The sequence below is a fragment of the Miscanthus floridulus genome, chromosome 19, assembly GCF_019320115.1.
Source record: "Miscanthus floridulus cultivar M001 chromosome 19, ASM1932011v1, whole genome shotgun sequence".
NCBI classification, from domain to species: Eukaryota; Viridiplantae; Streptophyta; class Magnoliopsida; order Poales; family Poaceae; genus Miscanthus; species Miscanthus floridulus.
In genome coordinates this window covers 99,326,704-99,398,792 of record NC_089598.1, presented here as the reverse complement: position 1 = coordinate 99,398,792, position 72,089 = coordinate 99,326,704, and the positions used below count along the sequence as shown (strand labels likewise).

Genomic DNA, 72,089 nt, shown 5'->3' with positions numbered 1-72,089 from the left:
TTGTGCCATCAAATTGGGGTGGCTTCTTGGTGTTGTTGATTTGAGCCATTTTTACACCAAATGTTGTTAAGCCTCAAATTACAGTGACCACGGCTCTGATACCACTTGAAAGGTCCTAATGGCTAGAGGGGGGGTGAATAACCTATTAAAAATTTCTACAACAATACTAAGACAAATGATTAGTCAATAAGATAGCGAAGCAAATTTTGCACTAGCACTATACTTGGGGTTGCAAGCCACCTACCCAATTCTATTTTCTATGATCTCTAGTATATCACAACGAAGCTATGTCACTAATATACACCTAGGTGATCAACCTAGTGAGAGTAATACAATTAAATGATACACTATCTAGTCTTAACTACCGCTAGCTCTATTCAAGTGAATGTATAATGGAATACAAGAGAGTGGTAGAGAGGTATACCGCCATGGCAAGTGACCAATGAGAGAATACCAATGAATATCAAGGAGACAATCAAGACACAATGATTTTTTCTTCCGAGTTCACTTGCTTGCCGGCAAGCTAGTCCCTGTTGTGGCGATTCACTCACTTAGAGGTTCACGCGCTAATTGGCATCACACGCCAAACCCTCAATAGGGTGCTGCACAACCAACACAAGATGAGGATCACATAAGCCACGAGCAATTTACTAGAGTACCTTTTGGCTCTTCGCCGGGAAAAGGTCAAGAACCCCTCACAATCACCACGATCAGAGCCAAAGACAATCACCAACCTTCGCTCGACGATCCTCGCTGCTCCAAGCCGTCTAGATGGTGGCAACCACCAAGAGTAACAAGTGAATCCCACAGCGAAACATGAACACCAAGTGCCTCTAAATGCAAACACTCAAGCAATGCACTTGGGATTCACTCCCAATCTCACAAAGATGATGAATCAATGATGGAGATGAGTGGGAGGGCTTTGGCTAAGCTCACAAGGTTGCTATGTCAATGCAAATGGCCAAGAGGGTGAGCTAGAGCTGGCCAAACTATATTTATAGACACCCTAAACAATAGAGCCGTTGGCTCAATTTTTAGGCTGACTGCGGGACGACCGGACGCTCAGGTCGTGTGCACCGGACACGTCCGGTGGGTGACCGGACACGTCCGGTCGTAGCCTGACCGTCCAACGGCTATCTCTGCACAGTAATACTACATGATCGGACACGCTGCTAGAAACGACCGGACGCGGGAGACGCAGCGTCCGGTCGAGTCCAGAGAGCTCCCAGAGCCCTCTGGGCCGACCGAACACGTCCGGTCACACCGGTCCGGACGCTCCCAGCATTCGATGAATTATTGCATTGAAAACCTAAGACTTGCTGGTTCACACCAGACGCATCCTGTGTGGAGACCGGACACGTCCGATCACTCTCTGCAATCCTGAATCGGGCTATATCACTTTGATCTAACGCTGAATAGTAACTCGTCAGCGTCCGGTCACTCCATGGAGCCAGAGTCCGGTCACTTTCACTTAGTCGCTCACCTCGGGTCCAAATATCGAACGCGTCCGGTCACTTCCGTCTGACTACTCGAAGTCTGGATAAAATACCGGACGCGTCCGGTAGACACATCGGACACGTTTGGTCACTCTGTGACCAGCGCAACTAACTCCTTTTCAACTCTATCTTCTTTACCCTTGTTAAATGTGCCAACCACCAAGTGTATCACCTTGTGCATATGTGTTAGCATATTTTCACAAATGTTTTCAAGGGTGTTAGCACTCCACTAGATCCTAAATGCATATTCAATGAGTTAGAGCATCTAGTGGCACTTTGATAACTGCATTTCGATACGAGTTTCAGCCCTCTTAATAGTATGGCTATCGATCCTAAATGTGATCACACTCACTAAGTGTCTCGATCACCAAAACAAAAAAACTCCTATCAAGTTTCACCTTTACCTTGAGCCTTTTGTTTTTCTCTTTCTTCTTTTCCAAGTCCAAGCACTTGATCATCACCTTGGCAACACCATCATCATGTCATGATCTTCATTTGCCTCACCACTTGGAGTAGTACTACCTATCTCTAAATCACTTTGATAAACTAGGTTAGCACTTAGGGTTTTATCAATTCACTAAAACTAAACTAGAGCTTTCACTAGGCAGCCGACCTGCTCATGCGCTGCCATTAGCCGCTGGCGCACCTTGTCCCCGCTGGGCCGTTGCTGCTGCACCACCTCTCCTCCATCAGCGAGCCCTCCCTGAAAGTGCATTTACCCCCTATGTGGGTTTTGGTGTATTGATGACATCCAAATTAGGGACTAATGTGATCTTAATAAGATATGTCGCAGCTATTAGTCCCATGAAAGACTCAAAGAGTTGATCAAGATGAAATGGTATCCCTCAATTCTTGAAGTTGTAAAGGCGGACGAAGTCAAAGCGCTCTCCAAAGATTTTATATTTTGTTTTGAGTTTAGGATCTACCGCACTATAAAGAGGGATGCAAACTTAGTTGGTCTGAGGAAGATAGAGTGCTCAAGCATAAAAATAAAATCAAAAGAGAGACACTAGAACTTCACGAGCACGTAGAATATCTTTTCGAGACTTTTGGTATCGAAAGTTTCGACGAAAGTCAGAACTCCCGACGGTTGGAAGTCCCGACGCCTAGTCACTTAGCCTGCGTGGTGACTATGGCTGTCGGAAGTCCCGACGTGAGTCGGAACTCCCGATGGTCGGAAGTCCCGACTTAGGCTGGGAGTCCCAACATCTGGACCTTGGCTGGCTCGCTGACCGCTCTCGTCGGAAGTCCCGACGTACGCTAGGAGTTCCGACGTTGACCTGCTTGTAGTGACTTTGACCTAGCTATGAACAATGTTTTCTTTATAGGTCGGAAGTTCCGAGATCTACGTCGGAACTTTCGACGTAGATCTGAATGGTTGGATTTCTACCTTGAGTATAAATAGCTCTCTCCTCTCTTCTAACCAGCACTCACTCATTCATTGCAACCTACTCACAGTCAAAACAACTCCCAAGCATTCAAGACTCCCCTCTCCTCTCCCCTTTGCTCCAATCTTCGATTCCCCTAGGGTTTTGAGTGAAAGAAGAGTGGATTGAGTGAGAGCATCACTTTAGCAAGCTTGAGCACTCAATTTCTTCGTCAAGCCGGTTGGATTTGCGTCTATTACTCTTGAGGCTTTGCCCCTAGCCGACTAAGCGTCGCCCAAGAGCTTCCATCTTATAGAAGAGCCTTGGAAAGTTTGTATTACCCTCGATTTGTTAGTGGAAACCTCGAGTGACCTTTGTGGTTGCTTTGAGAGAGGCAAGGAGGTGAAAAAGACTCCGACTTTTGTGGTCACCTCAACAACGAAGACATAGGAGCTCTTTTGTGGGGTTGCCGAACCTCAGGATAAATCCTTGTGTCATGTGTGCTTGTTGTTATTGAGACTTGTGTTATCACTTTTATTCTTGTGTGTCTCTTCCTCCCCAAAGATTTTCTTAGGGTTTGGACTCGATCTACGGAGTGATGACCTTTCGGCGTCAAAGGAGTAACCCCAACAAGTTACCTTACCACTAGGAAGTGGGGTTGTAAGTTATCGAAGTCACAAAATTCATTTTAGCACTTGTAGTACATTTCTCGTAGGCGTCGGGACTTTTGACAGTTTGCGCTGGAACTTCTAACGACGTCGGGAGTTCTGACCCAAACTATCGGGACTTCCGACAGTTGCCGACAAGTGACTTTGAGTTTTGTGTAGAATCTTTTAGATACGCCTATTTACCCCCCTCTAGGCATTGTTTAGATCCTTTCACTCCCATCGTCGGGCTCGACCAGCGCGCCCCTCCCCTGCAGTGCTGCTCTCCTGCCGTTGTTGCTCCCTCCCCTCCCGGTCAATGCTCTGCTCTCCAGGGCGAGATCGGGTGCGAAGGTGAAAGAAAAGGGAAGGGAGAGGGAAAGAAGCAAGGGGCAAAAGGGACATTTCACGGCTGTTCTCTCTCCTCAACCGGTGAAAATGAATAAAATAAGGGGTGCGGCGTCCAGTAGCATAATTGTCATCAACGAGAGTGTCTTTCAATAAATGACTTTATTTTGGGTGTCCGTCAGCAAACGATCTCCACTTCCAGTGTCCGCTAGACAATTTTCCCTAGAAAAAAGTATGACATTTAGGGGGTGTTTGTGACTGCTCCATAAACTCCACCGTGGAGCAGCTCCACAAAAAACTGGAGTTTGTGGAGCACCTCTTTAGATGCTCTCACAACTCCACCCTTTTCTTTCGAACAAAGTGCGTGAAGCTGAAATAGTTTGGCTAAAAAAACGTGAAACGGAGCTAAAAAAAACGTGGAGCGGAGTAGTCCCAAACACCCCTTTATATTTTGAATATATTTATTATGAAAACATATTCCATGCTTAATTAATAATACTTATTATGCATCATAGGTATTAATAATATTTTTAATATATTTATTATAGATTTCATATTATTTGACGGCTTGGGAACCGAGAGTTACGTGTTTTTGTTGTTGTTGGAGGGAATATCTATGTATATGGCCATGGTTACTCAACGACGACAGAGTGGGTAAGGAATCGAGAAGGTTCCTACTCGCAAACATCAAGGCCTGGTTAGTTCCTAAAAATTTTCACTCTAAACTATCACATTGAATCTTGCGGTACATGCATGGAGTATTAAATATAGACAAAAAAACTAATTGCACAGTTTGGTTGGAAATCGCGAGACGAATATTTTAAGACTAATTAGTCCATGATTAGCCATAAGTGCTACAGTACTAACATGCGCTAATGATGGATTAATTAGGGCTAATAAATTCGTCTCGCAGTTTCCAGGCGAGCTATGTAATTAGTTTTTTTATTAATATCCGAAAACCCCTTCCAACATCTCCGAAACATCCGATGTGACATCAAAAATTTTCATTTCGCGAACTAAACAGGCCCCAAGTTATCTGGCTAGAAAAAGTTGAGTGGGATCGGAGGCCTCTACAAGGTAACCGACAAAACGAAAGAAGCATCCACCCATCCGTCTCAGTTGTTAACTACAGTGCTCCTAAACTAATTAACAATTACATAGGAGCTGTACAGTGATGTCATGATCACATAGAGACAGTATATGTGTACTACAGCGCCATAATTAGGTCAGCAGCTGAATCCACCACTCTTTTCTTTCTTCTCAGGCAACAGGCATGCACTTTTTTCACAAATGTGCTGAGAGAAATCCTGGTCAAAGCAAATGTGAGTACGTACTCCTGCGTTGTAATATACCATTTGGATACCTATGGATTTTAAGAATTCGGATTAAAAAAATCTCAGAATTCTAGAATCTCTTCTGAACCGTCAGATTCTAGTAGATTTTATCACACAAACACGAAATCCAATAAAACGTATCAGATTTTTTTATCTACCCCTAGATTCTTAAAATCTCTAAGGACAAAACGGTACCTAAGTACAGCAGCAAACAAGTTCGAATTCATGTCGTTTCAGAGAAGGAAAAAAAGATGGTGATGATGAGGATGATAAGGCTGTGTTTAGTTCCAGGAAGTTAGAATTTGGGGCTACTGTAGCACGTTCGTTTTTATTTGGCAAATAGTGTTTAAGTATTGATTAATTAGGCTCAAAACGTTCGTCTCGTAATTTCCCACCAAACTGTGCAATTAGTTTTTTTTTCGTCTACGTTTAATGCTCTATACATGGGCCGCAAGATGTGACAGATACTGTAGCACTTTTTGGAATATTGGGGTGGAACTAAACAAGGGCTGAAGTGAAGGCGTACTGTGATGATGATTGTGCCAGGCATGCATGGTGTCCGCCCGGTTTCTGACGAGCACTACTGAACTGGATCTGGCTTTGCCGTTGCCGGGCGCGCACTGGTGTCAGAGGAGTTCAGAAGAAGGTGGAGAGGACCACGCCGGCCGGCAGAGGCGGCAGCAGGTAGGCTGCCCCATCCAGCCGGCCAGACGCCAGAGAGGAGCATGCAGTGCAGTGCAGCAGACTGGCTCACTGCATCCAGTGCAGTGCAGGTGACAACATGCATTGGAAGCGCCCCTGTGTCTCCGTCCCAGCGAGCTCTCTAGCTCGCTCTTTTTTTTTAGCCTGGATTCATAGCTTGGACTCGTACGATTCACTTAGGGTTATGCGGATCGTCACTTTGGTTGGGTTATGCGGATCGTCACTTTAGGTGGGTTATGCGGATCGTCACTTTGGGAGCCTACAAATAAAAAGTGTGTGGACAATTGGGTTCTGCGGATCACTTTGGCAGCAAGCAGCTCCAGGCGCGCAGGCGTGTCCAATTAAAAGTCATCTACAGGAGTAGTACTAGCTGCGACAAAGGAAATTAAGGATGATGAAGCACGCCAACCAATGCAAAGGTCCTGTCTTGCTTTCTTTCCTGATACATAATCCGATCCCATCGCTTGATTCAGGGTTTGTTGCTGTGCCGTTTCCTCGCGTCCTCGGCCGGCGTCGAAACTTAATTCGTAGGTTGTTGTTTGCTCCGCGGCACGGGAGCAGGGGGTTCATTGAGGAGCTACTAATCAAATCGAATTAGTACTATGCGTGCTCCTCGTAGTAGAGTAGTGCTAGTGTTTTTGGTTGACCCACCAAGTGGCCGTTCTTGTCAACTTAATCAACCGTGTGATTCAATCATTCAACGCCAGCGGAGGTTTTGGCGGCCGATTTTTTAATCTGACGAAAACCGAGAGTTGTCAAGGATGGAGCGAAGTGCAGCAGGCTTGGTGGTGCCGTGGTGGTAAAGGTAACATCAATTCATCATCTTGGAGATGGAGTCATGGAGATAAAAATAAACAAAATTATCTCTTCTTCTTGCCCTACCATTCGCGGTAATTTCGCCCCCAGTATCTTTTGGACCTGCCAACCCGGAAGTCACAGTAGGAAATTTTCAGCATGCACTATATCCTCTTATTCGATTTCCTCTTTTCCATAACAAGAAACTTTCTGACAGTGTTCTTTTCTAATCTGCGCATGATAAGTCTATCTGAAAACAAGTTGTCTACAAGAGTTGTGCTGAATAAGTTTCTCTGAGACAGTGAAGGGTAAAATCACAAAGTTAGAAAAATAAGAGCAAAATTACAATTGCACTTTAAAATAAGGAGTAAGAACACAAAAAAAAAAAAAACCAAGGCCTGGGCGCCTGCGGATCACTGTGGCTTCTGCTTCTTATTCTCTTTCTTCCCGTGCTCCCCTTTATGCTCACGGAAACCTTTCCAATGCAAACAAATTTCCTAAAGATAATCTATTGGCTAGAATTGTACCACTCAACATAGCTTTTGCAAACACTGAACTCTTTATCAAGAGCATATTTGTTGTAACACAAAAGCCTTCATCCTTGGGTTCTCCGGATTGCTTTTAGAATAGAATCCACTAAGGGCGTCTCAACATGGCCTTGTTTAGACTGCAAGTTTTTTCACTCTCTCTTCATCACATCAAATCTTTAGACATATGCATGGAGTATTAAATGTAGATTAAAAAAACTAATTATACAGTTTGATTGTAAATTACGAGACGAATCTTTTGAGCCTAGTTAGGCCATGATTGGACAATAATTGTCAAATACAAACGAAAATGGTACAGTGCCAAATACTGATTCCCAACCTCAATCTAATCTATGGGGGCACAGATCTATGGGAACGACGGCGGACGTGGTGATGTCAGATGTTACCTACTAGCGATTTAGGGGCCTGTTAGGGACGCTGCGAACATTTGTGTCACTACTACAGAACTGACATGTAGTCCCGGTTGGGAACTGGTTTTAGTCCCGGTTTTCCAACCGGGACTAGCGTTCCGGGACTAAAGATTCTTCTAGCTTTAAAAAAAATAATGCCTCCCACCGCTGTGCCCTGTGAGATTTGAACCCAGGACCTCTCATGCACTGCCTCGCGCGGAGCTTTCTACCCCACCTACACAACACATCTGACAATAAATGGGATGTTTTTCTTTTGAACTAACCCATCGGGGGACCTTTAGTCCCGGTTGGTGTTACCAACCGGGACTAAAGGGTCCTTTAGTCCGGGTTGGTGTTACCAACCGGGACTAAAGGTTGGAGGACTTTTAGTCCCGGTTGATGGCTCCAGCCGGGAGTAAAGAAACCTTTAGTCCCGGTTGGTATTACCAACCGGGACTAAAGAAACCTTTAGTTCCGGGGGCAAAAAATGTCGAGGCTAATGTTAAATTGGGACATCGTTCTAAAGTGTGTTCTGTAGTAGTGTGTTTTGTGGATCACTTTGGAAGCCTATAAAGCGCGTGCACATTTGCGATCATTTTTGTGTCGCTGTTAGAGTAAACTGTGCACCTTTTTGCGGGTCACTTCGGGTGCGCCAATAACCAAAACGACACGGCAGCAGGCAGCTCCAGGCGCAGGCGTGTCCACGCCTCCGCGCGCGGACAACTAGCCTCCAGGCTCCAGTATGAAATAGTGAGGGGTAGGATTTATATTTGTTTCAACCGTAGTTTTTTCACAACATATGGCTCATATAACTTCTTTTCAAAGTTATGTAGTTCATAGCTCAACCAAAGATACTCATAGCTTGGACTCGTACGATTCACTTTGGGTTATGCGGATCATCACTATGAGTGAGTTATGCGGATCGTCACTTTGGGAGCCTACAAATAAAAAGTGTGTGGACAATTGGGTTCTGCGGATCACTTTGGCAGCAAGCAGCTCCAGGCGCTTTGGGTGGGTTATGCGGATCGTCACTTTGGTTGAGTTATGCGGATCGTCACTTTGGTTTCGTCACTTTAGGTGGGTTATGCGGATCGTCACTTTTGGAGCCTACAAACAAAAAAGTGTGTGGACAATTGGGTTCTGCGGATCACTTTGGCAGCAAGCAGCTCCAGGCGCGCAGGCGTCCACGCCTCCGTGAGCGGGTCCCTGCTCCATGGTCGGACAACCAGCCTCCAGGCTCCAGTATAAAATGGTAGCAAGCCTTGTTCTGTTTTACCACACCTTCCAGCACACATCAAACCAGCCAGCCGCCCGGTTGTCCAAGCGAGGTTGGCGAGTAGTCTGCGTGAGAGGCGGCCCTGCAGCAATGGACGACCATGGAGAGCTGCCTAATCACCCGGTGCAGCACATCGGCGACGCCGAGGTCGACGTCCATGCAGGTCACCGCGGCCACCACCTCCTCGACGCGGCGCGTTCACTCATGCTGCTAGGAGCAGTCGCCGCCGTCTCAGCCATGGGCGACCCCGACGCTGACGCTGCGCGTGTGTTCCTTGTCCTCGGTTTCGTCGCCTGGCTGCTTGGAGTGTGCCTCCTTTCTTTGGTGCCGGTGGCAGGTCGGTTCCCACAGGCTGATGCGTTGGCCGGCGCTGTCATAGCCATCGTCAGCGCCGTTCTCGGGAATCTGTTCACCCCATGGAACTAGCTCCCATCCGTCTCGCGCGCATGCGCATGGAATTGGGTAGCGAGCAGCCGGGGATATTTAGGCCTGTTTGGTTGAGCTGTGGCTGTGGGAAAAAGCTGCTGTGGGCTGTGAGCTATAGAAAAGCTGCTGTGGGCTGTGAGCTGTAGAAAAGCTAAAAGCTGTTTAGTTAAACAAGTATAAAATATACCTTTTATCTTTATCTCTCTTGAAACAACTATGGAAGAGCTTTTTATTCCACCAATTTTGAAAAGCAGAAAGCCAAAAGCCAAAAGCAGGGTCAAACCAGCTTTCAAAAATGAACTACGGAAAAGCAGTTGCTTCTGAAAAAGCACCCTCCAAAAACAGCCCCTTTGGTTGGGCTTTTGGCTTTTAGGACCAAAAGCCAAAGCCCAAAGCCCAACCAAACATGGCCTTATCTTTGCTTCCGACTTCCATACTAGTACCATGCATGGCTCTCCCACCCTAGCTATGTAACTATGTTCCGAAGCATGTATTGATGTACTCTCTCCCTAATGTTTTATACCATGATTTGCGTGCTGATAACTTTAACTTGATTTATAGAAAATACGTGCAACATTTCTATCTCAAAATAAATTTATTAAAAAACTAGATTTAAATATTCATCCAATAATACTAATTATGTATCATAAATATTAATATTTTTAATATATATTTAGTTAAAATTGTTTCTCGAGAAGCGAAAACGACGGACATTTAGAGACGAATGGAGTATATGTATTATTATCTTGGCCATGGAAGAAGCGCTATTTGTTTAAACTTGTCGTTATATAAAAACCATGCAGGATGAGGCCACTGGAAAGCCCTTCGATGCTTGTCAGTACTGCTAACCATCACCCAGCCCCTAGACAGCAGCATTCCTTCTCACAAAGGGAAAAGTCTAATTTATCTTAATTATCGTGGTCGTCCGATTATGCTCCATGCACTACAAACCAATTTTTAAACCTCCACTCTCCCTCAACTTTTAAAACTGTTGTTTTTGTGGCATATTAAACGAAGGGTGCATGCATATACATGGGGCAGGGTTGCATTGGCTAACACAACTACTTTGAAAAGTTATCCAAAGCAGCAGACTACCGCCCAATACCGTGCTGACGACGCTTCAGCGGCGCTTCTATGTAGTCTAGATGGTCCATACGAAGGCAACGTATCATATGCAAACCAACCAATCTGTGTAAACTTAAAAACTACCGATCAGGACCACTAGATGCTGATCAAGTCCCCTCACCCAATCCATTGATCAGCATCTAGTGGTCCTGATTGGTAGTTTTCAAGTTTGCACAGGTTGGTTGGTTTGTACCTGATATGTTGCCCCATATAAACTAATTATATTATATGACTATAGCTTCTACTAGCAAATAAGCATTAAAATGAGTCCACATCAAGATTCACACAATTTCAGGCTAGACACCATGAGATAGAGCATGATTTCGAAAAAAAACTAAAACTAGTTTCATAATTTCCCAAGGTAAAACAATTCTTTTAAGATTAAACCAGATTTTAGGATTTTAAATTGTATTGTTTTCCCATGTAAAAATATTTAGATAGATTTTTGAATTTTTAATGATTTTATGGAAAATTTCTAAAACATTTTAGTCTAGTTTATCTCCGTGAACTTACAACTTAGTCTGATTTTTACCCCATCAGACGTTGCATCACATTAGCAAAACCACCATCAAAACTACCTAAGGTATAAAAAACAAACAATTTTAAAAGTTGAGAGGTAAAAAAAACTAGTGATCGGCTTGAATGTTGGCAAAATCAATTAAATTATTATCTCCATGACCTACGTGGGGGTGGTTTTGAAGGCGGTTTTGCCCTTTTTTTGAGGTTAATAATAAATTCTAGTAAATGTTTGATAAGGTTTTCAAAAATTTCAATCCGATTGCTCAATAAAAAAAGGGAATTGCTATTCTTCGGGCGCTTGAAATCCGGCTTTCATTTAGGCGACGATTTTCCAACATTAGATCAACATCCGACAGATCTCAGGCATTCACTGTTCATCTTCCTCCTCCAGCACTCGCCCCCGCTGCCGGCCCCCGCCCCCGCCACGGGCGTGTTAGGGCTCGGCCGGAACCCTAGATCCAGGCGGAGGAGGAGGGCTTACCTTGTCAGGGCCGACGCGCCACTGAATCCGCACCGTCGTTGCGCTAGGGCTGCCGCACCAGGGACGTCCGTGCCAGGGGAAAGAGAGAGGGAGAGGAGCCGCCGCCGCCGAAGGGAGAGAAGGAGGAGCCACGGCGGCCGGGCGCGGCGCGGGGAGAGAGAGCAAGTGACGCGGGGAGAGAGAGGGATCACGCACGTGGGGAAGGGCGTCGCCTGTAGCCACGGGTGTTTTCAGTCACCTGGCTTATAGGAAATGTGATAAAAAAATCTCATTACAGTGAAAACAAGAAATAAAAGGAAACATACGAGATTGAAGGAAGATTCCAAACGCAGTAACGATTACATAGGAAGTATATGGAATAGCCGAAAGACGAATCATTAAAATGTAGGGCACGTTTGGATTCCTCCGATGCTCGCCTTGCCTAGCTAGCTGAGTAAAGTTTATGGCATTTGGTTTCTTTACCATATGCATGCACCTGCCTCTTTATCTGTGCTTTCAAGGTTTCTCCATGCACCTGACTTGATTAGAATAAAAACTATCTCAGTTTTTTTGTTTTGTTTTAGATAATAGATAAAATCTGGCTTCATCCCTTGCAAGCAAGAGAATCAGATTAATTATTACAAACATTTGACATAACAGAAACTAGATCCAACTTAAAACTCTACTAACATTAAAAGACCATCAAAAGGAAGTAAATAATTGCAAAGTCACTGCTTCTAGTGCTGGACACACATGGATGTGATGCACTACTTGTTTTTTTCACACCATTGTGTGTTGCTCTTATAAATAAATCACCCAGAAAAGAAACTACATTTGCAGTGGAAAAAATAAAATAAAATAAAATGGAGATGCACAAATTTTTCCGAAGACAGCCTACAGAGATTGGAGGGTTACCAAATGGGTAGGTAGTCGCTCGGTCATCAATGGAGAGAGATTAGAGAATATAAAACGGGGAAGAGCTCGCTCTGTCTTTAACGGAGAGAGAACAGTCAGCAGAGAGAGATTGAAACATGCGGAAACTCGAATATTTACGTGGGTGACAAATTTTTCTGTACGTTTTTTTTCGGTACGCACAGAAAAAATACGATTATTCTGTCGGTTCTAAAATATCCCGACAGAAAAATATGAAAACCCACAGAATAATTGTATGATTTTTCTGTACGTGACAATAGACACACGGAAAAATAAGAACTCACAGAAAAATATAATTTATTCTGTCGGTTTTTAAAAACGCACAGAAAAATGTTATTAATAAAATAAATAAAAAACAAAGAAGTGCTAATCCTAACCCGCCAACCGCTGCCCCCAAACACCCGCCAGCGCCCCCTCTTCCCCTCTCCTCCCGGCCCCCAGCGCCCCTCGCCCCGCCGGAGCGCCCCCTCTCCTCCCGGCCCCCAGCGCCCCTCCCCCCGCCGGCGCCGCCTCTTCCCCTCTCCTCCCGACCCCCAGCGCCCCTCTCCTCCCGGTCCCCAGCGCCCCTCCCCCCACCGGCGCCGCCTCCCTCTCCTCCTCTCCTGGCCGCTCCTCCTTTCCCCGGCGACCCCTCCTTCCTCGGCGGCCCTCTCGCCGGATCCGCCGCCCCTCCTTTCCCCGGCAGCCCCTCCTTTCACCGGCAGCCCCTCCTTCCCCGACGGCCCCTCCTTTCCCCGGCGGCCCCCTCCTTCCCTGGCGGCCCCCCTCGCCGGATCCGACGCCCTCTCCCTGGATCCAGCGCCCCCTCCTTTCCCGACGGCGTGGCGGCACGGATCCGGTGTCCCCTCCTTTCCCCGGCGGCCCCTCCTACCCCGGCGGCCCCCTCCTTCCCCGACGGCCCCCCTCGACGGATCCACCGCACCCTCACCGGATCCGACACCCTGTCCCCGGATCCGGCGCCCCCTCCTTTCCCGGCGGCGTGGCGGCGTGGACGCGCCATGGACAGCGGCGGGAGGCCCTTGGCGCGGTGGCCCGGCACAACGACCTCAGGCGCAGCAGCGCTGGCACAAACGGGCCCTAGTGCGGCAACCTCGGTGTGGCGGCAGCGCGGATCTAGTGGCGCGGTGACCCCGACGAGGTAGGCCCTCCTCCTCCTGGATCTAGGGTTCTGGCGAGCTATAGCCAATCATATAGATCTGGAACATTATTAAGAGTAGGTTTCATGATCTGAGTACATTTTATAAAATCCTTAGAGGTTGGCAAAGACAACAATAATTTTCTTGACTGATATCTGCTCAAACTGTGAACTAAACAAGCATTATCCTTGCCTCTGAATTGCATTAAAAGTAGGCATTATTGATAGGACTGTAAACTGTAAAATCAGTAGTAAGAACCGACTGCTTGCACTTGATAAATATGAGCTTATTTTATTGCCATATAACAATCTGATTTGAATATGTATGATTCACTTGCAAGGTGGTGAGCAATGTCAAATGGCCTGTTTAGAAACTTATTTTATTCACTTGCAAGAGTATGTTAGATTGACAATACTACTATGCTTATGTGTCTACATGCCTATCCTATTGAAATCCCTTATTTCTTAGCAATAATTTGGATGTTTTTTTTGTGAAATCGCTAATTGGCGTAGCACCTCAAAATGTGATTCTCTCAACATTTGACTTCAATAGGATGCTCTCTGATTTATATCATAGCTGTCTTTAGTGTTTTTCTTAGTGTATGGTAGATGTGCTGATACAAGCATTGCTGATGTAAACCATGCAGTCTAGTGTTCATGCTGCTGTACTTAGGTTTATAGTTTGACATCTGGAAGTTAGCTGCCAAGTTACTACCACTTTCGTTTTCTCTTGATTGTTTTCATCTAGCCTTTTAACATTCTTAAAACTGTTTGGCGCTGTGTGAAATGGTTGAGTATTTGTGTGCATGCTCCATTTAGTTTACTTCCATTTGCAATGTGTTCTGATGTCCTTATCTGTAATGCCATGTCTTCATTTAATTGAGAATGATATAGTGCACTTACCATTTGTCCAAAATCTGAACACTTTTAGGCATGGGAATGAGTTTGCACCTACCGTCGGATTCTTTCTCACTACACACCCATCTGAGGTACTTCTTCCTATTGGCCTAAAGCATGTGTATTGACTGCAGAGAGGTTATTTGTACCGAGTATTCTTTATAGGATTAAAATGCATTCTATTCTATGAGTTATTGACAGTTCATCACCTGTATGCTAAGAAAAATTGTCCTTTTCTTAACCTATGTCCCTGTTCAAATTTTCCTTTTGACAGGGACAAGAGGGAGTACAAATTTTCCTTCTATAGGATGAATACAAAAATAATAACAACAATAAATGTTAATATGGAAACTGATATATAAAAATACACCTGGAAGTGTGATGAAATAATAGAAGCTAGAAGGGAAAAAATAATCGAAGTTAAAAGTAACAAAATCCATTCCATGCTGAAGATTCAAGTGGATAAATGTTTTATTTGCCAGAAAAAGGTTTCAATTGAAGAACTTACAGGAGCTCGTTCCAAACTTCAACAGGGTACTCGATTACATCCTCTTCGTCTATTTCTTGTCAAAGAATAGTCGACTGTAGTACATCAGTTTCTGAAACCTGTGTTTATCCTGTGCAGACTGACAAGGCATCCATGCTTGAAGAGATCATCGAATACGTCAAATTTCTCCAGCTGCAAGTGAAGGTTCGCTCACCACCACCACCATTCCTCTGTTCCATGTTGTCTGGCTTACCATCCTCTCGTCTGCTGATCTGTATTGCCTGTCTTTGATTGAAGGTTCTCAGCATGAGCAGGCTAGGCACGACGGAAGTCGTCGTCCCGCTCCTAACGGAGTCCCAGACCAAGGTAAATCACATCACGCGAGCTTGAATGAACTCAAAATACATTGTGCGTGCTTCTTGTGACTGGGCTGCTGCTGGCAATGCAGAGCTCCAGTGGCCATCTCCTATCCCCGAGGTCAGGCTCAGGCTCAGGCATGCAGCGGGCAGGCGGAGGCAGCCTGTCGTCGTCTATTTTTGACATAAGTGTTGACTCCATTCATGATGAACTACTGATTTGTGTATTATTTGAATGAAACCTTGTTGGTCATGCACAGAAAGTACTGTATGGAAAATATATATTTTAATATGTTGTTGCTACTGTTTTAAAATAATTTTTTTGTGTGTTTAACTCTTTTCCTGTGAGGCTGGCTACACAGAAATATTTTTTTTAATCTGGGCGAAATGAATTTTTCTGTGAGTTCACCTAGACCGACAGAAAAAACATGTGTTTTTCTGTGCGTTTATTTCTTTTTTCTGTGTGGATTAACATACAGAAAAATTAGTTTTAATCTGGACGAACACAATTTTTCTGTGCGTGTGAGACCCACAGAAAAATTGTTTCTGACGGTGAACCCACAGAAAAATTTGATTTTTCTATCATTCTATATCTGTGTGTTATTTTCTAACGGTACATCGTCAGAAAAATATTTTTCCATAAATATTTGAATTTTTCTATGGATTTTTACACACACAGAAATATTCGAGTTTCATAGTCGCAACCCAAGTAACCCGGTTGTCGCATACCCACATCTACGTCTGGGATGTCACATGATCACATCCACTATTCCAGCTTGCGGCAGGCGTTATGGAAAAATCAGGTTGCTGGAAGATGGCGGTGTGGTCTGTTTTCTCGTCGTCGGACGGCATCTTTTGGGGCGGGATGTCCCATGCATGGTCTTTTTTTTTCTTTTTCGAAAGGGCCGCAAAAGCTTTGCCGTGGATTTTATTAGAAGATATAAAGAGAAAAAGGATCAAATACAACTCCCTATTTATACCCAACGCCCCCTGCTAATCAAAACGGAAACCAACAAAACGACAGAAAAGACAACTGCACGAAAGAAAACATATAAAAAGACTGAGACTAGGACCAATCCAAAAACAAGAATCCTGGCCCAAGTGGAGAAGATGTCTGCTGCTAGTTCGTCGTATTATGAATTGTAGCCGTCGCCAAAGAAAACTAACTTACATCATTTTTGCACAAACTTACGACTTGTCTTGGGCTGAAACTTTTTTGTTGGAAAGTTCGCCTATTCCTCTCTCTTCTAGATATTCCACCAAAAATAGATTATGATCGCGTTGAAGCACCGTCTTTGCTTTTTGTCAACTTTTCTCTTACATTTTCGCTAGTAATTATGAAGCGACCCAGTTGTGTATGGAGCTGAGGTCAGTTAAACTGAACCATATCTTGATCAACTCCCACACTTCCTTAGTGAAAGGACAATCTTTACACAGGTGCGTTGGTGTCTCTTGATCATTTATACATAGTTTACATATGGGGTCATCCGTCCATCCTCGTTTCATCAAATTGTTTGCGGTCAGAATTTTTTTTGTGCATTAGTGTCCATGCGAAGAATCTGCATTTCGGTTCCGTCTTGGCCTTCCAAATTGGCATAATTCTGAGCTTGGAAAAGGTCCCCTGGAACTGAATTTCATAAGCGCTTTCTGTTGTGTACTCTCCACTTTCTGTCCAATGCCATCTTATATCGTCTTCTATATTGTTGATCAACTGCGTATCCTTGATGGCCTCCCAAAGGTCGGCAAATTCAGAGACCTCTGCCTGTGAATTCGGAGGATATATGTGATCAATCCATCTGTTATTTTCTAGAACCTTTTGCACTGAAATCTTCTTCCTATACGTCTTCTGAAACAAGCTAGGCACAATTGTTTTTGCCGAAGCGTCGTTAATCCATGACGAAATCCAGAACAAAGCTGTTTTCCATACACACCCGTCAAACACCAGGTTACGTTCTCTTCTAGCATCGTGATTTCAGCAGACATAAAATGGTTCGTTGTCTGCAAAGGTGACATACTGAAGAATTGGTCAGACATTGCCATTAGGATACCTCCCGCTGCCCCTATCGATGGAAGAAAGCTGCAATTTTGAGCCAAAACCGGACCCACGGTTTCTACAAGGAGACTCTGAGTCCAGCTTTCTATCTTGGTTTCCTGAAGTCATACAATAGTCACATTGGATGCGCTAATGAGATTGCGCACACTTGCCCGCTTCACCCCATCATTGAGGCTCCAACACAAGGTAGAGCATTTTTTCTACGACATTAACCACCATTAGCAACTAGAGCACAGACCAAGTTCCTGACATACATGGACCGAAGGCAGTGAGGCCAGTAGGTCCCTAATATTTGAAATAGAACCGAACGGGGTTTGCCGAAGGCAACTAAGCCAGCAGGCCATAGTCTCCCCCATCGGTCAATAAACTGAAAGATCCTTAAGATGATCGACACATCCACAATGCTAGTCTGTTCCGACGATCTGTATAACATGGGCATACAAACCCCTTGATAGCCACGCAGAGCCCAACCTAAAGCGACATGAGAGTCCCAGGCCACCGATGCCCAGGATGAGATGACCGCACCCGCTCCTTCTCCCATTATAAAAGGAAGATCATGCATCCAGCAGCACACATCCACCCACCACACCTGACACTCCTCATCAGTCCGAGGCTCCAAGCCGCTCCATCCCGAGCGAGACACTACTACAAAAACAATTTTTAACAACGGGTTTTTTTTTGTAGGGGCGGCTCCACTACCAACCGCCCCTACAGTGGATGAGCTCGGGTCCCATGATTCCAGCCGCCCCTATAAATCTAACAGTAGGGGCAGCTGGTGATACGAGCCGCCCCTACAAATGAGTAGATTTATAGGGCCGGCTCACTCACCAGCCGCCCCTACTGTTCGATTTGTAGGAGCGGCTTAATCACCAGCCGCCCCTATAAATGTTCGCTGTATAAATGGCTGAAGCCCCCTTCTTGATCCTCGGGTCACTCACTCCAACCCGTGAAAAAAGGTAGGGAGGCCTTGGTCACCTCTCAAAAATTGCTCTACTAAAGGGGGAAAGTTTTGGTCTCAAATCCTTTGATGCAGAGGTTGTAGAATGTAAGAAAATGTTATTCCACACTTTTTTTAAGTTTTAATGGTTGGTTAGTGAGTAATTAAAGTTTTACTTTTCTCTCTCTTCTATGGTGCTTGAGCTACTTATGAAGCAAATTAGATCCAAGTTTTGAATGTATTAGGATAAATTAGATAGGGGAACAAGACCATACCCTTATTTGGTCCATGTTTCTTGATTTTAGTGAACAATTAGTTAGTTTTATGGATATTTCATGTGCATGTAGATCTAGATCTAGGGTTTGGTTTTTTTATTAATTTTATTTTTGTAAATTTATGTTTGATGAAATTGGACTAGGGTTTGAATGAAAGATATTGGGTAAAATATAATTGTTGCTAATTGTTGTCTTTAAAATTGTTTATTATAATCAACAAATATGTATTTTAATTATTTATGGATAAATAGGCCATTAATTAATTTTCCTCTACCATGGTGTGTTTGTATGCTTCATGTAATTATATTTGATTTATATTCATATATATATCTGAAGTATATACAATTATTCTCAAGTAATTATTAATTTGATTCATTTTTATATATATTTGAATAAGTAGTCCTTTAATATTTGTTTTGTTGTTGTTATAAAAGACGGAGTACATGAACTCTTGGATGTATGGTTCGTTAAGGTTCAAGGCAGGTTTCCATGAAGATGTGGATAAATTTATTGAAGCCGCATTCTTCCCCGTCTCCTAGCGAGCTTGTGCCTGATAAGCCACAACCTTCTCCAGCTCGTACCGAGCAAGTGCATGATGAGATGCCACAGTCTTCTCAACCAGCGTAGCCGATACATGAACAATCAGTGTCTCTTAAGAAGGTGATGCACAAGAAGATAAGGACGCACCTAAATGAGAACTTCGAAAGAAGCATCCAATCACCATAAGACCAATTTATGTTTCGATGAAAGATGTCTCGTCGGTGCACAAGTGGTATGCCCATGACTAGTTCAAGCCTGAGAACCAAGTTAAAAAAAGTTCCATCACGAGCTTCTGAGGAGGCCGTCACTGGCAAACTCCACCAAACAGCAAAGTAGTATCCAAATGTTGATACCATCAAATGGTCAAAGGATTACCCGAAAATATATGAAAGAGGCAAGCCCTTCCTACCAAATCGGGACATCCAGCGTCTACCACTTGGAATGAGAAGGTTCCATGACTGGTATTTGCGTGTTCTCCTAACGAGCATAGACCTCGTACAAGCATGCTTCCCCACCAGCACATTTAGAAGCCCAGCTGGAATAATTATCTTTGACTTCAATAACATGCAGACATGCTTTCACCTCGAAGCAATGGAAATGAATCTAATTTGCACGTGGTGACTATAAGTCGTTGTGCTCCCAATATAATATGAATGGGAAGGCTGACGTACCAGCCTGCCAGGCCACCGCCACCGGTACCATCTCCATCTCCTCGACGCCGCGCGCGCGCTCATGCTGCTAGGAGCAGTCGCTGCTGTCTCGAGACCGTGGGCAACCCTGACGACACCGCACGGGTCTTGCTCGGCTTTGTACGGTACCTGGCTGCTCGAGTGAAATTTTTGTATTTTGGTCCCTTTTGAAAACATTTTTTACAAAAAGACATATGCCAAAACGTTTGCTGAAAATAGACCATTTTTAGGCGTCTTAGAACATGACGCCAAGGTATGAGGGTCAGCGTCGACTGACACGACGCTGAGGTCTTGCCACGTCACGGACGACCCCGGTCGACGGCGACACGGTGGCGCATGGGGTCCGACACGTTAGCGTTGTGCCAGCCAACGCCATAGGCCCAACCTTGGCGCGGTGGGACTACATGCCGAGCTATTGGCACCGTTCGGCGCGCGGCCTAGGCGGCCCAACAATGCTTCGTGGCCCAATAGCTCGGCGCGGGGTCACTTAACACCGAGCCACCAGACTCGGTGTGGCCCGACTCAACGCCGAGGTCTGGACTCTTGAAGCCGCGCCACGACCCCTTTCTTCTTCCTCCCTCCATTCTGAAAGCGCCGGCTCTCTGTTCGTCTCCCCCCACGGCCCCCACGAAACCCTAACCCCCAAATGCGACCCTAGGTGCCTAGATCTCGTCTCCCGAAGCTTCCTCGAGGTAATGGTCCCTCCCCTCCTCCAATCTATCCGCGTAGATGTGCTTGCATTGTCTCTAATCATGTGGAATCATGGGTGTATGGTGTTTTGGTATATGTGTATTTGCATTTGCAAAATGTATGACTTATGTTGATTGAGTGCATTGTTGTTTAACTGTTTTATGTGCTGAACATGTTAGGTTAGTTTGGTTTCTAGTTATTTTGGTCATTAGGGTTCTTTGTTTATTGTAGGTGTCATTAGGGTTAGTTATTTGTTGGTCATTAGGGTTAGTATGTATTTTAGTTATTTGTTGGTCATTAGATTTCAATTTTTTATGACTAGAAATGATTATGTTGTTGGGGTTGAAAAAGATGAAATGATATATTTTAGTTTCTACTTATTGGATTGAAACTCGCATGATATATTGATATGTGACACTACTTGTTGTGTGATGGCTGTAGATGGATAAATTAGTAAGGTTGCATCATAGAGGCCGTATTGCGGAGACTTTTCTATTGAGGATGAGCTTAGCGACGAAGATGATCTTAGTGGTGAAGAAGACTTTGGTGATGCTAAGGCTACGAACCGTTTTGACATGGAGATAGCTGGAGATAATGAATCCTTCATAGAGGAGATAGCCGAAGACTCTGATGACGATCGCCCTGTTGGTCGTCTCAATTTTAGGGAAATTCCTCTATTGGTTCTTCAAAAAAATTAGGACCCAGAGAACCCTCCCACACAATCGGAGGTCCCTTCCTCACCCCCTTTCCTCTCCCTCTGCCGAAACCCTTTTCACTCGAGGAACCTCCGCTCGACATTTGCTAAAACTAAACCAGAAAACAAGTTGTGTGGATGTGGAGCAAGACATGGAGCACTATATATAGAGATGAAGGCAGGTTCACCATGAATGCTACTTGACAAAAAACTTGTGTGCGTACTCATTTATTGAATCTGCAAAGGCTAGATGCTTCATCTGAAAAGCCTACAACCATGACTGGTCATTTCATCTGAAAAGGCTACACCTGTGTTTTGTCACTTCTTCTAAATGCAGTACATCACTCTGATATTAATTCATTGCGTATACGGATACAACAGTAAATGAATCTAGTCTTTTCAGTGAGTTTTCAAATAGACTTTTCATTGACTGCAATAGTACTTGTAACCCTTTCAGTGAATAAGTTCATCTGAAATAAAAGCAGAGTGCATTACAACATAGTAAAAAAAGTCCAGGGCTACACGACATCGCTCATGAATAAACCAAATACCTATTGAGTGCAACGAGGCCACTTTCCCTTCCTCTGGGCATCGGGATTCTCCTCCATCGCTGCCTTCGCTCGGCGCACACGCTCAAGCTTCTTCTCCCTCTCCGCCCTGTACGCAGCAACACGCCTCCTTTCCTCCTCTTCCTTATGCTCCTTTTCTATAGCCTCCTATCTACGTCTCTGCTCAAACCTCTCCTTAACCTCCGCATCCCACTCCTTCAGGCCTTCTAGATGCTGCTTGTCCAACTCCTTGATCTCAGTGTCAATCCACTGCTCAAAGTCACACAGTGGTGGAACGGTCTGCAAGAAAAACAAATTGTTACAAAACAAATAAATAAGCAATACTTAATATCACAAGAAAATTAATTAACACACAATAAAAATTCCTCACAATCAATGCACGTCGATGTTGCTTTGTAGGTTCCCATGCATAATTGGGACACATCCAGTACCTCTGTCTATATGTTTTCTCATCTTCAGAGATGTCTACCTTGCAAGGATCACCACAAAAGCACATGGGTCGAGGAACACCTTTAGGGAGAGGCTTTAGGTCGTAGGGATTTGCCCTCTGGCGACCATAGCTACAATTGAAAGAATTTAGTCATATTAACGGAAAACCAAACCTAAACCTAGGATTTTCTATTTGTTGCACAAATAATGAATAAACATTGGGATTACCTTGGAATACGAGCTTTACCACGCCTTGGCATCCTAACATTACGTAGAAAAAAAAATCAATCCAAAGTACCTTGCAACGAATGTAAAGCTACTAACACTAAATTACCATACCACCCAAATAAGCTTTTCATTACAAACCCTAAGCAAATTTGAATCCCAACAAACACAAAATTTAACTCAATGATTATAAACCAGAACATATACAACAACAACAACAATAACAACCATACATTTGGGTCAATCAATCATTTGAACCACCATACATTGCACAAATGACATGAACATGAACCAAACCTATAATGCCAAGTTCAAAAAAAAACACAAACAACCGAATCTAAATGGATGAAATGAAAGAGGGGAAAGAGGAGTACCTTGGCAAAATGTCAAAACCCTCGATCTGGCCTCCCAAGAGCTGGATTTAGGATTTAGGGTTCGTGGGAAGAGAGAGGGAGTGGGAAATGGCCACCTGTTGGTTCTGAATGGAGGGAGGAGGAAGAAGGGGGCCGCGGCGTGGCCTCAACTGACCAAACCTCGGCGTTGAGTCGGGCCGCGCCGAGGTTAGCGTCTCGGCGTCAGCTGATCACATGCCGACCTCTTGGCCCACGAAGCGTTGTTGGGCCGCCTGGGCTGCACGTCGGATGGTGCCAAGAGCTCGGCGTGACTCCCCACCACGCCGAAGTTAGGCCTGTGGCGTTGGCTGACACGACGTCGACGTACTGGGCCCCATGCGCCAGCCCCGGAGTCGCCGATGACGTGGCAAGGACTCGGTGTCGTGTCAGTCGACGCCGACCTTCATACCTTGGCGTGATTTCCTAAGACGCTTAAAAATGGTCTATTTGTAGCAAAAGTTTTGGCAGGAGTCTTTTTGTAAAAAATGTTTTAAAAAGGGACCAAAATGCAAAAATTTCACGCTGCTCGACGTTTGCCTCCTTTCTTCGTTGGTGCCAGTGGCAGGCCAGTTTCGCAAGCTAATGCGTGGGCCGGCGCTACATCGCCAACGCTAGAGCTTAGCAGCCGGGGGACGGGAACGTGCCCCACGTTCCCATTCCAGGAACTTCGTTCCGATTCGTAGAACGGGGACATGGCGGGACGCCATCCCGACGGAAGATGGAACGCGACTCGCAACCACGAGCAATCAAAGGAACGTCGAGTCCCAAACGAGGCTGGAACATGACCATCAGCCACGGCGAGTCGGGGACATCAGGTACGAAGCAGGCGCGGGGAAGAAAACACACCTCAGTTAGGTTGCGTCGCTCACGGTCTCGGGCTACTCGAAGCCCCAGACACCGGCTGCCCGGAGCCCTGGACGCCGAGCCAGCGAACGACGAACCGCACTGTCCCGCCCGCTCTGCAGCGCCGCATCGATTCGATGTCGTCCCGCAGAGTGGGTGGCCGGCCGCCGCCGGCTGTGCGCGTGCGCGTGTGCGCTGCACCGTGCTCGTGTGTGGGCGGCCGGTGGTGGCGGCCGGCAAAAAAGAAACCTGGCGATTGACCTAGACCTGGAATGGGCTGGAGTTGGACGGCCCGATAAAACAAAAAAAACAACAGGAAAAACCATGCTACGTAGGTGAAATTTTTGCATTTTGGTCCCTTTTGAAAACATTTTTTACAAAAAGACATATGCCAAAACGTTTGCTGAAAATAGACCATTTTTTAGGCGTCTTAGAACATGATGCCAAGGTATGAGGGTCGGCGTCGACTGACACGACGCCGAGGTCTTGCCACGTCACGGACGACCTCGGTCGACGGCGACACGGTGGCGCATGGAGTCCGACACGTCGGCGTTGTGTCAGCCAACGCCATAGGCCCAACCTCGGCACGGTGGGACTACACGCCGAGCTATTGGCACCATCCGGCGCGTGGCCCAGGCAGCCGAACAGCGCTTCATGGCCCAATAGCTCGGCGCGGGGTCACTTAACGCCAAGCCACCAGACTCGGCGCGGCCCGACTCAACACCGAGGTCTGGACTCTTGAAACCGCGCCGCGGCCCCCTTCTTCTTCCTCCCTCCATTCTGAAATCGCCGGCTCTCTGTTCGTCTCCCCCCACGACCCCCACGAAACCCTAACCCCCAAATGCGATCCTAGGTGCCCGGATCTCGTCTCCCGAAGTTTTCTCGAGGTAATGGTCCCTCCCCTCCTCCAATTTATCCGCATAGATGTGCTTGCATTGTCTCTAATCATGTGGAATCATGGGTGTATGGTATTTTGGTATATGTGTATTTGCATTTGCAAAATGTATGGCTTATGTTGATTAAGTGCATTGTTGTTTAACTGTTTTATGTGCTGAACATGTTAGGTTAGTTTGGTTTCTAGTTATTTTGGTCATTAGGGTTCTTTGTTTATTGTAGGTGTCGTTAGGGTTAGTTATTTGTTGGTCATTAAGGTTAGTATGTATTTTAGTTATTTGTTGGTCATTAGATTTCAATTTTTTATGACTAGAAATGATTATGTTGTTGAGGTTGAAAAAGATGAAATGGTATATTTTAGTTTCTACTTATTGGATTGAAACTCGCATGATATATTGATATGTGACACTACTTCTTGTGTGATGGCTGTAGATGGATAAATTAGTGAGGTTGCATCATGGAGGCCGTATTGTTAGGACAAGAGATGATAGTTTAGAATTTCTGGACATGTGTGAGGAGTTGTTGATTTTTTCTGAAACACTATCTTTGACCCAGTTAGTGGAGCGAGTGAAGGTTAAGTTAGGCTGGAATAAAGGAGACGTGCATGTTCAGTTTGAAGGTGTCATAGATGTTGGGTCGTCGAAGGGTCCTCGGATCAAGCGGTTGCTCAAAATTACAAGCGAGTCTGAATGGAATGATTACAAGGCAGTTGTATTGGCCTCAGAAGTGCGATCTTTGGATTTAGTAGTAAGTAAGGAGTCCGGCTTAGGAAATGATAACTTCAAAGTATGCCCATCTTTCCCTGCTCACATAGGTTATGGTCCTTTATCTGAAGAAGAAATACTTGTCACACAACTAGGCTATGGTGGTTGTGAAGTGGTGAACATGAACTAAACCTATAATGCCAAGTTCAAAAAAAACACAATCAACCAAATCTAAATGGATGAAATGAAAGAGAGAAAAGAGGAGTACCTTGGCAAAACGTCAAAACCCTCGATCTGGCCTCCCAAGAGCTGGATTTAGGATTTAGGGTTCGTGGGAAGAGAGAGGGAGTGGGAAATGGCCACCTGTTGGTTCTGAATGGATGGAGGAGGAAGAAGGGGGCCGCGGCACGGCCTCAACTGACCGAACCTCGGCGTTGAGTCGGGCCACGCCGAGGTTAGCGTCTCGGCGTCAGCTGATCGCACACCGACCTCTTGGCCCACGAAGTGATGTTGGGCCACCTGGGCCGCGCGCCGGATGGTGCCAAGAGATCGGCGTGACTCCCCACCGCGTCGAAGTTAGGCCTATGGCGTTGGCTGACACGACGCCGACGTACTGAGCCCCATGCGCCAGCACCGGAGTCGTCGGTGACATGGCAAGGAGTCGGCGTCGTGTCAGTCGACGCCGACCTTCATACCTCGGCATGATTTCCTAAGACGCTTAAAATAGTCTATTTGTAGCAAAAGTTTTGGCAGGGGTCTTTTTATAAAAAATATTTTAAAAAGAGACCAAAATGCAAAAATTTCACGCTACGCAGAGAATCGAACTTTGCACTTTTCAGTAAGCAAGTAACGCCGCATGGACCGACCACCACGTCCCCGACACATTCCTGCAAAGCTGGTACGCGTTCCACATGGTCTTTGGTGTGCTTCTATCTGTTGTCCATGGAAAATTTCTAGGATCCGGAAGCACCAAATCATGGAAATTTCTTGGATCCAGAAGCGCCAAATCATGGATAAAAGCCATGTCAAATGATCAATAATTTCAGTTGTAACAAGCGAACACAAAACATAGAGTTCATTCACTTACTAGCTAGATTAGAATGCGAAGATAGTAAAACATAAAAAACAAGCTAGTTTCCTTATTATCCCAATCAAAACTTGTTATGGTAGTCAAGAAACCTGCAGAGGATCTGTAGAAGGGTAGATAGTCGTCTCAACCGTGGAAAAATTATCTATCTTGAAGAACTTTGGAAATGTTACAAAGAAACTTATAAACATAGCAGAAAAAAATTATTCCAAAAGTTAAAGCTATCCACCATTCAAACACTTGTGTGGAATATACTACGAAAAATGTATAGCTCTAATAATATATCTAAGTCATATGTAGAAATTAAATTATGGTGAGGACCAAGAATAATACAACTTTATAATAATACCAATCTTTGATAAGCGTTATGCTTCTTTTGAAGAGGTGTTTTTCTTTCCAATTTTTTAACAATACAAACAAAGTTGATTGACGTTATGCTTCATTTGTATTGATAAAAAATTGAAAAAAAACACATCTTCAAAAAGAAGCAAAATGCTGATCAAAGATTAGTGTTATTATGAAAATTGCATTTTTGGTGCTCACCATGGTTTATTTTCTACCTTTGCCTTGGAGATATTAGTGCTATACATTTTTCATACCATCGACAAGTCTCTTAATGGTCCATTAACTATAAAAGTTTTAGCATAAATTCTGTTGCTGCAGTTATGATTTATTTTGCCATCTTATGAACGTTCTTAAAGATAGATTATTTCCCGGGGGTGAGATGACTATGTGCCCTTGTGCAGGTCCTCTATATTTTTTTTTACTACTTTAGCAAATTTGATGGGGATAATAAGGGAATTGGCTTGTTTGTCCCTCGTTCCTTATCTTCACTTCCTGATGTAGTTAGTAAGTGAATAAACTCTAAATTATTCAGTGTGCTCAGTTGTTATGTCTAAAATTATTTGTCATTTGACATGGCTTTTCTCCATGATTTGGTGCTTTAAATCCTAGAAATTCCCATCTCTATGCTGTACGTCTTCTCCTCATCAATAATTCTTCTATCTGAACGCAGTAGAGAAGCAAGATCTCTTGTGACCAAATGATGGTTGTGTCCATCAATTAAATCCTTCACATACCACTGCCATGATTCCTTATCTTATGCAATGACCATTTTGCCTTTTCCACCCAACACAGCTTATATTCTGTGGCTTCTGCTTCTTATTCTCTTTCTTCCCGTGCTTTGCTTTATGCTTACGGAAACCTTTCCAATGCAAACAAATTTCCTAAAGATAATCTATTGGCTAGAATTGTACCACTCAACATAGCTTTTGCAAACACTGAACTCTTTATCAAGAGCATATTTGTTGTAACACAAAAGCCTTCATCCTTGCTAACAAACAACCTGCTAACAATTTCATAGTACTCTGATAGAGACTCCTCACTTAAATCGGCCATGACTAGCTACTATTTAAAAGCATTTACTCTGGTCAAACTCTACTAACATAACTTAATTACAATAAATTTAGAAATTAGAACTGTTTTGTATGGTCATAACTGAATTGTAATTGCAGAAGAAAATATTGATGGTTGCAAGGTTACCTTCAGTATGCAAAGGATGTACGACCGAATTTCAGCATGGTGGAATGGCAATTCCCATAAAAGAATATGTACGCCGTCTCCTCATACTTAAACTCACATAACTAATAGGATTATGTTCATTTTTGTCCCTTCAACTCTTGCCTTTGTCCAATTTTAACCCTCAATTACAAAACCGTCTAACTTTAGCACCTCAAATATCAAAACCATTTAATTTTGACCATATATATATATATATATATATATATAGTTACGATAATTACTATGTTAATTTACGAGATTATAGTAATTCATTACTAAGTGTTTTACTATAACATTATGGTAAATATCTCCATGTGTTATAGTAACCCAACTATCGTAAATATGTATTGACATTATCGTAAATTAGTATATAAAATTATCGTAAATGGAGGTGGCTATAGAATAACTTATTTTGTAGCTGTCTACTGAAAATACTCTCCATATATATACACACACACACTACTTTGTAGCTGGCTATAAAATAACTTATTTTGTAGTCACTTTGAGTTACGATAATTACTATGTTAATTTACGAGATTATAGTAACTCCTTACTAAGTGGTTTACTATAACGTTATGATAAATATCCACATGTGTTATAGTAACCCAACTATCGTAAATATGTATTGATATTATCGTAAATTAGTATATAAAATTATCGTAAATGAAGGTGGCTGCAGAATAACTTATTTTGTAGCTGCCTACTTAATATATATATCAAACTGCGGTACCTCCGTGTCCACTTGTTGCTGCTTGGTGACGAGCGAGCGAGATCTACAAAATTATTTTCTAGCAGCCACGCCTGCTACCGACGGCGACTTAATGATATTTAAACTCTGGTCCATATGTTTCCAATCTAGTCTAGTAATATAAGCGAGCGCTGGCTACCATTCATGTCCATGGCCACGACCCACCATATCATATGTACCTAGCTAGCTCCGCCGATCCCCGGCCTTCGTCAGGTCGTCAACACGCCGGCCGGCGGCCTGCGCGCTACCATATATATGCTTGCCGTGCCTCCGCCGTCGCCGCTGCCCGCCCGCTATGATCCGTATGGCAGCCACATGCATGTACGTCGCTCTTCTCTTTTGTTCGTTGCCTTGAAACTTATTCAGCGTTTGTTCGCAGCGTGTGTTCTTCTTTTTCATCCCCTTTTGGGTTTTATTGCAAGATTCTTTTAATTTTCATCATCACCCCTGGCCGGAATGAAACTTCACTATCTTACACGCTAATTTGCTACCTTTTGTTTCACCTGGCCTTAATATTTGCATAATCTATGCATGGTGTCTCCTGTGCATGACATGCCTGCTACCTCGTCTGATGTGAGAAGACGATGCATATATATGAGAGTTAAGCTCCGATCGGTCGGCCTATCTTGCGGTGCCTGCACGGTGCTGCTTATTCCGTTTTACGAGATCAATTGAAAGATCAATTCCTGAACAACTATATGCATGCATCTTTTAATTGATCTCGTAAAAAGTAGTAGGATGAAGAAGGACAAGCATAGATAGACAGATTAGGGCACAAATACCGCGTGCATAAATCAGAATTAACTTCTGTTTCCTTGCAATGCTAGCACAAGATGCAGATCTACGTCTTGGTCAACGGTTGGTGCGGTCGTGCCGAAGTAACAGCACACCTAGAAAGCCCGTGGACATCTCAAACAAAACAAGATGATGGCCCGCGTAATATCTCAGGCCCATGACATGCGGCTCCAACTGTAGGGAAGTCCAAGCCCGCGAACATGCCGTGCGGTCCAAGGCCTGCTGCCGCGTTCAGTCGTTCACGCCGCGGCCGCATCACCTACTGCTAGCCTAGGCAGCCAAGCCGGTCCTCACTCTACAAGAGCCAGTGCCCAGCGTACGAAAACCCTAGGCCTAGATCCACCCGAGGCGAACCCAAAGCCGCCACCGTACCGCCGCCGATCCAGCTAGCTCGAGTCGATCGATGGAGAAGGAACCATCCGCCCCTGCCGCCGGGGGACGAGGGGAAGGCCTCGTCGTCGCCCTGCGGGAGCTGCTCGAGCTCAAGGACCGCCGCATCCAGGCTTCGGCGTTCTTCTTCGCCTGTGGAGCCTCCGTGGTGCTCCATGGCACCGTGCTCAAGCTCAACCGCGCGGATAATCCGGAGCATGTCCTGGCTGGATATGGGCTTTTCACCATAGGCGCCGCGCTCGGGTTCCTCACGCTCAGCGGCTGTGACCGGCTCGGCCGCGCTGCGGCTCGAGTCGAGGAACTGCTCAGGGGGTTCTTCCAGTAGGCAGTTAGATGGCTCTGGCTAGATCCGCAGCGAGAAGCCGAAGATGCGTGTGTGTATTCCCCTCGATCTGTTGAGTGTTTTCTACCGCCTTGGCTGACGACGTGTATGTGTACTTTGAAAGAATACGTGTTTTTTCTATGTATGTGTACGAGAAAATATACATGCATGCATATATGACATGCTGTCAGTTTTCCGAGTGGCCTAGTAATTGCAATTAGTAAAATTCTCCTTAGGGTCGTTGTAATTCCAATATCCCTCTGTGAATAAATGCACACAAATTAAATTGTCCCTTCATTTGACCTTCATGATGCACTCATGCCTCCATTTTGATCCGATCTGAATATGTGTCCTGACAGAGAATTGGGGGAACGAGTAGTTAAGCTGTGATTGTTATACAAAATGCTGCCCGTCTTGCGTAAATTACCAGTTTCTGTCCCTTTTTGATATATATTTTTTTCTCATCGCAACAAGAGATGGGTTAGCTAGATTTCTTGTTTTTATGTCCCTAAAAACAAACACTTGCTGTGCAGATGGTGGCACGCTAGACAGGTACATACTGGATTCAATGAGACGTAGAGGGCCACAGCCCACAGGGCTACAAGGGCGGCAAAACAAATTTTGACGACTAATCACTGATCATAGCCTCACAACAAACTGCCTCTTCCCATATGTGCATCATCACACGAGGTATATGCTGTCACAATTTCTAAACTATATATGGCCTTCTGCTCAAATTGCATATATGGTAACAATTACCGATAGTAGCATCACATCTAGCTACTTGTCAAGTTGCACCGCTATGTAACCACATATCAAGTATATATTGTTACCAATTTAGTCTCAGTAATTTAGGAGTTTCAAGTTGATGCATCATACTTTGATAGAGTATTTTTAATATCATGAGTGACAGCATGATGATCATATGATAAGTGGAGCATCGAGATGGCGCGGTGCTGCTTAATTGTAAGTTATTTTCCGAAGTAGTTGAGGATATGACACTATAAAAACATAATCTCTGATTAAAGCTACTCATTGGCATGGCATCCTGATCCATGTGTATGGAGTGGCAAATCCTGACACTACAAGAAATGTGCTGGTTTATGACAATTAATTTAAGTCATAATATATGGAATTTTTGTCACATATCAACATTTGTGACACCAGCATGACAAAAAAACATGTGTCAAAAATCATGCGCCTTAAACCATGTTATATGACGTTTATATGTTTACGTCATACATCTATGACATTGGTTTTGAAGTCACAAAGCTTTATGACATTTGATTTTAAGTCACAACTTACACCATACCACATAACAAGATCATTCCAATTTGCATTTCATTTTTAGCCCAAATTTTTAATTTAAACATCTCATCTATATTCAAATTACACAATCTTAGAGAAAATCCTAGGTAGAAAAAAATTATAATATCAAACTCACAGCCCAGATACATCATACATCACGCTACATCTTGAACAACATAGCCATTTCTTCTTGAACATTCATCAAACTAAAAAAAGAGTTGTAGCTACACCTAAACATACATTACTGAAGCTTTTCACTTCGCTGAGATACCCTCCAGGCCACACTATTAACCTCTAAGGCAGCACCCTGCAACCACAAACTACAAACATTAGTCAAAGATATAAAGATTAGAGTCAGCTCTAGGTTCATGCATATGTATTGCAATCAAATAGTTGAGTTAAATAATTGTACTTCTGCATTTTTAAGATTATAACAAGCTACATTTTCAAATTTCTACTAATTTTTCATATACAGAATATATTGAATAAGCGCCTTCAACTTCCTGAACCATTGGTAACTTGCTCTAACAATAAGATGACTTGTTCTAACAAGTAAAACAGAACTTGAGCTTAGTACAAAGAACTTGGAGAAACTTAAGCTGAAGCAATGCAAGGCTACTAAGTGACCATTCAAAAGTGACATGATATAAAACATGTGACAGTCTAATGCAGACTGCACTTTCATCTAGCCATCTGTCATGAAACTGCAGGAAGAGCCAGGGAGCCTTTGATCCTGGTGCCTTGTGCTGATTGCCTGTAGTTTTTTTTATAGCACACAAAAAGTCTGTGTAGTTGGTCTACTGTATGTGTATCAGGTTAGAAGGGCAACATGTAAACTACTAGTAAGAACACATAATGTTTCCTGATGCTGAACTTAAACTATTATCATGGTTCCCCATCATTCAGAAATGCTAACTAAACTTGGCACATATACAGAAAAACACTCAAGGATAGTTCAGTTTTCTATAAACTTTCGGTGATTAATTACACGACCCAATTAATTGCAGCAACTAAAGGTCCAAGCAATGGGATTCCATGTATTTATACTACTGTCACTGAATTTATACAATCAACAGATGCTACTGTCATCCATCTACGTGTGTACACAATCACTGAATGCTACTGCCAATGTCATATTGCTGAAAAACATATTCTGAAGATGTGTGGCAAACTGTTTTTTTTTTGGGAAGATGGCAAGTAGTTCACAATAAAATAATTGTGTGCTGTTATGTTTAGCAACGTTGTTCAGTTTCTTCATACTAAAACACTAAAGAACAGGGAAGCTTCGAGCCCTGTGTGGCAACATTGGTCAAAAGAGGACTGCACAATCACACTAATTCTATGTTTGAACATTCAATTTCAGCATTACAACAGCTGAATTCCAGCATTAAGTATGTGTAGCCACAAATTTTCATGGAACTTAAACCTTCCTAGCTCAAACCTGCAACAATCAGCAACCAAAGTGATTAGCAATAAATTAGTTAACAACTGGAACACATTAATCAGCAAGCTTCTTTGTGTGCGTGGCATTTTCTTTCTTTTGTTAATTATTAAACCTTTTTCAAAAAACAAATTGTCATGGGTACAAACAATTAGTATATTAATATAAGCAGAGAGATAAAAATATATATGTACATTTGGCACCAATTTAGTTTCACACTAAAAATAAGATATGCGTGTATATATAAATGTATTTTTATTTAATTATTATCTTAATACTCAACTCAGCCATATATACATATTTGTGTATATTTTTTTTCTACTATTGCAAACAATTAACAACAAATAATATTTATATATTTTATCATCTTGATTTCTTTAACTTGGCTGTTACTATAATGATATATGACTATGGATAGGATTAACGACCTTGATTAACACCTAGGGGTGTTACTAGACCCGTAATTCGTAGTTTGACCTTCATGCCACCATGGATAACAATGCTAACAAAATCAATAAAATCATTTGACACACCATCCTTGCAAATTACTCTTTATGACGTGGCAAATATTGTCACAATATACAATTGAACTAGCTTTAAGACATTTTTTGTGACATACGTTTACTTAAGTCACTAAGTTGAGAGGCCTCTAGAAAAAACGTCATAAACTAGTTGATTTAGTGATATTTTGACCTGATGTCATGCCATAAACGTCATAAACTGGCACATTTCTTGTAGTGAGGTGCCTGTCAGAGATGGCAAACATGTGCATCAACATGTGTGTTAAAATATAATATCATTCCCCGTAGAGTTAAAATCTATACTGTGGCTGAGATAATTCCCCCATTTCTTTTTAGGCAGAGAAAATTGGCACAAAAGTGAAATGATCTCAAATTTGGTGAAGTATATATGCTTTCAATGCTAGATATTGGTATATGTTATGTAAGTCTACATATAGACGGGTGTGATAAGTAGACAAAGTAAAGAGCTCCACATGCCTTGTGCTTATGAGTTATGAACCATTGGTTTGTTTTAATACAAGGTTTTGGTGTCTACTACTTGAGATAGGATATGTTGAAATAAAAAAAAAGACATAGTGCCACCCCTTTCAATCCTCCTCCTTTTGGCCATTCTTGCAGTTAAGCAAGGCAATGAAAACAAATAAACATATATAATGAGGGTCTGAGGATGCAAAAGTGGAGAATTGTTATCAACTCGATGGTGTTTATTATCATTGTGCAATTAATCTTTTTCAAAACAGTCAGATGAAGGGTACACCGTTGCAAAAATGGGAACAAATAAGTTAATAAATAATGTCTTATATATACCCCATCTTATTCCAAATATTGCAAAATTGGGTACACTATTGCATGTAATTAAATATCGCACCCGTCTGTTCGGGCATATTAGGATTCAAGAAAGTCAATTATGCGTATTTAATGTACAAAAGTTTGTATTGGTAGATGCATATTCCACACATATTTTGATGTACACTTATTTTGTTATATTTGACGATGTATTACAGGAGACAAATTGATGGTCAAAGAATGAACTTGAAGACTTTTTAGTCTAACATTCTCTTCAAAAAGACATAGGTAGTCCACATATCAACCTTAATTGTGCATAGTCGAACATCATTCAGGCAGCCTAATATGATTAACTAGAGTTTAATTATTTATCATGCTTTTCATTATGTGTTAGTGAAAAATATATACTTACTTTTAATTTAGAATGATGTCGATGAGCATTATTCTTGTTTTCACAAATAATTAAATACGCACATAGTAATTAAAAATTTGACATTAGTTACCTTTTTAGCAGAACAGTAGGACATGATCTTACTGTAAAAGTACAATAAAAAAGGCAATTTATATGACAGAAGGAAAGTTACTATATATATAAAGTTGTATATTTTCATGATTATATTGAGCTGCACAATAATAAGCTAGCTAGCTTTTTTTTAACGAATGGCACGAGAATGTGCCTATTTCATTGATATAGGAAAGAAAGGTACAACTCTATTAGAGCATCTCCAAGAGTTACCTAAATCCCTTCCTAATCCTTGGTTTTAGCAAGATGAGAAAAAACCCCTCTCCAACAACTTATAATCCATTCTCCTAATCTTTTAGAACTTGGTAAAAGTCACCCTGTTCTGCGTAAAGTTACGCGCTTCTGAGCCGCGCGCGTATTTTCTCTCTCCCGCGCGTGTTTGTCGGCCAATCTAGAGATGGAAGGGCATGGAAAGAATAAAAGTAGAAAAGGGTTCCTAATGCAAATGTACAAGAGAGAAATAATATATAAAAGTGATTAGGATAATTTAGAAATAGTATAGGATTCCTGATATAAAATTGTCTTCTATATTTTAGGAGTGGATTATGAGAAACTCTTGTAGATGGCCTTCTTTATTTCTTCCTATACTTTTTTAGGAGTTGTAAAACTTTATGTTTTTATGAAGAAAATATTGGGTACTCTTAGAGATGCTCTTAGAAGGGGAAAAAAGAAACGGAAAAGGTAGGGATAAAACCAAAAGCCTATTCTCTTGCTAACACAAAACCACTAAACCTTTTGTGCCTGCAGTAACCCATGCTGCTGCTTCAGTTTTATCATCAGTAGCAAAAAGTGACATGGGGGCTTGATTCGCGCTTAGCAAAAAACCTTGCGTTTATCTCCTTCTAGATCTCCCAACGCAAATGATAAGGAGGGCAAGAGTTCATAAGCTAGCTTTTCCATTCATGATTGTTGGATAATAACATGTTCTTCCTAGCTAAAAGGCTAGCGTATGGTTTGAACTTATTCACTCAATGATTGATTGAAGAGTGAAACCCGTGTTATTTGGGTGATCGATGATACATATACTTCAAGGCGTACAAGTTCATACTGCATAAGGTTATTAGACATTATGTTTTCGAATAAATTGGCACAGGTTTATCTATATACTTTCTGATACTTGAAGATGTTTTTAATGGTTTGCGTGTTTGAGGTTTAACGTTCCCCTTCTTTTTCAAGGGAGGGGCATCGATGCATCATATATATATACAAGCTCAAACTCCATCGCATATGTTTCCCTTCCTACATATATGTGCACCATGATAGTGAGATGATTATGAATATGATCGACATGTTCCCGACTTTATTTGTCCACCCTTTTGCATATGCAGGTTGAAGTGGCCTTGTTGATGTGTCCAAGGTAATTAAAACCCTGGCCTGAAGAAGTGGCAGCTCCCAATGTAGCGGCCATCGTCGTTTTTCCTGTGTGCTGTCTGCTTCATTTTTGCCACCATGTAAGCAGATGGTGTGAGCAAGATAGGTCTTGTGTTCATGCATGTCTCATCACCTCCAAAGTGGAACGCGGTCAAGTCATATATACCACGTCCCCCCGTGCTGTCGAGCGCCTGTGTTGTGTTTGCGCTAGCTGCACAATGCACACGAACGGTTTCAGCAGTTAAATTCATATGCATGATTGAACAAAAGGTGTGTTTCAGACTCTAATAATAATTCCAGGATATGTTCGACTGTTGAACTCCAGAGCTCCTGGCACTTTTATGTTGGTTGATCTTTTACTAAGTTTTGAGACATCGGCTGCTGTTACTGCAAGTATGGTACAGTTTGGTAATTCAATTCAATCCATGTAGATTTTGAGACCGATGCCCTCCCCATTTCAGCCCGTCAATTGCATCTGTCTTAGCTTCCCTGGCCCAACAAGCTTAGGCTCGGCCAGGGTACGGTACGCTGCCCTTGCCCGGTATAAACGACCTGGCATATTGGCATATATATACTAGAATTTTTTTAGACAGAGTTGTTTACATTTTTCTCCTAAAAAAAAGCAGCAACCCTATTGGGAAGCGAGTCACTGTTAATAGCAGCTCAGGCCAGTCTCAATCCCAGTTTCCAAGACATGACACTGCGAATCAAACATAGTCCCTCGATGCACCGTTTCATTTCACAGTTTCATAAGCTAGCTTTACCATTTAATTATTACACTGTGTTGTGATCAAATGTGTCATCTAAACTGTGCAGTCATTTGATATCCTATCCCATATTCCCATCCCGTAAAGCAACGATGAAATTGCATCCGAACTCTGAACCAAAATCGAGTAGTATCTATCTGTAGTCTGTACACAAGCATAGCAGGCGGCCGCCGTCAGACAAGCACTGCAGACCGCCTCGCCTGTGCAGCGGTCCCACGCCTCGGTGACGGCGGGGTCAAGCCTGATGGATTGGATCCGCGTGAGCCGGCCGACCTTGGCAGGGGCGCCGCACCGAGGTGTACCTGTTGCCGCCGCCGTCATTCTGCCGCTGCGTAATCTTCGTCGGTCCCGCCGCCGGGGCCGTGCGCACGGGCTCGGGCTCTCCACCGGCGCTGAATCCATCGGAGGCGACGACACGACTTGCAAAGGAGGCGACGAAGCAGCCGACGGAGGGGCAAGCGATGAAGTTGGCCGCAGCGGCGCAAATGAGGAAGACGACGACCATGGCCCCAAGCTGCGGGCGGCCGCACTGGATCGGAAGACAAGGAACCGTCCGAATGCAGGTTTCGTTAGGTTTCCAAAACTCCTGTCTTCTCTCTCTTCCTCGATATATACAAAATAATAGTTTTTCTGACATATCATATCATTTAATGTCCATAAAACTCTCATAACATTCACATTGAGACTGGCGCCATATTCGCTTGTATAAGCCATACTTTTTCAGTCAACGAACAATATTTTTCTCTTATAACAGTCAACGAACAGTATTTTTTTCTTACAGCAAATCAATCAACAGTACTTTCAGCCATGCCTTATCAGCCAAACAAACAGGACATGAACTTATTCATGCTGTGCATCCTAGCAGGTGGAGAGTTCAAATCGAAACAATTAAAATTCAGGGACCACTTGTTGTCCGATGACTAGATCCGCGTAGCTGAGTGGTGCAAATTTTCTAATTTCTGTAGCTAGCACTAGCAGACACACCACACCCGGCCCCTCTCTCGTACGGTGACTAAACTACTTCGTTCCTAGTGCAGACTGCAGAGTGCACATCCATATCCTATCTACCATCAGCGCTACCTGTAGCTGTAGTGTAGTGCGTACATACCTGCTAGCTCCACCATTCATCTCCCCCATGGCCCTGGCCTCGCGCGCCATATGCTACCTCCTCTCCTCAGGTCAACTCGCCCGGTCGCCGCCGCCGCGCGCGCTAAGTCGCTAACCATGCTCGCTCACCGCCGGCGCCGGGCATATACATCGTTCTCCTTCTCGGCATGCAGCCAAGCATCATTCGTGTACGTATCTCTTCTCTACAATTCGATCGGTTATGCCAACAATTTGGAACTTAGTTGTACTTGTCAACGAATCCCGTACGGTGGTATGTATGCTAGAGGTAGAGGATGATTTGACGGAGCTCCTCCTTGCCTTGCTTTCTAGATCGGCACTGCTAGAGTATAACTGATATGTCCATGTCCTTTATCAGCAGCTGCGTGGTTTGTATAAGTACGACTGATGCTGCTATAGCCGCATATATGCAGCCGTTCCCTCTTCCCTGGCTAAATTTTGCTTTTGCCTGCCTCAAGCCGTGTATATATATGGGTGATAGAGGTCGCGTACTTTGCCCTTTAAACTCTCTCTGCAACCCTCTTTTTTTCTCTAAGATGTGGAGATAATCATTTTATCGTTTCAATTTATGGGTGTTGGGTCTGAACAACGCTCGTTCTGCACAATAGATTCGACTTTGGTCAAAAATAAACGATTGCTGGCAGTGTAGAATTGCTGAATCCAAATCGCCTATGCTACCAAGTGCCGCCATGTTCAGATGTGAATCTGTATCCACGGTGGGTGGGGCTGTGGGGATGTATACTGGGTCATGTCGTAGGCTTGGAGTTGGAGCCAAGGCCCAAGGGATGGCCATGGATCCATCTTCTTCTTTTTTTTGAAAAAGGTTAAAATAGCCCATCTTAAAAGCAGAGGCACCTGAGAGTGAGAAACTGGGAGCCCATGTAATTGTTCAGGCCCATCAAGGTGCTTCCAGCCGAAGAAACCGACACAGGTTCACACCGTCCCCCAGTCTGTCAGGCCGCCACCCCCACTCTAAAAAGAAAAGAAAAGAAAAGAGAAACAAAAAGCAATGCCAAGGAGCAGTTTGGAGGAACCCTAATCCGCTTGCTGCTAAACCCACCGCCCACACAAATCCACGAGCGAGCCAGATCCATGGAGAGCCACGAGATCCGCGGCGAGGAAGCCCCAGCCGCGGGCGCCGCCGTCGCTGACGGCGGCAGCAGCCTGCCGGGCGCCACGCAGCAGCTCATCGATCACGAGGGCGGTCCACTCCAGCCCGCGGCCGCGGCCGGGGAAGGAGGAGGCGGCCTCCGCGGCGCCCTGCAGCAGCTCATCGACCTCAGGGACCGCCGCCTGCAGGCCGCGAGCTTCTTCCTTGTCTGGGGCTGCTGCGTGCTCATCAACGCCACTGTCCTGAACCCCGCCACCAACCTCGAGCACAAGTTCGTGGGCTTCGTCATCCTCGTAACCGGCGCCTGGCTCGCTCTTCTCACGCTCGCCGGGGCCGGTGCAGGGCGGGCTGCGGCGCGTGCAGAGATATTTCTCAGGGGATTGTTCTTCTAGATCCGCTCATGCGCAGCTGCATAGGGGATAGGGCTTCTGTGTGTTTCCTCTTTGTTTGATTTCTAGTGTTTGGGCGTTGGGCTGGTGTTTGATCACGTGCCATGCTAGTATGCCACTTACTGAATGACAACCAGCGTGTAATTATTTCTTGGTGATGTTGTAATTGTAATACCAGTTCCCCTGTGAATAAAATGCTGCCCATGCACTCTTCCCCTTTTGGTATCTATGTAACACTGAAGTGACTGAACCCCATTTTGATTACTCAACCAGTAATAAGCTCATCGATGTTGATCACTTGATCAGTATACTGCAATAGAGAGGAATGGCGAATGATGAGTAGCTAATTTGTAATCATTGTCACACATTGAACAATCTTGTAATTTTTCCAATGATATATATATATAATCACCGCACTGGTCCAGATTTTTTTACGCGATTAAATTTCAGTCCTTTTGGTCATTCCACTGCTCACGATAGTGAAGTGAGTTTTCATGTAGTATCTGTTGTGTGTAACTTCAATGAGATGCATGCATGGAGCAGCATATACATGAATAATGATTATCGTAAGTTGCAACTCCATTTTTTCCCTGATCGATCCTTTGATAAATAAACCAGCTTCCACAGTATTGCACAAGGACCTGATCCAAATGGATTTGCGCAACAGTACTAGGAAATTAATGTGATTACATCAAAGCTGAACTACTTATTCTTTCTCTTGCCATAGGTGGTTGCTAATAAACTTGTCTCAGCTGCAACTAAGGTTAGTAAGCACCTTGCTATTAGTGTAACATGCATGCAACTAAGTGCTATGTGCTAATAAACATGTCTCAGCATGCAACTAAGTGCTAAAGTGAAGTGTAATAATTTGCCACATGCTAACCCTTGCTAGTCAATAGTAATACTATGCATGCATGTTACATTTTGACCATATTATTTGGCATCTCGTGTGAAAGTTGAATTTATTGGAGAATACCAAGTTTGAGAAGGACCTTTTATTAGGTTTAGTTTGCGGTAAACTCGTACACTTAAGTTAGTACATGGCAGTTGAGCAGGACTGCAATGCGATCTGCTGGCAAAATATAATCTTGGAACAAAGTTATTAAAAATTATCATAATTTCCTGGTACTAAGTTTCATGCAAATCGCATCCAAGGATGATGCATCATAAGATGCACGTAGCCATAAAGAAAGATGTATATGAACTGAAAACATCTTTTAAAGTATATAAAAAAAGAAAAGTTGACAAACCTAGGAGGAATAATTAGGTGGCTTTATATAAGTAGAAGAAAATATAGTAGGCACCCAAATTTGCCTTGATATGGTTTCCTGGGACTGAGTTGGGCTCAGCTCCCTATCTTGTAAAATTCAGTGTTAATCTATATATTATATGTTAACAATACTACCATGGCTGCACCTTGGTGGTAGTACCTTTTCTTTTGTTGTAAACATATATCAAGGCGCTGTAGAAAAGTTCAATTTGTATTCGCATTCAACATTGTTGTTATAGAAATTAAATGAACCAAATTGGTTCCATGTGGTTTTCAATTCATTCATCTTAAGGATCGATGTTTTCTTAAGGGAATATCTTAAGGATGCTAGCTTGCCCTTACAGTTGAGTCTATGAAATTTGCATATTGACCACATGATGTGTTCATTTCAGGTTAGTCAAAGGTTGCATTGTGTATTTGTTTATCACGTAAGTTGGGCACAGGCAGGACTTCCACCAGATGCAGCAAGTAAGTGTTTTTTTAGCACAAAGATATGTTGTTGCACTTTGATCATGGGACCAAAAATTTGCTGAACTTTCAGGAAACTAGGTGTTATAGCTTGTTTCATGTGCTTTGTTGCAAGCATCTTAACATTTTCTTATAGAGTCACCTTTTCTATTGTTTATCTTATGATGACTTTGTACTTGTTGCATGGATAGACATGATCATGCTAAGCACTTGTGTCAAGATTCAGAATATATAGTCAACAAATAACAGTGTATTGTAACCGATTCAAAGTTTTCACCAAATTGATTTTTTTTTTCTTTATTTGTTTTGCGGGTAAAGCAAGGGGAGAAAAACAGAAATTGAAGTCCAAACCCTGGTTTGATCGACATGTTACCCACAAAACTCCTCTAGCTCTAACGAGATCGATCATATATAGACAAAAAAGGGCTTCAACTTGAGATGGCATGGCTTGTGTGTTTGCGACAAGTTGTCAGCTCAGCAATGCATGGAGGATAGATTGCATGCCTCTGAAATCGGAGACACACATCGAAGTGCAATAACGCGTGTTTAGTTTAAACGTGTTTACACCACCAAAATTAATATGGATATTTTGCAAATTATATCACTGAATAACAAAAAGATAGAAAGGACCATATTGAGTGATTGACCATAGGATTACTTTATTTTGTCATCTCACATAAGTGACTGAGCATCGGTTTAGTTTAGTGCTGAATAATTGAGTGACCAACTATACCATGCATCTACTGTCAGCCTCATGTTTAGATAAGCTAGACCTGTTTGTTTTTTAATTACTTACAGAGGCGGTATCTACTACTTAACAATAGCACCTCCTTACCAATGCAGCACACACTTATTTGTGAGTATATATAGATTTTTTTGTATAAATAATATTTTGTAATGTTGTATTGAATATTTTGGCTATTCAATGAACTCAAATGAAAAAAGTTTCAACTATAAGGTTTTAAATCTTGTTAAGCACTACAACTTTGGTATAGGATGCATCTCCATCCGAAATTGTTTATTTTTTTAAAAAAAGTGAATCTCAAAATATGTGAATTTTAAAACAAATGTTTGGGATACTAAAAAGCTTGAAATTAAAAGCTTATCAACGGAAAACATGTAGATTAGGCCGCCACTACAACACTATGTATTTAATAGAATTCTAAATTTTAAATTTCAAAATCTATAAACTTAAAACATATATTTGGGACTCAAATGACTTCAAATTAAATAAATATCAACTACAAAGTTGTAGACTGTATTGAGAACCGCAACAACAACTTTGACCATGTGAACATCCGAGGATGTTTGAAAATTTTAAATTTCAAGATATGTGAACTTAAAATAATATTTTGGCACTTTAAATAATTTCAAATAAAAACATGCCGAGAGATACAATTATGATATAAAATTTGTCTTTATCCGAGTTGATGCAACTATTTTAGAGATATTTTTTTATGGAGGTAAACCCTGCTTGTTAAGAAAGCAAGCATATGTTTTTAGAGATAGGTATCTTAAGATACCCCTCTTTGTCAATTGGTTTTAGATGCGCGGACACTTAGTATGATAGTCTCTGTTAATAGTGACTTCCAGAGACGACATCTTTAAAACGCCCGTCTATGTGTAAATCAACTTACAGAGGCAACATACCTTTTCAGTGTCTTCCAAAATATTTTGTCTCCTAAAATTATTTACATAGACAGTTGGAAACGTGCCGCCTCCTAAAAATAAAAACATTTGTCTCCTAAAATTATTTTTTTAGTAGTGACGATTAGTAGTTACTCCATTAATTCGAAATTATAAGATGTTTAAGTTTTTCTTGATACATAGTTTTTGTTATACACTTAGTCATGTCTAAATACATAACAAAAACAATTTATCTAGAAAAGTTAAAAGTCTTATAATTCGGAATAGAGAGAGTAGTTCTGTGCATTAAACAGATTGTAATAATATAAATGTGTAACCATGTAGCCGTACGTGTAGGACATGATCCTTATGCAGCGAGCTATTCCTTTTTATGGCCCGTCTTTGTCGTTGAATGTTGAGACATTGACCAAGGACCTCTCACGAAAACGGCGGAAGCAATGATGAACTACAAGTCCTCTGTCGTGGCTCACCGCTCAGGACTGCCTGGTCAGTCTTGGCTGTCCTCTTCTAGCTTGTGACTTTTTGCTGATATATACGGTAAAAGTAAATCATTTCCTTTGTTGTTTCTACTTTAACATTTGCTATTTATGCTTGTTATTTTTACATCCTTTTATAGCTCACAAGAAAGTATACATTACAGTACAGTTGAGCTGCAGGTCTAGTTAGGATAGGACTGATTCCGAGTCTCGTCGATCGATCTCGTCACCGTCCTCTACAAATTCATCAAATATCCTTCAAAAAGACATAGGTGGTCCACATATCAATCTTAATTATGCATAGTCGAACATCATTCAGGCAGCCTAATATGATTAACTAGAGTTTAATTATTTATCATGCTTTTCATTATGTGTTAGTGAAAAATATATACTTACTTTTAATTTACAATGATGTCGATGAGCATTATTCTTGTTTTCACAAATAATTAAATACGCACTTAGTAATTAAAAATTTGACATTAGTTACCTTTTTAGCAGAACAGTAGGACATGATCTTACTGTAAAAGTATAATAAAAAAAGGCAATTTATATGACGGAAGGAAAGTTACTATATATATAAAGTTGTATATTTTCATGATTATATTGAGCTGCACAATAATAAGCTAGCTAGCTTTTTTTTAACGAATGGCACGAGAATGTGCCTATTTCATTGATATAGGAAAGAAAGGTACAACTCTATTAGAGCATCTCCAACAGTTACCTAAATCTCTTCCTAATCCTTGGTTTTAGCAAGATGAGAAAAAACTCCTTTCCAACAACTTCTAATCCATTCTCCTAATCTTTTAGAACTTGGTAAAAGTCACCCTGTTCCGCGTAAAGTTACGCGCTTCTGAGCCGCGCGCGTATCTTCTCTCTCCCGCGCGTGTTTGTCGGCCAATCTAGAGATGGAATGGCGTGGAAAGAATAAAACTAGAAAATGGTTCCTAATGCAAATGTACAAGAGAGAAACTGATGAGGACATCACTCCTTTGGATGTACCAGCTGATCCTCCAACCGTCATGCAAGGTCCAATGACCCGGGCTCGAATGCGTCAACTCAATTTACAGATGAGCTCGTTCTTAAGCGATCCTTTTCATATTTTTGAGAATAAACTACTACCTAATGATGTTATCTTGCTTAGTAACATTGGAGAGGGTCAAGAGGCACTAAGAGGACGTGGAGGAGGTGATGATGACCAGCAAGGACGTCCAACACAAGCCGGAGGCCCAGTCCAACACGAATTCGAGTCTGTCTCGGCCTCCAGGACCAGTCTGCCTTAAACTGGTCGCCCAGGACGCATCCGGACTCCGTTTTCGATGATCCACATATGGATGAAAAGCTAATTTGATAAGGAAGCCAATCCAAGTGGTTTCACGTCAAAAGCTATTCGGAATCAACGGGAATCGTCAAAACAAGTCAGCGTCCAGAATCTGCCAGGGTGCTGCGACACCGTCTTTTAGTCCGTTGGATCATGTATCGAGTTTGGGCCCATTAGGGGCGCGTTCAGGGGTCTTGCACGACCCTAGAGTCTTCATAAACAGCCGCCGCCCCTCCATTAGGGTTTGGGTTTTGCTTAGATTATTCTGTCAAGAACAGTTTCGCCGTTCATCGGTTTGTGAGACCCCAACTCGTGAGATTAATCATATATCTGCAATTTAGTTACGATTTTTTTTGTTCTTGCTTGTGTTCTTCGTTGCGCAGGCAGGGATTAGCCTTCTTGGCGAGGTCAACCTGGTCCGTGACTCGGTTGATAACCAGAGGAGCTGTGGTGCTAAGATTGCAGGGTTCGATCTTTCGATCTGAAGCCGGATCGGTGTGTCATTCTCCGCCACAACGATAGTTACCATCACCTGATGGAAGATCGGGATCCCTGTCTCCATTAAGTGGTAATCAGAGCTAAGGTATACCGTCAGGTTCACTTTTATTCCCTAGTTTGAGTGTTTCGTATTCGTCCCATAGTCCAGTGCCATACTCGTTTTTCCTATCCTAGAACCTTCCGCGTCATAGCCTTTGCATATTTCAGTTTCAGAGTCCGTCGTGTTGAGTTTGTGTCCTGGTCGAGGTCTTGTTGCTAGTTAGGTCGTGTTAGAGTCCAGTTCGTGTGTTTTCCCCCATCGTTTCCATCAAATCTTGGCTGTTATGACCAATTTTGCACACATTATTCCCGTTTTGTCCTCTAATTCGGAGCCAATTCTTAAAACTGGTCCAGTTTTTGCATATGAACTCTGTTTTCGACGTTCCATATATGCAAATCGATCAGAAAAAATTTTTGGATCCGTCCATCCCTCGCCTTGTTGGGGTTCGGAATTTTTAGATTGGCCAAAAAGTAGTCACAAGATCCTCGTTTCGTGGTCACAAGGTTTTTGTCGATTTTCATCCAGTTTTCTGAAAATTCCACAGGCCACGTCTTACACTTGTTTGAGCTCATATTTTCTGTGGTTACTGCTTTTGTGCTCCTAAGTAAAGGAAAAATATCAAAAAAATAAAATAAAAAAGTTAAAATTTCCTAAAAAAACAACGACAGTCCAAAAAATAGAAAAAAAGAGAGGGACAAAAGAGTAACAATATCTAGAGGAGCATATAGAGAAACCCAAAGCGAGCTGTGTTTGCGTGTGCTGTCTGGTTCCTTGTTTGTGTTGTTGTTTTCATCCACCATACTTGTTTTTCTCATACCTATCACCTTGCTATCCACCATACTTTTGTCACAACCTGGTACTTGCAACACTTTAGACCAGCAACAAGAACAAGTACTTTGGACTATAATTCAGCATTACTTTCTGTTACTGACTTGTGTGCCAGATATACATATTACTCTTTGTTTGCCTTCCAAGCTCCACAAATTCTTCAGATCAGTACAGACAAAGGGCCTTGCAATCTCGGTACCACTACCTCACAGGTATCACGAACCAGCCGCCGGTTGTACCGCCCACTGCTTGCGTTGGTAAGAGCTTGGTAAGACGCTTTCACTTGCTGTGAAAAGTGACACCACTACAACCACGTAGTCATTTGGTAGGGATAACTTTCACCTGTTTGTTCCTGTTTTTGTGTTTTTAATGGCATGAGGTGAACAGACTACAGATAATAATCCTAAGGATTTCAGCGAGTGTGTCAGCCAAGAGCAACTATAAGCTGTTGTAGAGGATGCCCAAAAAAGAATAAATGAGGCCGTCAGAAAGGCCGTCACTGATGCATTCATTGAACTCAACATTGGCAATAGCATGGAGAGATTGGACAAGCGAATTTCCACGCTAACCGACAAGGTTACTGAGTTGGAAACCTTTGTGGCAGGCAACAACGATGTTTCCGACAGCAACACCGATGGTCAAGACACGGTGCATGATGCCGCTGGAAACATAGGTCGAGCAGCTATCCGACAAGAGAGATTACGGCAATGTCTTCGCCGCAACACGACAGGTATGGGTGGTGTCCACCACCACCACCGTCAAGGTAATAATCACCGTGTGCCCAATGATCCTTATGCTAAGATTAAGTTCACAATACCATCTTTTTCGGGTCATTATGATGCTGAGGGATATCTTGATTGGGAGATGACGGTAGAACAAAAGTTTAGTGCCCACCTTGTACCTGAGCAGCATAGAGTTAGACAAGCTAGTAGTGAGTTTAAGGATTTTGCCATTATTTGGTGGAATGGGCTAGCTGCGCAGGATGCTTTACCTGGTACATAGGAAGAACTTAAGATAGCTATGCGTGATCGTTTTGTTCCTCCTTATCATAGAGACTTGCGTAAGAAATTGATGCGTTTAGAACGAGGAGATAAATCTGTACAGGATTACTATGGTGAGCTCCAAAAGGGATTGATGCGCTGTAGTGTTGTAGAGGGAAACGAAGATGCCATTTGTCGTTTTTATTCTGGTTTGAGGCGTGACATTCATGACATTGTTGATTATAAAGAATTTAATACTGTCAACCAGTTGTTTCAGTTTGCTATGCTTGCAGAAAAGGAATTGCAGGGGCGTGAACAGCAGGGCAAGAGCAAGGTCAGCACCAGCACATACACGCCACGCTCGGCACCATCTTCGGGGCTGACCAAGCCAACCACTTTTCGGACGCCTCCACCAGCGAGCAAGCGACCAACAGCCTCTGGAGTTTCTGCTTCACCTAAGACACCTCCCGCACGACCTTTAGATTCAGGTAAAAATTCTTTGCAGGTGCCTACCAAGAGTTCCTCATCCGTTGCATCGATGGTACGCACTTCGGGTATTCAGTGCCACCGCTGCCATGGCATTGGCCATGTGCAGAAGGACTGCCCAAGTCAGTGGGCATATATTGCTATAGAAGATGGTTACATCAGCACCTCTGACATTGAGGATGAAGAAGACCAAGATGCAGATGAGGAGGACGGTGAAGTCCTTGGTGACGAGGCCACGGCGTCCTATAGGAGCATTATTGTACAGCGGGTGCTCAGCTCACAAGTCCAGCAACCTAAGAAGCTACAACGCCATAACTTATTTTAGATTTTCTTCGTCATCAACGACCGTTGAGCACGTGTCATTATTGATGGAGGTAGCTGCAACAATTTAGTGAGTTCTGATTTGGTCAAGAAGCTTAGCTTGACCACACGCCCACACCCACGTCCATATCATATTCAGTGGTTAAATGATTCTGGTAAAGCAAAGGTAACACAAACTTGCAGAGTTTTATTTTCCATTGGTTCTTATGCTGATTCTGTTGATTGTGATGTGGTACCTATGCAAGCTTGTTCGCTTTTGTTGGGTCGTCCTTGGGAACATGATAATGATGCTACACACCATGGTAGAAGTAATAAATACACTTTTGTGCATAAAGGAAAGAAAATTACTTTGGTACCTTTGACCCCTGCTCAAATTGTACAAGCTGATAGAGAACGCGCTGCTAGTTTCAATGATGTTCAATCTGAAAATCAGCAAGTTGCTAATTCTATTTTCCCACCTAAAAAGGATAAGTCTACATCTATTTCTAAGGCTGAGCGGATTAAATTGAAGGGTGGTGTTATGCTTGCAACAAAATGTGACTTTGCTGAAATTTCTGATGATGATATTTGCTATGCTTTGGTATGCAAACGAGCTATGTTTTCACTTGATGATATTGTTAGCTCGGTACCTCTTACTATCACTAACCTTTTGCAGGAGTATGAGGACATTTTTCCAGCTGAGATACCCTCGGGGCTGCCACCTATGAGAGGGATAGAGCATCAAATCGATTTGATTCTGGGAGCGACCTTGCCCAACCGAGCTGCATATCGAACCAATCCTAAGGAGACTAAGGAAATTCAGCGGCAAGTCCAAGACCTTTTGGACCGCGGGTATGTACGTGAAAGCCTTAGTCCTTGTGTCATTCCTGTACTTTTGGTTCCTAAGAAAGATGGAAGTTGGCGTATGTGTGTTGATTGTAGAGCCATCAATAATATTACTATTCGGTATCGTCATCCTATTCCTAGGCTAGATGACATGCTTGATGAGTTGTGTGGTTCTATAATTTTCACTAAGATTGACTTGCGAAATGGCTACCACCAGATTAGAATGAAACTTGGAGATGAATGGAAAACTGCATTTAAAACCAAATTTGGGTTGTATGAGTGGTTAGTTATGCCTTTTGGTTTGACAAATGAACCTAGCACTTTCATGCGCTTAATGAATGAGGTTTTAAGAGTTTTTATTGGTCATTTTGTGGTAGTTTACTTTGATGATATATTGATTTACAACAAGTCTTTTGATGAACATATGGATCACTTACGTGCTGTTTTTAATGCCTTACGTGATGCACGTTTATTTGGTAACCTTGAGAAGTGCATCTTTTGCACGGATCGAGTTTCTTTTCTTGGCTATGTTGTAACTCCACAGGGAATTGAGGTGGACGAGATGAAAATTGAAGCCATAAAGAGTTGGCCGGTTCCCCAAACCGTCACACAGGTGAGGAGTTTTCTTGGTCTTGCAGGATTCTACCGCTGCTTCGTCAAAGATTTCAGCACCATTGCTGCCCCATTGCATGAGTTGACGAAGAAAAGAGTGGTGTTTCATTGGGGAGAGGCACATGAGGAGTCCTTTGACACTTTGAAGGACAAGCTTACACACGCACCATTGCTGCAACTTCCAAATTTTGGTAAGACTTTTGAGCTAGAATGTGATGCTAGTGGAGTTGGCATTGGTGGTGTTTTGATGCAAGATGGTAAACCTGTTGCTTACTTTAGTGAAAAATTACATGGTCCTGTTCTTAATTATTCCACGTATGATAAAGAATTGTATGCACTTGTCCGTTCTTTAGAGACGTAGCGTCATTATTTGTGGCCTAAAGAATTTGTTATTCATTCTGATCATGAATCGCTTAAGTATCTTCGCTCTCAAAATAATCTGAATCGTAGGCATGCTAAATGGGTTGAATTTATTGAGTCTTTTCCTTATATTATCAAACACAAGAAAGGGAAGGATAATGTGATTGCTGATGCTTTGTCTAGAAGATATACATTGCTGTCTCAACTTGATTGCCAGATTTTTGGTCTTCAATCCATTAAAGAACAATATGCGCTTGATCCTGATTTTAAGGATGTGTTGCTTAATTGTAGAGAGGGACGCACATGGAATAAGTTTATGATCAGCGATGGGTTTTTGTTTAGAGCTAACCGCCTATGCATTCCAGTTGATTCCGTTCATCTTTTGTTGTTGCAGGAGGCACATGGAGGCGGATTGATGGGACATTTTAGTGCCAAGAAGACGGAGGAGGTGCTGTCCACACACTTCTTTTGGCCTAGGATGAGGCGTGATGTGGAGCGGTACGTGGCTCGGTGTGCCACATGTCAAAAAGCTAAGTCGCGATTGAACCCACATGGTTTGTATATGCCTCTTTCTGTTCCTTCTACTCCTTGGGCAGATATATCTATGGATTTTGTGTTGAGATTGCCAAGGACTAAGAGGGGGAGGGATAGTATTTTTGTGGTGGTTGATTGTTTTTCTAAGATGGCACATTTTATTCCTTGTCATAAGAGCGACGATACTGTTCATATTGCTGACCTTTTCTTTCAAGAAATTGTTCGCTTGCATGGTATGCCTTCTACTATTGTTTCAGATCGTGATGCAAAATTCTTGAGTCATTTTTGGCGCACGTTGTGGAATAAATTGGGGACCAAGCTGTTGTTTTCTACAACATGTCATCTCCAAACTGATGGGCAAACTAAGGTTGTGAATCGAACATTATCCACCATGTTGAGAGCCATTTTGAAGCGCAATTTGAAGATGTGGGAAGAGTGTTTGCCGCATGTGGAGTTTGCATATAACAGGGCGGAACATTCCACCACCAAGGTAAGTCCTTTTCAGGTAGTGCATGGTTTTAACCCTCGTGCTCCTATTGATCTTTTGCCTTTACGTACCACTGAGAGAATACATAGTGATGCTAGAGAGCGTGCTGATTTTATTCGTAAGTTGCATGAAACAACTAAAGCCAATATTGAAAGCATGAATGAAAAGTATAGAATTGCTGGTAGTAAAGGTAGAAAAGAGATTAAACTTGAACCGGGTGATTTGGTTTGGTTACATTTAAGAAAAGATAGATTTCCTGAGCTATGTAAGTCTAAATTAATGCCAAGAGCAGCTGGTCCTTATAAGATTATTGAGAAAATAAATGACAATGCATACAAACTTGAGTTGCCACCCGAGTTCGGGATTAGTCCCACTTTTAACATTGCAGATTTGAAACCTTATTTGGGAGAAGAAGATGAGCTTGAGTCGAGGATGACTCCAATTCAAGAGGGGGAGGATGATGAGGACATCACTCCTTTGGATGTACCAGCTGATCCTCCAACCGTCATGCAAGGTCCAATGACCCGGGCTCGAATGCGTCAACTCAATTTACAGGTGAGCTCGTTCTTAAGCGATCCTTTTCATATTTTTGAGAATAGACTACTACCTAATGATGTTATCCTGCTTAGGAACATTGGAGAAGGTCAAGAGGCACTAAGAGGACGTGGAGGAGGTGATGATGACCAGCAAGGACGTCCAACACAAGCCGGAGGCCCAGTCCAACACGAATTCGAGTCTGCCTCGGCCTCCAGGACCAGTCTGCCTTAAATTGGTCGCCCAGGACGTATCCGGACTCCGTTTTCGATGATCAACATATGGATGGAAAGCTAATTTGATAAGAAAGCCAATTCAAGTGGTTTCACATCAAAAGCTATTCGGAATCAACAGGAATCGTCGAAACAAGTCAGCATCCAGAATCTGCCAGGGTGCTGCGACACCGTCTTTTGGTCCGTTGGATCATGTATCGAGTTTGGGCCCATTAGGGGCGCGTCCAGGGGTCTTGCATGACCCTAGAGTCTTCATAAACAGCCGCCGCCCCTCCATTAGGGTTTGGGTTTTGCTTAGATTATTCTGTCAAGAACAGTTTCGCCGTTCATCGGTTTGTGAGACCCCAACTCGTGAGATTAATCATACATCTGCAATTTAGTTGTGATCTTTCTTGTTCTTGCTTGTGTTCTTCATTGCGCAGGCAGGGATTAGCCTTCTTGGCGAGGTCAACCTGGTCCGTGACTCGGTTGATAACCAGAGGAGTTGTGGTGCTAAGATTGCAGGGTTCGATCTTTCGATCTGAAGCCGGATCGGTGTCTCATTCTCCACCACAACGATAGTTACCATCACCTGACGGAAGATCGGGATCCCCGTCTCCATTAGAAACAATATATAAAAGTGATTAGGATAATTTAGAAATAGTATAGGATTCCTGATATAAAATTGTCTTCTATATTTTAGGAGTGGATTATGAGAAACTCTTGTAGATGGTCTTCTTTATTTCTTCCAATACTCTTTTAGGAGTTGTAAAACTTTATGTTTTTATGAAGAAAATATTGGATACTCTTAGAGATGCTCTTAGAAGGGGAAAAAAGAAACGGAAAAGGTAGGGACAAAACCAAAAGCCTATTCTCTTGCTAACAAAACCACTAAACCTTTTGTGCCTGCAGTAACCCATGCTGCTGCTTCAGTTTTATCATCAGTAGCAAAAAGTGACATGGGGGCTTGATTCGCGCTTAGCAAAAAACCTTGCGTTTATCTCCTTCTAGATCTCCCAACGCAAATGATAAGGAGGGCAAGAGTTCATAAGCTAGCTTTTCCATTCATGATTGTTGGATAATAACATGTTCTTCCTAGCTAAAAGGCTAGCGTATGGTTTGAACTTATTCACTCAATGATTGATTGAAGAGTGAAACCCGTGTTATTTGGGTGATCGGTGATACAGATACTTCAAGGCGTACAAGTTCATACTGCATAAGGTTATTAGACATTATGTTTTCGAATGAATTGGCACAGGTTTATCTATATACTTTCTGATACTTGAAGATGTTTTTAATGGTTTGAGTGTTTGAGGTTTAACGTTCCCCTTCTTTTTCAAGGGAGGGGCATCGATGCATCATATATATATATATATATATATATATATATATATATACAAGCTCAAACTCCATCGCATATGTTTCCCTTCCTACATATATGTGCACTGTGATAGTGAGATGATTATGAATATGATCGACATGTTCCCGACTTTATTTGTCCACCCTTTTGCATATGCAGGCTGAAGAGGCCTTGTTGATGTGTCCAAGGTAATTAAAACCCTGGCCTGAAGAAGTGGCAGCTCCCAATGTAGCGGCCATCGTCGTGTTCCCGTGTGCTGTCTGCTTCATTTTTGCCACCATGTTAAGCAGATGGTGTGAGCAAGATAGGTCTTGTGTTCATGCATGTCTCATCACCTCCAAAGTGGAACGCGGTCAAGTCATATATACCACGTCCCCCCGTGCTGTCGAGCGCCTGTGTTGTGTTTGCGCGAGCTGCACAATGCACACGAACGGTTTCAGCAGTTAAATTCATATGCATGATTGAACAAAAGGTGAGTTTCAGACTATAATAATAATTCCAGGATATGTTCGACTGTTGAACTCCAGAGCTCCTGGCACTTTTATGTTGGTTGATCTTTTACTAAGTTTTGAGACATCGGTTGCTGTTACTGCAAGTATGGTACAGTTTGGTAATTCAATTCAATCCATGTAGATTTTGAGACCGATGCCCTCCCCATTTCAGCCCGTCTTAGGGCCAACAAGCTTAGGCTCGGCCAGGGTACGGTACGCTGCCCTTGCCCGGTATAAACGACCTGGCATATTGGCATATATATACTAGAATTTTTTAGACAAAGTTGTTTACATTTTTCTCCTGAAAAAAAGCATCAACCCTATTGGGAAGCGAGTCACTGTTAACAGCAGCTCAGGCCAGTCTTAATGAGAGATCTCAAGTCCCAGTTTCCAAGACATGACACTGCGAATCAAACATAGTCCCTCGATGTACAGTTTCATTTCACGGTTTCATAAGCTAGCTTTACCATTTAATTATTACACTGTGTTGTGATCAAATGTGTCATCTAAACTGTGCAGTCATTTGATATCCTATCCCATATTCCCATCCCGTAAAGCAACGATGAATGGTCTGCATCTGAACTCTGAACCAAAATTGCATCCGAACTCTGAACCAAAATCGAGTAGTATCTATCTGTAGTCTGTACACAAGCATAGCAGGCGGCCGCCGTCAGACAAGCACTGCAGACCGCCTCGCCTGTGCAGCGGTCCCACGCCTCGGTGACGGCGGGGTCGAGCCTGATGGATTGGATCGGCGTGAGCCGGCCGACCTTGGCAGGGGCGCCGCACCGAGGTACCTGTTGCCGCCGCCGTCATTCTGCCGCGGCGTAATCTTGGTCGGCCCCGCCGTCGGGGCCGGGCGCGCGGGCTCGGGCTCTCCACCGGCGCTGAATCCATCGGAGGCGACGGCACGACTTGCACAGGAGGCGACGAAGCAGCCGACGGAGGGGCAAGCGATGAAGTTGGCCGCATCGGCGCAAATGAGGAAGACGACGGCCATGGCCTGCGGGCGGCCGCACTAGATCGGAAGACAGAGGAACCGTCTCAATGCAGGTTTGCTTCGGGACTTGTTTAGATTCCAAATTTTTGCAATCTGGACACTGTAGCATGTTTTGTTTGTATTTGACAAACTTTGTCTAATTATGGACTAACTAGGCTCAAAAGATTCGTCTCGTGATTTACAACCAAATTATGCAATTAATTATTTTTTTACTTATATTTAATACTCCATGCATACGTCTAAAAATTGATGTGATAGAGAAAAAGTGAAAAAACTTGGAATTTAGAGATGATCCAAACAAGGCCTCGGTTTCTAAGTCGTGGGAAACAGCGCCGATTCGTTTCGTGGCCATCCAATCGTCTCTTTCTTTCTCGATACATGCAAAATAGTAGTTTTTCTTACGTGTCACATCATTTAATGCCTATAAAATTATCGTAACATTCCAATTGAGACTGGACTGGTGTTGGGTTCTTTAGTCGTTCCTAAAATTCATGTCATATCAAATATTTAGATACTAATAAGAATTATTAAATATAGATTAATTACAAAATCAATTACATAGATGGAGGCTAATTTGTGAGACGAATTTTTTAAGCCTAATTAATCCGTCATTAGCACATGCACGGTAACACCATGTTGTCAAATCATGAACTAATTAGGCTTAAAAGATTCATCTCGCAAATTAATCATAAGTTATGTAATTAGTTTTGTAATTAATTTATATTTAATATTCTATGTGTTAAACCTTTGATGTGATAGGAATTTTAGAAACCTGTAGAAACCCAACAGGCCCGATGCTGTGCATCGTAGCAGGTGGAGAGTTCAAATCGAAACAATTAAAATTCAGGGACACTTGTTGTCCGATGACTAGATCCGCGTAGCTGAGTGGTGCAAATCTTATAATTTCTGTAGCTAGCAGACACCACACCCGGCCCTCTCTCGTACGGTGACTAAACTACTTCGTTCCTAGTGCCGACTGCAGAGTGCACATCCATATCCTATCTACCATCAGCCCGCTACCTGTAGCTGTAGTGTAGTGCGTACATACCTGCTAGCTCCACCATTCATCTCCCCCATGGCCCTGGCCTCGAGCGCCATATGCTACCAGACCCCTACTGAAGATTTTATTAAGGTAACCAAGAGAGTCCAGGGACCACTTGTTGTCCGGTGACTAGATCCGCGTAGCTGAGTGGTGCAAAATTTCTAATTTCTCCAGCTAGCAGCCACACCACACCCGGCCCTCCCTCCTACGTACGGTGACTAAACTAGTTGCTAGTGCACACGTCCATATCTGAATCTATCATCAGCGTTACCTATAGCACGCAGCTACTAGCTGTACCATTCATCACCCATGACTGGCCATGACCCTGGCCGCGCGCGCCATGCTGCGCTAGCTACCTCCTCAGGTCAACTCGCTCGCCGGGTCGCCGCCGCGCGGCCGTGCTAAACATGCCGCCGGCGCTCTGTATATCGTTCTCCCTCGCGGCAGCCAAGAATTCATGTACGTCGTTCTTCTCTATAATCTGTTTATGCCAACACTTTATTTGGAACTTGTCAACGAATCTGGTGGTATATATATGTTCGTTGCACTCTATTTGTTTTTCACCGTCGCGCGCGGGTTCGCCCCTTGCTGTCTCTTTTCTTCAAACGCGTACTAGAATTCATGAATCCAGGGGGTAGATCTAGCACCGAGGAATAAAACACGCTCTTACAAAATTTATTGTAGCTATGGAAGCTTAGAAGGATAGGCTAGAGATAGAAGATGAATGGAACTAGGAGCTCCTCTTCGCCTTCGGATTTCTAGATCGGCGCCTGCTAGCATGGATGTGTCCTTTGTCAGCATCTGTGCAGTTTGTAAGACTGATGCTGCTAGCCGCAGCGCTAGCCATTCCCTGGCTAAATTTTGATTTGCATCGATCGAGCAGCTGTATGGGTGATAGAGGTCGTATCGTTTGCATTGCCCTTTAAACTCCTTTTGCAACTATCTTTTTCTAAGGGTGTGTTAAGGTGGGAAATTGACTTTTAGTCCCAATTCCTCGTTTGGTTCGTGAAGGAAAATAAGAAGGGGAATTGAAGAGGGAATTCATATCCCCTATTTGGTATGAGGGTTTTGAGGAGAAAATTACAAGGCAAATCATGATAAATGGTGCGGATCTATTTTTCTTTGATTAAGAATACAACTCCCGCCCAATTTCCACCTCTTCCCAAGGGAATTGATTAGTGGGAGTTGGCCCTCTAAACTCCCCTTTCCCTTTCCACCAGAACTCTCTTCTCACAAAACAAACAAGAGATTTGTAAACTCCTATCTCTAAACTCTCATTCCCTGCTTTCCATTATCCCCAACCAAACGAGCCGTAAGATGTTGAGATAATCATTTTATCTTTTCAATTAGAAATAATCGATGTCTGGCAGATTAAATTCGACTTTCGTTAGAAATAACATCATTTTAACTATGGGCGTCGGGATTTGAACAACGAGCCTGCAGATTAAATTCGACTTTCATTAGAAATAATCGATGTCTGGCAATTTAGATTTGCCGAACCCGTATCGCCTATTGCTACCAAAGGATGGCCATGCATCGGGGCGTACATGAAACCCGGAACATACGTCCATTTTTTTTATGAGGATTGGAACAGGTTCATCTGGAACTGCCCCACGTGATGTCCAGCACAACAAACATCTGGAGCAGCCCGTTTTTAAGAGGCCCATCCTTTTTTTTTCTGAAAGGTTAAAAAGGTCCATCTTAAAAGCAAGATATCTCTGTGAGAGAGAAACCGGGCTCCCATGTAATTGTTGAGGCCCATTAAGCTCAGGCCATTGTTAATAGTACCTCCAACCGCCTAAGAAAAAGCCAAAAATAACTAACCTTCCAGCCGAAGAAACAAGACACACGTTCAGTTTGGGAACCCTAAACCGCAAAACCCACCACCCACACAAATCACAAATCCACGAGCGAGATCCATGGAGATGTACGAGATCCGCGGCGAGGAAGCCCCCGCCCCGGCCGCCGCCGTCGCTGACGGCGGCAGTCTGCTGGGCGCCATGGAGCAGCTCATCGATCACGAGGACGGTCCACTCCAGCCCGCGGCCGCGGGTGCGGAAGGAGGAGGCGGCCTCTGCGGCCCCCTGCAGCGGCTCATCGACTTCGGGGACCGCCGCCTGCAGGCCGCGAGCTTCTTCCTTGTCTGGGGCTGCTGCGTGTTCATCAACGCCGTGGTCCTGAACCCCGCCGCTAACCTGGAGCACAAATTCGTGGGCTTCGTCGTCCTCATAATCGGCGCCTGGCTCGCTCTCCTCACGCTCGCCGGGGCCGGTGCAGGGCGGGCCGCCGCGCGTGCGGAGAGATTCCTCAGGGGATTGTTCTTCTAGCTAGATCCGCTCATGCGCAGCAGCTGCATAGGGGATAGGGGTTCTGTGTGTTTCCTCTTCATTTCTGGTCTGATTTCTAGAGTTTGGGCGTTGGGCTGGTGTTTGATCATGTGCCATGCCAGTATGCCACTTACCGATCGAATGATCTACCAGCTTGTAATTATTTCTTGTTGACGTTGTAAATTGTAATACCAATTCCCATGTGAATAAAATGCCCATGGACTTTCCTTTCCCCTTTTGGTATCTATCTTACATACCAGTGACCTCCATTTTAATACTCAACCAATAAGCTCATCGATGTTGATCAGTATACTGCAACTGCAACAGAGAGGAATGGGAATGAGTAATTAATTTGTAATTGTCACACATTGAACAACGTTGCAAATTTTATATAATAATCACCGCATTGGTCCAGATTTTCTACGCGATTAAATTTTAGTCCTGATCATTCCACTGCTGACTACAGTGAAGTGACTTTTCATGTATCTGTTGCGCCCCTAAAACAAGCACTTTTTTGTGCAGATGATGGGGGGATCATATAGACAAGGTGCTGCATTCAAACTTACGAGATGCATGCATGGAGCAGCATATACATGAATAATGATTATCTGTAAGTTGCAACTCCATTTTCCCCCTGATCGATCCTTTGATAAATAAACCAGCTTCCACAGTATTGCACAAGGACCTGATCCAAATGGATTTGCGCAACAGTTCTAGGCAATTGATGTGATTACATCAAGCTGAACTACTTATTCTTTCTCTTGCCATAGGTGGTTGCTAATAAACATGTCTCAGGCTCTCAGCATGCAAACTAAGGTTCCATATATACATGCCTGCTAGTAAGCACCTTAGGTCAGTACATGGCAGTTGAGCAGGATTGCAATGCGATCTGCTGCCAAAATATAATCTTGGAAGCATGCAAGTTATTAAAAATTATCATCATTTATTGGTACTCCCTCCGTCCACATAAGGATATAATTCTCATTTTTAAAGGAGTCAAATGATTTAAAGTTTGACCAAAGTTATAACGATGGGGCAATTCTTTTATCGGATCTAAAGCAATTTGGTGTTTTCTCTTACCAAATGTCATGTTATTGCAACTCAATGAAGCATGCTACCTACACCCTCCAACTCTTAGTAATGAATTTCATTGGAAAAGAGCTTGATCTTGAGATACATACGTTTTTTTTGAACAAGTTGTATGCACTCTGTTACATTTTAATTAGACACAAATCAGACTGTGATGTCATATATATATATATATATATATGTATATATATATGTATATATATATATGTATATATATATGTATATATATACATATATATATATATACATATATATATATATACATATATATATACATATATATACACACACACCGGTATGTGATGCTAAAGAAGACATTGTGAGTAAAATTCTTGTATCGAAGACAAAATCTTGAAAAGGATGTACATATTGTATATATATTTTAGCGACGACTGACAAATTAAATAATAAGGCCAACTAGCACCACTCAACTACCAGGGGCTATGTTGCAAGCTAGGTTCCAGTAGTTGAGTGGTGCAGATATTCTAACTGGTCACAGGTTGTGCCTATGCATGCAGTGGAGTGGGAGCAGATCGAGGTCCTTATATACATGCATGGCCAATGGCATTGCTTCGAGCCCCAGCTCCTAGGAGGTGTTATATATGCATGTACTCTCCTGCCATGTTGCCTCGAATTTATTTGTTAACCAAAATCAACTGAAGATGAAGTGCTCAAATTTATTTGTTAACCAAAATCAATTGAAGATGAAGTGTTTTCCGAAGTAAGTTCAAGATTGAAGAGGGGTCATGCATATGACCCCCTTTGACCTAGTAGCTTAAGCTCTTCCACCGGCTAATTAAGAGCCAACAGACAACCAAAGAGGATAGGAGCTAGCTCTCCTCCCACGACATGTTTGGTCACATGCACTCACAGGTATATATGTCCTCCTGTTCTCCACTTATTATCATATTTACATACAATGTTCATATGCTTGAGCGTTTTCTTACCATTTCACTATGTAATTAATTAGTATAATTTTTTCCTCTTCTTCTTGTTATTATCGGTATGTTAATTTGGTTAGCTATATATGCTCTGAGCTAGCGAAGTTCAAATATAATTTCAGATATGTAACACGATGCATGCATGCTTTTCTCTTAGGCCCCGTTTGAATCCTTGGAATTGAATTCACTTTAATAATCATAATTTAGACACAGATTAATTAAGCTTATATGGTTATATATAGAATATATTTGTATATTGTTATAGGACATACGAGAGAGATACTTATGTGTTGTATTTCTACTGTATGGAGTGAGTTGAAGAGCGTGTTATAAGTTGCAAAGTAAAAACATGGTATGGTGATCTATAGAATCAATTTTCATCTCCCATCCTATGAATCTGAGATAGGCTAATATGCGAACTTTGAAAAGTCATGGAATATCAAATTCAAAGTGAAATATCCTAGTTTATTAAGTAGATTCCAATTCCCCCGAAATAAAAGGATCTAAACGACCCCTTAGAGAAAGATGGTAATGATTATTATTTCGATTGGTTGGTCTGGTGCTGCTTTTCTGTTTCTTCTTCTTGCTTTTTGGACTTTTGACTTTATGACTCCCCGCCCGCCTCTTGTCTTCTAGAACATATGTAAACTCCGGGATAATAAGAACAAGATAGTTGGGAATTTGGGATAAGGTCTGTCCGTTGATTGAAAAGTAAATAAAAGTTACGGTGTCAAGTACGTTAATTGTCAGCAGAGTACGTAAATTAAGCTGGTGATGCTGATGCCAAGTCAACACTTGACTCATATACCTCTCTGTCCGTTGTCCGCCGAAACGACGACGACGGTTAAAACATTTTTTTTTCTCTGCGCAATTTTTCCTCCATTTCTGAATTCTGGCATACGTACCCTCGACCTCGACAGGCCACGAGACGACACACCTCCGCGTCGCCACCGCGTGCGGAAGGCATCACGTACGCAGCCAGCGGCCAGCGCCAGCCTAGTTACCCCTGCCCGCACAAGCGCAGCAGACAGAAGCCGCGGCCGCCCCAGGTCCACTGCAAGGAGCTAGCCGCCATGTTCTCCTGACCCATGGCAAGCTACTACTATAACTTCTAAGTTCTTACAGCGTGCAATGCTAACACAAATCCCCTCATCGTCTGCCATCAGCTCTCGTCCCGTCGTCCGTGCTAGCTGTGCGATTCTATCGATCTGGTGAATTCTTGCCTTCAATTCTATTGCCCTCACGCTTTCCTCTTCCTGTCTCCTCTTCCTCCCCTTTCTCTTCCTCTGGACCCTAGATCAAGTACTAGATCTCGATCTGCTTCCTAATTTGCGTCTGCTTATAATCAATCAGAGTGAGAGCACGAAAAACAAGCTAGGCAAGAGAGGAATCACAGAAGGACACCTTCGCACGTGATTCAAAAGCGCGGATTCATCAGGAAGCTCATCGGCATGGTGACTACTGACCATCTTATAACTATATAGACACATGCCTTATGAGTTTTTCCCTTTTACAAGATTAATTTCTGTTCTATTTATTAATGTTCCACGCACGTAGGCGAAGGAGAGCATGAAAGACATGGAGAAGCAGGTGACTAAGAACAGCATGGATGCTCTTCCTCCAGTTCAGGTGATGGCCGGAGGAAAAGAACAAGATCCACTGATTCTAGTGGATCGGCGCATCAATCCGGTAAGTATTGCACAACACTGTTACCTAAGAAAAAAACACTCTCCTGTCTCCACCCCCTCTTCCTCCCTCTCTCTCCCATCTACGCTTTGATAGATCTTGTATCTGCAACAAGTATATTGTTGTAGGGGAAATGTATATGGATGGATTTATATGCCAAAACCCATTGCATGTATGTTTTCTCCTAGGATTCCTCCCAGATCAAGTTCACTAATTAATTTCAACCGCGGTGTTGCCTCAATTTGATGATCTTTCATGTAAGCCTGTGTAATAGGAAAAATATTATTTTCTGGAATCAGAATAATTTCATTTCTGGGTTCTATTCTAAGTGATAACTGTATACTTTTATTTTCCCCAGATCACTCTTGTAAAACTGGATAAAATATGATCATCTCATTATGTGCATCTCATGACAAATAATTGCCCTATTAACTCTTTGCTATTCAACTATATCATCCTATGCTTCTATTGTCATTGGCTATTCAATCTAGAAAATTTCATCATCAACACTACTACAAACATTTACCAATCCATCAAAATCATTTATCAAAAATAAAATGGTTTAATAAATGTTGTGCCTCAAACTGTTTACAAACTCCAATCATGTTCATTGTACCTTTGCTTCAAACTGATGTCTTTAGAAAGAGGCTTCAAATTAAAGCATATGAGGGGCATTTAAAATGACAACGTAACCTAATAATCTATTTAATCAAAATAAATTGATGCGCCGATTAGCTTATAAGACTAGCTAGTTTGGATGTGTCCTGTAAACACTTAGTTACTGAATCGTCTGCAAACATGCAATTCATGACTTGGACCATTTTTTGTTCACGTATGAGACTGAATCCTTTTTTTTTTGTCACTCAAGCATATGTTCGCAGCGTTTATTAATTTGGCCATTCTTTTCTCTTCGTGAACTCTCGCTGCCGGTAGTACTTTTAACGGTTAATATTAGTTACTTTTTCACACCATGCATTCTTGAATACTCATGTAGCATCCTTTGTTTTCTATATAAATCTCAGATCAATGTCATTAATTAACTATTGCTGATAGTGCTTATATGGTGTGGGAAAACAAATAAATAAATAAATATATATGTGTGTGTGTGTGCGCGCGCGCGCGCAATATATGGAACAATCATGGGGAAACATTATTCTATATATTTTACATTGTTTTTTAGAAAAAAATAGAATTGTATTAGATAATTTTTCTAATTTAATTTCTTTGGATGCTAATCCGAAATGGAGGCATGTATAGTTGGAAACAATGGGTTGTTTAAGAATGCTTTGGTTCCATTTTATAAGGTAATTATTGGCTCTGTTTTTTAGATTCAACTTGATCATCTTAAACCATCTCTTGGCAACTCAAGCTTACTTTGCATCATCTACCAACATTAATTATATATTTGCTGTGTGTTTTAGATGTTCTTTTTTACGAAACTGGAGGGGCGCAAGTCCCTACAGAGAGATTAAATTAAACAAAAAAGGAGTCACCAGTTACAAACAACAGTTCAAGAGACAAAAAAAGAAGAGAAAAAAGGTAAATTCTAAAAATACAAATTACAACAATTATGGATCCATAGATCAAAGATTGTTGAGACACAGGCTTGACTTTGCACGTACTAAATTTCAGCAAAGTGATTTCCAATCATCCTTCATGCGCTATTAACTTAGATTTATCAATCTGAACTCGTGAGAAAGTTTTTTCTTTGAAGCTAAAACCATTGTCAGGAATGAATAATAAGTGCTCAAAACATTTGAAAGAATAGTAATAATAGAGGCATGAATGATAGCAGCTGTGGATAGCCAGGTGGTACCTATTGCACTGTGAATATGTATTCTCTGTACCAAAAAAAAAACCTACCGCATGCATGGATATACACCAAGACCTAGATTAAAGTGGCAAATCGAAGTACTAATTAACTTGGAGCTTCTGGCAATATATATACTTCTGGTGTTTATGGCTAGGTTTTAGCCGTGCACAAATAACTCATCAGAACACCGTACCACTGTGATGTATAGTTAAATCTCATGATATCAATGCAACAATCATCAATGAAGTCATCACATGATTACATATATCGATGATGTTATTAACTCGTTATTCCATACCATTATCCCTCTATGTCTTTATGACCATGTTCAAATCATCATGCATGTAAAAGTGTAGCTTTGTTATCTATCTTTCAACAGACACCTAAATTCACACATTGTTGTGGTGCCATGCTTTATTGTGAATGTTGCATCTGATATAACACAATGCATCTGGGCATCTTAATTTATTAACTAGTTAGAGTCTTGTGATGGTAGTGTTTATCATGATGGCATGAGTGTCAAACACGTACACGTAGTAGTATGCACATACTGATCAAAGAAACTTGAAATGTCCCATCTTATGCTTCCCTTCCTCTTCATATATGTATATATGCCACCATGATAGAGTGTCTAGTGAGTGTTTATTTTAGCCACGTGCATCCTTTTGCCTAGTCTAGGCTTCATCTGCTTTTTAATATAATCAGCAGCTCTACTGCCTGATTCGTTTTAAACAAAAGAACACGTGCATCCACCATTAGATGTACAAATTAAGATGGATGCACATGGGGCAAACACCACCCTTAAGGTCAAATTTTTCCATGTTGTGAGCAATGAGAACAATTTTTTGACCTATGAGTATGACATGTTTGCTTTTCCACCGTTTGTGTATACGTAGGTTGAAGGCGGCGGCGGCGGCATTGTTTCTGCCAAGATGAACCTAAGCCTGAAGAACTGGCGGGTCCCCTATTGGCTCATTGCAGGTTGCGTGATGGTCATGACCAACCACATCCACGCTGCCCCAAAGTTTATCCCTGCAGAGCTAGCTATGTTCGCATTATTCCTATGTGGCACTGGCCTCATGTTCCTCGCCATGAAGAAGATGATGTGAGAGCGTGTCATAATGCCTAGTCATCATTATCGTTGAATGTTGAACCCAACAATCCTAGCTAGTACCTCTCGTGTCCTCCATGCTACCTATATGGCTATATTGCCTTACAATTTCAGCTTATTTACATGCCTGCATGTGTGAGACAAAGTTTGTGTGATTGTAATAATTCCAGGACACATGCGAACGCGTATATATACTGGAAATTGTTAGACCTTCGTTCTGGCTCTTTTGGTCGTTACTTTGCTCGTATCTTTCAGACAAATGGTTTATTTGGTAACGCTTCTTAACGATTCTACTTATGTTTGGTATACATCGCATTTGGATTTTCTCAGCAGTAGTGTTGAAATGGTTTTATGTTGGATAGTTTGTAGGTTCACAAATATAACAACAAATAAACAGTATAGTTTTAGCTATTACTACTTCATTATCACGCGTGCTTTGGGATTTATTCGAGCACTTTGATGTCCTTTCTAATATGTTGTTAACTGATGGTACTTACTAGTATCATATATGGCCATTGATTTAATACCTAGTGACTAGTGAGTAGATGCTAGCTAAGAACTAAACCAAACTAATAAGTAGGCCCTAAGTTTAATATATGTCCTGCATGATACTTACTAGTATCATGCAAGCCATGGCCTTACCGGTCGGGGTGCTGAATTGGTGCTGCCAAAACAATGGGAGCCAGGAGTCAGCTATCTTGTTTCCCGGGAGGCCGCGACAAAGCCCATCGTGCACGAGAAAAGGGAGGACTTGGATTCCAGAACCTGGCTACTCAGTCTGCTCCTCAAGTTGCTACATCGAATTTACAGACTATGGGTTTCTGCATTTACATACCTGGCACTCGATCCTCTCGAGAAGGGAGATGTGACAGAATCACCCTAATTATATGGCCCACGTGCACCTGTCATTGTTCTTAAGACCTCTGACTACTATACACGAGAGCCAGATAACCTAGGTAGTCTGTCGGGTGTCCTCGGGGAACCCCAAATCATCCACATTTTACAACTCATACATGATCAATATGGAGTTACCACAATATTACAACATTTGATACAAGAATGACTTACATCAGAGTGCGGAAGATTACTAACAAAAGTTTACAAAACATGTCCACTTGAAACTTAACTTAGGTTTAAAAAGGTGATTAGAACTACGGAAACAACTTAGGTGAAGCATCTAAGGTAGATGAGACAACCAGATCATGTCGAGCCCACCGACATGACCTCGATTAGCAGCACAAGTCAGAACCTGCAACAGGGGTTAACAAACCCTGAGTACTTAAGGGTATTAAACAAGTCTTATACCCGACTAAAGAAAAGACTCCAAGTGTATGCAGGCTTAAAGGAAAGTTTAAAGCAAGAGTAACTTTTGCAGAAAAGCTTACTACAAGTGATCCTTACGTTCGATATTTTAGCTTTGTATTAAGTCATTATTGGTATCCATTTTGCACCTGGTCTAAATCAATCACTTATTTAATCAGCTCATCTAGTCTCATCTTATCTCATCTCATAACCATAAGTAACTATGTTTCATTGATTAACTACGATGAGTGGTCGAAGGATCGAGTCTCCATAACCGAGGAGCACGACGATTCGAATCGATTAGGCCTAGCTGGGATTTTCTTACCACACAACATATGTAGGTCCTAGACCTACATATATCAACCTTCACTCGGATCCTCCAAAACGTAAACGGGTCTAGCGCTACCCGAGAGCACAGTACTCCACCTCCCTGCGCCATTCGACGATGGATTCACAGGATGTGTACACGCTACTCTCACCATCTCTCCACTCCCAGTGCGCGGCTGGCCTTTCACATAATGGAATAGTCGGCATATCAGGTTTACTGGAGTATGTGGCCAGTACTACAAAGTCTCAAACACAACAGGCCTACAACGAACGGTCCTTAATCGACACAGGCGGCCGGGGCACTATGTCAAGACTCAAACTTGACGCAAGCAAAGTGTCCGTCCGGTCTCAATTTAATATTACCATTATCAGGTATTCACATGAGCCTTCAGTAGAGCTGAGAAGAACATGGTAAAACCTATTTCTCGCAAACGATGAAACCATCATTCGACTTCTATCAAAGTCTAAGCATAATTAAGCATTAGAGGTATCGACCTATTCATACTAGCAGAGTTTAACTAAGGATACCTGAATAACAAGGCAATCATGCAACAATGGTATTTGACCAACTCCTAATTACTTAATGCACATCTCACAAGACTTAAAGTGTAATAAAGATTTGTAAATGCTAAGAGAAGGTTTATGCTCCGAGGCTTGCCTGTGTTGTAGAGAAGGTTAGTTTCCATAGAAAGGTCCAGAAGTTAGACTTTGGCACCAACACCACTGGTGGATGGACCTCCTCCGAAACTTGATCAACACGAGCCTTCTCACTCTCGTATGCACTATACATAATAAATGATGCATACTTAATATGATGGTATGCATGACATGATGCATGATGAAAGACACTCAAGTGCATAATAGAATTTAAACTAATCTAAGAAAGTTGAATATAACTTTCCGTCGCGGTACAACTAAGGTTTGTACTACAAAGCATTTTCATTTATTTAACTAACAAGTTAATTAGTTGGTATTATGAAAGACAAGGTATTGAACTAACATTGCATCAAGTTCACTTATGAGGGCAGCAAGGATCCTTACATGTCCTAACTACATGCATTTACTAATTAAACAATTAAGTAAGTCCTTTTAGTTATTAACCAAAAAGTTAAATATGAGCATAACAAAGAAGTAAAAGGGTTGCCAAGGAATAGCAAAGAGATTAATGTTTCAAGGTCCACAACCAACTCCAAAATACACCAAAGGCATTTTATGATTTATTTTAATTATTATGATAATTATTAATTAATAAACAAAGCATGTGATTAAGTGGATAAATTAAAATTTATCAAAATAGTACCATAATTTTTATGAAGGCAGGTCTAAGCATGTAAAGCATACACAAAAAGTTCCAAGATTAAAGGATAATTCTTTTGGTCTATAAAAATCATGGAAGGTCCATTTATTAATTAAAAGAGGTAATTTTTAAGCATAGCTAAACTATTGAAAATAATCAACTAATAATTTTCTATGATAGATCATATCATAACAAGGCTACACAAAAAAATTCACATTTTTATCATACTCCAGTAATTAGTTATGAATTTCCAAAGTTTAGCACAAGTTTTATATTTTCTGAAAATCAAAATCGATGAAATTCTTTTCTTACTCATGGGCAGCCAGCCACTGAGGCTGACAAGCGGGCCCTGAGTCAACTGCATAGGAACTCCTATGTGCTGTCGGGGTCGTCGGTCGTTGACCGGCGATTTCTCAACGCTGGTTGAGGTCATCGACGACGACAAGGGTACCAACGCGCTCAAGGTGACCTCGCGCATCAACCCGGGGTATTGGTTGAACTAAATAGAGCTCACAGCACACTCGGTCGTGGCCATGGCGGCACAGCGGCGCACTGCACGGTGACGTGGTGGCGGCCACCGATGGCGATTGGGAGTGTCAATAATCACAAACTCATTCTCCACCACATCCCACACATTGTCATTGATTGATCCAAGGTACATCTTCATCTTTCTCTTTCAATAATCAAAAGATATGCCATCAAAGAACGGTGGTTTGCCCCCAACATGATTGAACACAATTTGAGCCAGAATTTGCACCGAAGGTTGTTAAACCTTAAAACAAACGGTGACCACTGCTCCGATACCACTTGAAAGGTCTTAATATGGCTAGAGGGGGTGAATAGCCTATTTAAAAATCTACAAGATCACTAGAGCAATTTGATTAGTATGACAAATAGCGAAATACAAACTTGCTCTAGCTCTACAAGGGTTGCAAGCTAGCTATCCAATAATTCTAGTTACTATAATCACTAGGCACATAAATGACTAAGTCACTACTCACTAAGAGCTCTCACACTTGCTACACTAAAGACCTCCACTAGATGATCTTAAGCTACAAAGCAAGCTCTCAATTCTAGCTACACTAAAGAGCTTGCTACAACTAGTTTATGGGAATGTAAATGAGTGAGTAGGGTGATTATACCGCTGCGTAGAGGAGTGAACCAATCACAAGATGAGTACCAATTCAATCACCGAGAGAATACCAAAGAACAAGAGACAACCAATTTTTCTCCCGAGGTTTATGTGCCTGTCGACACGCTAGTCCCCGTTGTGTCGACCTGGTTTGACGGTTAAGAGGTGTTGCGAACCTCGTCCACATAATTGGACACCACAAGAACCTATCCACAAGTGACATAACTCAATGACACGAGCAATCCACTAGAGTTACCTTTTGGTTCTCCACCGAAAAGGTACAAGACCCCTCACAAATCACTGGAGCTGGCCACGAACAATCACCAACACATGCCAAAGCTCCTCCGCTGCTCCAAACCATCTAGGTGGCGGCAACCACCAAGAGTAACAAGAACTCCACAGCCACAATGATCCCTAGGTGTCACTAGATGCAATCACTCAAGCAAATGCACTACGAATTCCTTCCAATCTTACTATGATGATGAATCAATGATAGAGATAAGTGGGAGGTGTTTGCTTAGGCTCACAAGGAAATCAAGTATGTCAAAGTGCAAGGAGAGACATCCTCAAGCTGGCCAAACACTATTTATAGACGCCCCCAAAAGAATACAGTCGTTAGGCTCTCACTCCATCTTTTCACGGGGCGACCGGATGCGCAAATGGGTGTGAGCGAACGCAGACCCCTAGCATCTAGCCCACCATCTCTGTCCATGTGTCACTACCTTCAAACCTCAGTCGTCTAGCTTCAACGGTCAAGTTCCCGATCGCTCGTGCCTTAAGTGACGACCGGACACGCTCCTCCAATGACCTGACACCGCGTGAGGCTGAGTTTGGTCAGTTCCAGTAAGCTCCCAGAGCATGATTTTTGTGACCACACGCGTCCGGTCACAAGTGACCTGACACACACCAGTGTCCGGTCCTCATACTGCTTCTCTAGATGCCCACGAAGCCAACGTCAGCACGACCTAAATCGCGCCCTACGTGTCCGGTCCTGCCAACTGCCAGCATCAATAAGTGACTGGACGCACAGGTGGCAGCGTCCGGTCGCTCCTCAGCCCTCTTGGCCAGCCACGCCACGCTGCTTATAAATGACCGAACATGCCCGGGGTGAGTTCGGTCACCCCGAGGCCAGCGTTTGATCGTGGACATTCTCCTCTTTTTCTTTTTCTAAGTCCACAATTGCTTCACCCTCGCTTCCAACTTGCTAACCACAAAGTGTAGAACTTGTGTGCACGTGTGTTAGCATTTTTCCAAGCATTTTACAAGGGCCAAGGTTAACACACTAGGTTCCTAAATGCATATGCAAGAATCATGTCACCAAGTGGCACTCGATAAACCGTTTAGCCAAAGATTTCCCCTCTTTATAGTACGGCTATCGATCCTAAATACACTCACACCCTATATGGTGTCTTGAGTGCCAAAACAAAAACCAATTTGATACATTTGCCTTGATCATCTTAGTTTTTGTTTTTCTCTTTCTTCTTTTCCAAGTTGAGCTTGATCATCTTCAACACATGTCCATCACCATCTCCATGGACTTCATCACCATGCTCCATCACTTGGTATGTACCAACCTTGCTCACATGACACTCATGACAAAGGTTAGTACTTAGGTTTCATCAATTAGCCAAAACCAAACTAGGCCTTTTAGTGGTGGGGGTTCCTCCCCTTGCACTTGGTCATTTCCAACATTTTGCTCAACTTCTTCCTCAACTTCTTCATGTACTTCTTCTATAATTAGGTTATTATCCTCTAGTGGTTGCTCATGCCCATGCCTACGATTACGATTTTCATGGTTGCCTCTATTCTGCCTGCCTCTAGGCTGTTGTGCAACTAGCTCTTCTTCCTCATGAACCTACCTTTTGGTGGCCCTTTCACGGCGATCCCGAATCCTATCGGACCTCCTTTCCATCTGTTGTCGTGGGGCGGCATGGATGAGAAGATATCCTCCAAAATTTGGGTGCAAGAAAATAAAATAACAAGCAAACAAGACTCACAAGCATAAACAAACACACAATACATATCACACGAACAATCATACTTATATGTTACCAGGGCGCATCATACAGCAACTGCTAGAGTGATTACTACGTGACTACTCGTACTTCTAATGACAATGAAGCGATACTAGGTGTACTACCACTACTCGAAATACTAGACATTACCACTAGCTATTAGACACTACTACTAGCTACTCAACACTACTACAATTCTCATTATTTATTTTACAAGAACTATATCTCACGACTCTAACTTATTTTCTACTTGAACTACAACTTGCGAAGGTCCGGGTGTGCAGCATTTCCCTTTTTTGGGCCAACTACTCATCTCGCAGCGTGTGAAGCTTATCCACCATCATCCTGCCTAGAAGCGACTCGCGATAGCTCGGCTTTTGTGAAGTTGTCTACCATAGACTCCTCTATCTCAACTGTCCCTTAGTCCGAGTATTTCTCCTTGGGAAAGTACTCGTTTAGCCTATAGTGTGGGTTCTGCGGGTCATATGCCGGTACTTCATCCTATGGTCCTATTGCTATGATCATTTTTCTTTTCTTCATCTTCTTCACACGCTTCTTGGCACATAACTATTGTAGGCTTCCTTTAACTCCTGGAGATAGGAGTCTAACTTGTTCTTCAAAATTGATCTCTCTTGTCTTACTAGAAACAACTCCCAGTTGGTGTCACATAACTCATCTCCAATCTCTTTTGCCTTGGTCATCCATCTAGGCAATTCCTACTGCTGGTCTTCATAGAGAGAGTCCAGTGCATGTAGATACTTGATAGTGGATACTGTCGTGTACTCTAGTGTCTATAGGTTGATCTTCTCCAGGGCCCGTACCTTCTCACACCACGTGAGGGTGGTCTGATTAGGTACCGGGAAGAATCTGGCAGGGGTGTGCTCAATGTCTTCTTCAAAAATCTAATAGTATTCTGTAAGACCCTGGTGTGTTTTTTCTAGCATGTGTCTTGTAATTATCTTCCATAGGTTGTGTGGTACCAGGTCTGAAATGCTAGGCATGATGGATGTTCTAGAATTCGCACACGAATCTCACACTTGGGTGCACCATCTTCAATGTACTCACGTCTGTAATACATTGGAGCTTCGATGTAACCCAGTCGCTTGAGTGTCTCCCATAGGAGCAGTGGGAATCCTTCGGCTTGCAGGTCGTCTGACTTAACCCAATCGTCATCCATTTGCTGCAAAAAGTCCACCACAAGGTTAGAACATTTTGCGACAAAAATGGGAAACGACAATGAGAAGGGTTTGTTGCCTTCACTATTGTTAGGTTTGCAGTTATTCCTATTGCTATAACACTATCTAACATGTTCTAATCCTAGGGCTTTGTCCTACGGTCAAGCTCGGCTCTAATATCACGCACAAATACGCACTAATTCATAGGAATAGTACACAGATATATAATAAAAGGTTCCGAGCTTTATTGATATCTAGAAATAAAGTCTTACAATAGTGGCCCAAGGGCCATGGTCATAGACTACATAGCTAGCGAAAGACTACGGCGTGAAACAACGTTATTGGTGGTCTCTAGAGCAGGATTGTAATACAGCAAAGTAGTGTCCTATTCCACAGGCAACTTGAGCGCAGTCGAAATAAGACTACCGCTATCCATAAAAGAAAAGGGCAAAAGCAAACATAGAACTATATGGTGGCACTTGGTGCAAATGATAGGGTTGGATTTTAGATGTATTTTAGAGGTGGTTTCATACAAAAAGGAGTTAGGGTGTAGAAGTTATGTATTTTAGGAGTTTATCCTAAAGTTATTTAACTAGGTGGAATTTTATATGCATTTTCTGGTGCATGAAAATATGTGCAAATTTCATGATTAAATTCCCTAATGCATCTA

At 42.6% G+C, this 72,089-nt stretch overlaps 1 protein-coding gene and 2 long non-coding RNA genes across 14 annotated transcripts; all 3 read left to right on the top strand.

Annotated features, from left to right (window-relative positions):
• Positions 1-28,669: 28,669 nt before the first annotated feature.
• Positions 28,670-53,257, top strand: LOC136527816 (uncharacterized). Its single transcript, XR_010776937.1, has 5 exons — positions 28,670-28,887; positions 30,607-30,763; positions 30,987-31,039; positions 34,348-34,417; positions 52,831-53,257. It is a non-coding gene; the product is annotated as an uncharacterized lncRNA (long non-coding RNA).
• LOC136527815 (uncharacterized) lies at positions 37,843-51,729 on the top strand. 3 transcript variants are annotated; one of them, XR_010776936.1, is made up of 7 exons: positions 37,843-38,085; positions 40,143-40,178; positions 41,078-41,153; positions 43,137-43,286; positions 46,565-47,913; positions 48,403-49,375; positions 49,939-51,729. It is a non-coding gene; the product is annotated as an uncharacterized lncRNA (long non-coding RNA). The 3 variants fall into 3 exon arrangements; XR_010776934.1 differs by having other exon boundaries at positions 43,137-43,337; positions 44,978-47,913; XR_010776935.1 differs by lacking the exon at positions 40,143-40,178 and having other exon boundaries at positions 43,137-43,337; positions 44,978-47,913.
• A 2,141-nt stretch (positions 53,258-55,398) lies between the features above and the next one.
• On the top strand, positions 55,399-64,424 carry LOC136527694 (uncharacterized). Of its 10 annotated transcripts, none has more exons than XM_066520501.1 (6): positions 58,902-59,493; positions 60,482-60,610; positions 60,728-60,772; positions 60,915-61,015; positions 61,119-61,250; positions 63,957-64,422. In XM_066520501.1, exons 4-6 carry the CDS (start codon positions 61,013-61,015, stop codon positions 64,167-64,169), a joined length of 348 nt encoding a protein of 115 aa, XP_066376598.1. In that variant the 5' UTR covers positions 58,902-59,493; positions 60,482-60,610; positions 60,728-60,772; positions 60,915-61,012; the 3' UTR covers positions 64,170-64,422. The 10 variants fall into 10 exon arrangements, with proteins under 10 accessions (XP_066376591.1, XP_066376593.1, XP_066376592.1 ...); XM_066520498.1 differs by having other exon boundaries at positions 60,482-60,652; XM_066520494.1 differs by lacking the exons at positions 60,482-60,610; positions 60,728-60,772; positions 60,915-61,015 and adding exons at positions 55,399-55,663; positions 58,054-58,141 and having other exon boundaries at positions 59,139-59,493; positions 63,957-64,424.
• The last annotated feature ends 7,665 nt before the right edge of the window (positions 64,425-72,089 follow it).

Excerpts from the sequence above, each read along its gene's own strand:
- LOC136527694 (XM_066520494.1), top strand. The coding sequence starts at position 59,470 with ATGTTTGGTCACATGCACTCACAG. Across the intron at positions 59,494-61,118 it reads TTGGTCACATGCACTCACAG|GCGAAGGAGAGCATGAAAGA; the intron begins GTATATATGTCC and ends CCACGCACGTAG. Across the intron at positions 61,251-63,956 it reads TGGATCGGCGCATCAATCCG|GTTGAAGGCGGCGGCGGCGG; the intron begins GTAAGTATTGCA and ends GTGTATACGTAG.